Source organism: Antechinus flavipes, chromosome 6, assembly GCF_016432865.1.
Source record: "Antechinus flavipes isolate AdamAnt ecotype Samford, QLD, Australia chromosome 6, AdamAnt_v2, whole genome shotgun sequence".
In the NCBI taxonomy this organism is placed as follows: domain Eukaryota; kingdom Metazoa; phylum Chordata; class Mammalia; order Dasyuromorphia; family Dasyuridae; genus Antechinus; species Antechinus flavipes.
This window is the reverse complement of record NC_067403.1, coordinates 188418474-188490562: the sequence shown is the minus strand read 5'-3', so window position 1 is coordinate 188490562 and position 72089 is coordinate 188418474. Positions and strand designations below refer to the sequence as shown.

At 37.0% G+C, this 72089-nt stretch overlaps 3 protein-coding genes across 3 annotated transcripts; 2 read left to right on the top strand and 1 right to left on the bottom strand.

Moving 5' to 3' along the window:
• Window positions 1–38041: 38041 nt before the first annotated feature.
• On the top strand, window positions 38042–49345 carry GRPEL1 (GrpE like 1, mitochondrial). Its single transcript, XM_051965574.1, has 4 exons — window positions 38042–38170; window positions 42846–43026; window positions 43878–43959; window positions 47963–49345. Exons 1-4 carry the CDS (start codon window positions 38109–38111, stop codon window positions 48307–48309), a joined length of 672 nt encoding a protein of 223 aa, XP_051821534.1. The 5' UTR covers window positions 38042–38108; the 3' UTR covers window positions 48310–49345.
• A 2446-nt stretch (window positions 49346–51791) lies between these two features.
• Window positions 51792–68781, bottom strand: TADA2B (transcriptional adaptor 2B). Its single transcript, XM_051965569.1, has 2 exons — window positions 67885–68781; window positions 51792–56425 (listed from the first exon to the last, which is right to left on the bottom strand). The coding sequence occupies exons 1-2, from the start codon at window positions 68404–68406 to the stop codon at window positions 55433–55435; spliced, it is 1515 nt and encodes a 504-aa protein (XP_051821529.1). The 5' UTR covers window positions 68407–68781; the 3' UTR covers window positions 51792–55432.
• A 55-nt stretch (window positions 68782–68836) lies between these two features.
• Window positions 68837–71050, top strand: CCDC96 (coiled-coil domain containing 96). The gene has a single exon (XM_051965568.1). It carries the CDS (start codon window positions 68914–68916, stop codon window positions 70603–70605), a length of 1692 nt encoding a protein of 563 aa, XP_051821528.1. The 5' UTR covers window positions 68837–68913; the 3' UTR covers window positions 70606–71050.
• Window positions 71051–72089: the final 1039 nt, after the last annotated feature.

Sequence of the window (72089 nt, the reverse complement as noted above, 5' to 3'; positions counted from 1 at the left end):
CCACAATACAACTATGATGTAAAGTAATCATGTTAAGCAGGGTCAGCATCTAGTTTAGGGCATTATGTACAGGAGGAAATTAAAGTGTCTTGAAATGGTGACATTCAACTTTCAATGAACATTTCTACTGCCTAAAATAAGGTAAGATTATGTTGAGAGTGACAGACAGAAGGAGAGAAAGAGGGAAGGAAGGAGAGGGAATAAATATGGCCATACATTTCATAGGCACTACCAACTAAAAGGACCTATTATTTTAAAAGAATAATTCCAGTTATCAACTGGATCTCAATTCCAGCAATTCCAGTTATCAACAAGACTATTTATAATTGTAGACCAAGACTTCTGAAATAGTAAAACTCTTACATAGTTGCCCATAATATGCATTTTTTAAAAACTGAGTCTTCCTATCTCACTCAGGATGAAAATGTAGTGGCTAATCGGGCCCAATCCCACTACTGATTTTCACAGAAGTTTGATTTGCTCTATTTCTGATGTAGCTAGTATATTCCTAATATAACAAAAAAAATACAATGATTAACATATATTTTCTGAACTTTTTAGCTCAAAATTATATGTTATCTCAGAATACAATTTAAAAAGGGATAATATAGGTACAGCTAGAAGAGGACTTAAAGGTTCTCCAATCCAACCTCCTCCATTTCTAATAAGAAAAACAAAGGCCAGGGGAGGACAATAATTTGGCCAACATCACACAGATATTGAGTAGCAGCGCTAATAGGCAAACCCAAGTCATTGGGATCCAGATCTGGTGTTCTTGCCAAAGTACATCCTCCTATTTATTAGTAAGGCGATAGAAGCTAATGCTAGGATGTAATATGCTGTTTCCCATAGAGTTATTTGGGAAGAAATAAATAATGATATAAGTCAAAAAGACTTTTAGTTGTAAGAAATTGAAAAAAATACTGGAAGAGAGAGACAGAGAAAGAGAGAGAAAGAAAGAGAAAGAAAAAAAAAACAAAGAATAAGAAACAGAGAGTGACAGAGACTGAGAAAGAGAAGCAGAGACTGAGAGAGACAAAGACAGAGAAAAAGAGAGAGACAGAGAAAGAGAGACAGAGATAGAGAAAGAGGAAAAGAAACAGAGAGAAACAGATACAGAAAGGGGGAGAGGGGGAGAGAGAAAGATTGTTCCTAACAAGTTATTGAGGGAACTGAGAGCAATAAACACAGTTAAAATTAGAGTGTTATTGGTTTAAAGCTTTTTCTATTCTCTTGAGATAATTTGGAGTCATTTAAGGCAGAAAGCCATTTCAAGACCAAGAAAAGCTCCTGTGCATTTGAACAAAGAGGGTTTGTGACTGTATGAAACTAGACATCTCTCTAGAGACTAAGGTAAAGGATACTTGACTGTCAGCATTCTCTAGGATTCTATTTTGGGAATATAATAAGTATCTTAGCCACTCGTAAAAACCACGGTACTGTGGCTCCAAGAGAATGGGTTGAGAAAAGATGCTGAATTTGGAATTAGGAAACTGGACTTGAGGTCTTTCTCTCCATATGATTTTTGGTCAGTAATTTTTCTCTTCTTTGAACCTCACTTTCTCCATCTGTAAAGTGGAGATGATAACACTTACATAACCTGCCTTGCAGTTTGTAAGATCTGCTAGAAGATACTATAAAAGGTGTTGAGTCTTAAAACTAAGTAATCTTTTATCTCCCACTCTTAAGGTGGGAAGGACTTAAGGAAAACTACTACAACTTCAGACCGTCTTCTAGAAAATGAGAATTATAGTCCACAATGGATTTGTGGTGTGCTGTCCTCATCCTAGGGAACTTTATCAAGACCAAAGTGCCAGAATTCAGTAAATAAGTTTCAGACAATTGCTAAAAGCATAGTATTTAAGTAATTTGTTCAAAGTCACAGAGTTCATACATTTAAAAAGATAGATGCCAACTCAGTATGCCTGCCTCAAACCCCAGCAGTGTACCCACTGGGATAGTTTATCTCTTAAGGGAATTATACTTATTCAAATGTGAATTTTTTTTAAAAACTGAAATAAAATGAATAATCACCCAACGAGCAATATATGAATGATTTGTAGCATAGGGATAAAATGGAACGTAATTATGCCAGAAAAAAAAAAAAATACAAGGATGAGAAATTTAGAGAAAAGGTGGAAGTTATATGCAGTGACAGAGAGTGAAATAATCAAACTGAGGATTAGAGTTTTCAATGACCAGTAATAATCAAAAGAAGTCCAATATCTAAAGTATAGAGAAAAATACAGGAACTGGGGAACTGAAAAACACCCTTTCTACTCTCAGAAGAGAAGGGGAGGTGGTATCTAAACCTCTGGAATGTGAGATGTGCTGTGGAGAATGGTTCCATGCAGCTCTTGTGTAAGGGTTTTTGCCAAGTAAAAGGAAGTGTTCAAAGGGAAAACTCTACTATAAAGACTCACTCTAGTCTGAAGGCAGTCAGGTGAAGTAATGAACCAGGAACACCTAAATTCAAATCCTGCCTCAGATATTTACTAGCTTAGTAATCCTGAACAAGTTATTAAACTTCTCAACTATAAAGTGGAGATAATAATAGCACCTATTTCTCAGGGTTATTGTGAGAACCTAATGAGATAATAATTGTAAAGCCCTTAGTACAGTGTCTGCTTCATAGCAAATACTTAAAAAAAAAAAAAAAAAGCTTATTCCTTACCCTTTAAAAATGGGGGGGGAGGGGAAGAAAATAAAAATGGGTATTTTAAGAGGGAAGTTTTAAAAAACCATTAATCTCAAAAGTCAAAAAACCTGTTATAGTTCTATCTCTAACATTTACCTAGCTATGCTACTTTGTATAAGTTTTTCCAGACCATCCCCACCCCTTCCCTCTTGGAAGTTACTGTGAGATTCGAATGAGGTAAATTATGTAAAGTGTTTTATTAACTTTTAAGCATAATTTAAAGGTTGTCTATAATTATATTTGAAAAGTACTGCAGAAATACAATGCATTTTTTTATTTCCTTCACAGGTTAATTGTATGTTATTTCAAAGTACACTTCTTGTGCAGCAAAATAATTGTATGGATATGTATACATATATTGTATTTAACATATTTAACATGTATTGGTCAACCTGCCATCTGTGGGAGGGGAGGGGGAGAAGGAGGGGAAAAGTTGGAACAAAAGGTTTTGCAATTGTCAATGCTAAAAAATTACTCATGCATATATCTTGTAAATAAAAAGCTATAATAATAATAATAAAATAAATATAATGCATGAGTATGACTTACTCATCAAAAGACAGATTATGATAAGAAATTTTGGAATCCATTTGATTTTTTTTCCCCTAACTACCATGAGGATGAATAGGTATCAACCTATCTATACTATATTTCTACTCTTATACCTCATGGCAATATGGAAGTGTCCTTGGGGCCTTAGAGGATAAAGCAATGGATTTCTGAGCTTTGGCCAACCTGGAAAAACTTCAAGTACAGACCTGGAATTTGGCATTCTGCCTGAATTGTTTTGGCCACAGCAATGCCTGAAGATTGCTTATTAAGGTGTGGGTGCTGGAGGCAGTAATCTATGTCCATGGAAGAACCCACACCAATGAAATGACAGTCTCCTAAAGTATTATAATAATTAGGAACTAAATAATTAAATAACTAGTCAATGAATCAAAAAAGTAATCATGTAAAACTAGCTTTTTAAACTATGGTTTGAAATCCTTGTGGAGTCTACTAAATGAATGTGGAGGTCACAAAAATTATGACTTGTTATCAGTAAATGTTTTATTTGTATACCTATTTTATATACCTATATTCCCAGAGAAGTGTAAAAATTTCTTGAGAAAAAAGGAGTTGTGAATGGAAAAGATTTAAGAAGCCTTGCTTTAGAACACAAAATTCTTTTAAAAATCCATCCAAATCTAATCAGTTTCCAAATCTTATCAATTCTTCCTCCAAACTATCTCTCAGTGTCCATCTTTCTCTATTCACATGGCAACCATTCTAGTTAAGCCCCATTATAACCTGTTGCTGGGCCTATTGCAATAGTCCTCTAATTGAGTTAGTGTATTCAACCAGTCTTAGTGAATCCAGTTTCTCTCCAGTTCCTCTCCACACAGATACCAAACAGATATTTCTATAGCACTGTTTTAGCCTTGTCAATCTATCTCTAAGATAAAATATAATGTCTGCATTTGGCATTTAAAGCCTGTTGTGATCTGGCTCCAAACTACATTTCTCTCTTCTCATAGCCTATGCTCCAAACCTGTAATGACATTCCCTCTTCTGTCTCCATGTCTTTGTCCATGTTCTCTGTCCTCTATGCCTGAATTGCTTTCCCTCCTTGCTTTAATCTTCTAGAACCCAGCACTCCCTTTAAAGCTCCTGTTTCTTGCTACAAAAGATCTTTCCTGATTTCCCCAATCATCATTAATATCTCTCTGTCTCTGCTTCCGTCTGTCTCTCTGTCTCTCTCTTCTCTCTCTGTCTCTGTCTCCGTCTCTCTCTCTCTCTGTCTCTCTCTCTCTCTCTCTCTCTCTCTCTCTCTCTCTCTCTCTCTCTCTCTCTCTCTCTCTCTCTCTCTCTCTCTCTCTCTCTCTCTTTGTCTCTGTCTCTATCTGTCTCTCTCCCCCAACATACACACACACACACACTTATATGTCATTTTGAATTTACTTAGCTCCTTGGATACAAGAACTTTTTTGGTCTTGTCTTTGTATTTCCAGCACAAAAACTAAAAAAGAAGGGAAGTAGAACTAAGTGCCTTCTATATGCCAGGCACTGTGCTAAGTGTTTTATAATCACCATGTCACTTGATCTTTAGTAAAAAGCCTGTTTAGTTGAATTGAATTGAATGTCAGTGGAAGCAGGAACTTGAGGTTATTTTGTTCAATCCCTTTTTCTTAGAACATACTGAAGTCCAAAAGTGAAGGGACTTGAACAAAGTCACACAATTAATTAATATACAAGGCAGAACAAGGGCCTAAGTCTGCTGACTCCCAAACTTATACATTTTGTGATTTAGTTGCTAAGACATTCAAGTCTGTGAGGCTCCCAATTTTTTCTGCAATCTTAGAAGACAAATTGCATCAACTGTTCAGCTGCCTGGCTATTTGGGTTGTTGCAAAACCTAAATTGGACCAGCTATTTAATGCAATTGAATCTACTGCTTGGTGATCAATCTGCACAATTTATCCAATCAACCGTGAAGATATAGACTCTCTGGTCATTTGAATTATTAGTTCCAGACACATGTCCTTGCTATTTAAAATCCTACCACTTTCTAGATGTTTCCTTTAGTTAACATTCTTCCTTTTGCAATAATCCAGCAGGAGTCAGGAGAAGGCTTCATAGTATAATAGGAGTTAGGAGAAATCTGCACTGGGTTCTAACATTTCCTAGCTAGGTGAACATGATCAAGTTACTTCATCTCTTTTTACCTCAGTCCTCCAATCTGTAAAATAAGAATAGAATCACTTTCAATTCACAACAAACTTTACCAGCAGTAAAAGACTTTCCACATGTAAATTCCAGCTCTAACATTTATGGGCTATGTGACCTTGAGCAAGTTACTTCTCTTTGTGCCTCAGTTTCCCTCTGTAAAAATAAGGAATTGGACTAGATGATTTTTAACTTAACTTCCAGTTCTAATTCCTATGATCCTGTGATTCTAATGGAGCAATCGCACTACCCCCAAGTTACCAAGTGAGAATGAACAAGGACAATCAAATCTCAAAAAGATAATATGATTCTCAATCTTGAAATTTTCTTTATAAAGCATGTTTTATTATATTAACATATTCTAGTGATTACGTTTCAGGCAAGAATGATTTTTCCATGTAGACAGTTCTCTGGAACCTTATGAACTACATTAAGGAGAAATAGTCTTGCTGTAAACTTTATTCACAAAGGGCAGAGATGAAAGAAAGAGCTTCGCTTTGCTTTTAGAAGCTTGTCCAATTCTGCTCTTGCTATTGTTTTCTTTCTTTAGTTTGATGCATATATCCTGATAATTGGTTTTAAAGGTCAGTCCTAGAATCTTTATAAGATGTTGATTTTGCATTCTACTCTCTGCTAGCTTTTTCACTGATGATTTTTTTTTTTGGTTTAAAAATGGATACAGCAATATAGAAAATAGGAGGTTTTACAGATCATACCTACACTAACAAAATGAAATGGAAAACTAGGACCATTCAATATAGTTTACATTGTACATGAGTTTAGCTAGATTTCAGCAAAGCCTTGGGCAAAGTCCCTCATGTTATTCTTGGAGACGTCCTCTTATGGATAGGTGGGTCAGATGGCAGGAAAAAAAAGGCAGATTCAAAACTACTTAAATGACAAAATTCAAAGAGCAGCAGCTAATTAATGAATATAAGCTAGTACAGAGCTATGTAATGGATTGAACAAAAAAAATGCTCAACATTTTTATCAGTGACTTAAAGGAAAAGAAAGATGATATGCAAATCAAATTTGGAGAAAATATGAATCTGAATGAGACGCTTCTGGTACTTTGGATAAGAAAGCCAGATTTGTAAAGGTCTTGACAAATTAAAAATCATGCTTGTGGTTGCTCAGCCACTGTTAAGGATTTTTTTTTTAATACTAAAGAATATATGAAGCATGATAGGCCCAGAGACAACCAAATCATTTCCTAGTTTTCAAAAAAGCAAGATGGCAAGTCTTCAAAATACAGCCAAGTATATTAATGTATTACTAAAGGGATGACCTCTTGGCATTTAGAAAAGTAAGCCAATATGAGTTTTATCAAAAACAAGTTACATCAAGCAATATTCATTTACCTTTTTGACAAAATTATTAGAATTGTAGAATGGGAGAAAGCATTTAGACACAGTACATCTGGATTTCAGCAAGACATCTGACAAAATTTCTTAAGGTTGTTTTTTGAACAAGATGAAAAGATGCATGCTGAATAGTTCTAGCATTATTTGAATGAACACATTTAAAAAAAATAGTGGATGAAAGATTGATATCAACCTGAAAGAGAAGTTTCCTGTGGAAAGCCTGTAAACTCTCCATTGGCCTAATACTATTTAACATTTTTTATCACTGACTAGGATATGTTTATCCAATGTATAGATTATATGAAGAAGGGAGGATTGATGCTGGTATCCAAAAAAATCCTTAGTAGAGTAAAAACATAGGCTGAATCTAATAAGATGAAATTTAAAAGGGGTGAGCACAAAGTCCCACTTTGGAATAAAAATAAGAACTAATCTCATATGTGTAAAATTGGGAACATGTGACTAGATGACATTTGAGATGAAAAAAGATTTGGAGTCTTAATGCACTATCAGATTCAATACGCCATCTTAGATTACACTCATAGAAAGGATCTAGAAAGATGGACACAATAATTAGGCTATTACTACAATGATTAGACATTATCTTTAGTGATGGTTCTTAATTTGGGCCTCACAGAGCCCCAAGAACTATATGGCTAGATTTCAGGGGATCCTTGATCTTTTATAGGAGAAACATACACCTTTATTTTCACAAAAATTTTGGTTTCTTTAGTAATCCTATGTATTTTAATCAATAGACCAATAAGCATTTATTAAGCACCTACGATGCCAGGCCTTGTGCTGATGAGGGAAGTCCCGAAACTAACTAACTCTCTCTCTCTCTCTCTCTCTCTCTCTCTCTCTCTCTCTCTCTCTCAGACTTTGGGGGGAAAACTTGAGAACTCCCTCAGAGAAGTTCTCCCCTGAGAGTCCCTCTCCAGAGAATCAATATAAAGTGATTTCACTCAGTTATCTAGGTGGGACTAGTTGAGTCTAGGACCACTTCTATTTAGCTCAAGCTGGAGATGAGATTTCTATCCAAATCTAGTGAGTTGGAAATTAGCCCAGAGACACTCATTCAATTCCAAGATTCTCTTTTCTGATTCCAGCTCAAACTGCTCCCAGCCCCATCCCCAAGAACTGTCCCCAGCTTCTAGCCAAGGTTTCAATTATAAAAAGGGGCAGCTGGGCTCAATCCTTGGCAGTAGAGGATCTCAAAGCAGGAATCATGCCAGGCCAAGGGACCTCCTTTGGCACAGCTACCTGTAAGGGACTCTCTGGCTGCTGAAAGACATTCTCTTTCAGAGGGAGTAACTCTATTTCCCTAACAAGACCTTATTCACTTTCTTTGCTAGAGGAGTTCTCTGCTAGAATGCTAGAGGAGTTCTCTGCTAGAATCTCTCTCTCTCTCTCTCTCTCTCTCTCTCTCTCTCCTCTCTCTCTCTCTGTCTCTCTCTGTGTCTCTCTCTTCTCTCTATCTCTCTCTCTCCTCCCTCTCTCTCTCTCTCTCTCTCTCTCTCTCTCTCTCTCTCTCTCTCTCTCTCTCTCTCTCTCTTTCTCCCAGGACTCACTAAGAAGTCAGCCAGCAAAAGCTGACCTCTCTATTCTAATAATAAACTTCTTTTGTCAGTTTAACTTTTCAGGTTCATAAATTCATTTATGAAGAACCTGCACCACCAGAATGGGGTTCCCACAACTCCTTGCCCTTTGCCAAACCTTATCATTTGGCTCCCTGACCAGGAATCAAGGGTAGCTGAACCTCATCAGTGCTAAGCACTGAATTTCTTTTTTTAATTTCTGTACATTTATCTTGGGAAAGGGTTTATCAGACTGTCATAGGCATCTGTGACATAAAAATGGTTATGAATACTTGATCTAGAGTGCTGTACTGAGTCCTAGACAACATATTTTAGGAAGACAATTCACAAGCAGCAGGTGATTAGAGGGCAATGTTAAAAGTGATAAGAATGTTGGGAATCATAATAATAATTACTATAATTGTAATTAATTATTAATATTTAGTAATAATATTTCATTATGATGATTGCTTGCTGAAACTGAGGATATTTTGTTTAAAGGAAAGAAGTCTTAGAAGACATCATAGCTATTCTCCCTTCCATATAAGATTGTCTCATGGATTAGTAATCAGACTTGTTCCACCTGATTCAAAAGTCCCCTCTCTTTATTTAATGTGGAAAATCTACCTGGATTAATACACTGATGATAGCCGAGGTGAAGAAAAATTATTGTGGAACCCTGGGAGATAAAAAGCCCTCGAGTACTTTGCCACCAAATAAGCTGAAAAATTCAATGCCAAGCAAAAATTCTGGATAAGTTGAAAAAGGAAGATGTTATCAAGAAGAGCATCAAATTTCATCTTAGAGATTTGGTTATATTAAAATTCACAAACTCACCCAATCATTTGTTTTACAAATAAAGAAACTAAAATGAAGAAAATATATGTGGCTTAGCCAAATTCAAACAGAGAATAAGTAGGAGTCAACACTCAAACCTAGTACCTCTGATTCCAAATTCTATGCTCTTTCTACCTAAGTATGCTTTAAAAGAATGGTATGCTTTTCTAGTTACTAGGTTTTTAGTTGTGGTCTTAGTAAATAGATTTGTTGTGGTATTTTTTTTAATAAAAAAGAATCAGAGAAATATATTCATGTTTATTTTAAGTAGCTCTATAATAGTCATATAAAATCACCAGAAAAATAGTGGCATTTCAAAGATCAGGTTTGTTTGGTTAATTGGTACAAGGAATAGTGTGGTATCTTTGAAAAAAAGATCTACTGAAAATTGACACTCAGGAAGCTAGTACAATGAATTAGGCTTGTTGCTATATTACTGCCATACAACAAGCAGGCAAAAACAATCATACACACATGCATACATGCGAATATGGCAGCATAGACAGAGATTTAGCCACACGGGATTAGAATCACTTATATGAGGTATGCATGTACAGGGGCAAAATACCATTGATTAGGATACTTATTAGAATAGGGTCAGAGTAAGGAAGTTTTATACCTTAAAGATGGGCTTTATTCAAACAAGTAATTGATATCAGAAATATAAGGGAATATTCTTAATCATGCACAAATGTGGTCAGAAAATTCCCTTGGATTACTCAAGGATACCAGATTTGAATGAAGCAGTTAAATTAGGTGAGGGTCTGAATCTATAATCAGAGATCCTAAAAATAGGTATTGGTATATAACTGTGGCAATCTGCTAGGAGCGTCATATATTGAGGTGCTGTGACTATTGACATATTTGACCTAGGGACAGAATGAGTTAGGACAGTAGAAAAGTACAGATCATCTATCATAGCTTTATTCATTAGGATTACTAAATGACTCCAAATTGGAATCTAATCACTTATGCTACAAAATCAAACAATAAATCATAATGATCACTCTGCATGTGCAGCTAGGTGGTGCAGGAGGTAGAATGCTGGGCCTGGAGTCAGGAAGGCTTCTCTTCCTAAGTTCAAACATGTCTTCAGATACCAGCTGTGTAACACTGAACAAGTAATTTAATCCTATTTGCCTCAGTTTCCTCATTTGTCAAATAATCTGGAGAAAGAAATGGCAAACCACTCCAGTGTCTCTGCCAAGAAACCCCAAATGGAGTCACGAAGAGTTGGACACAACTCAAAAATGACTGAACAACAAAATCACACTGCACAATTTCACAAGTGTGATTCATATGAACCACAAACAATTCAATCCTTTAATTCTGGCCCAGCTCATTATCTATCTATAATATCTCATCAGGAGCTGGGGAGAAGGAGGGGGTTAAAGTTAGTATAGTTTTCCAACATGAAATCTTTTCACTCTTCAATCTCTTTTCTCCTCTCAGATACCAAGGTGGTATTCCTCATGTCACTCCCTTGCTCAAAAAAACCTCAAGTACTGTCTGTCTCTACTGCCTCTAGAATAAAATATAAAACTCTGGCATTTAAAGGTCTTCACATTCTAGCTCTGATCTAACTTTCTGAGTTAGTCATGCATTATCTCCTCTCATTAACTTGAGGGTTCATCCAACCTAGTGACTTGCTTTTCCTCATCCCAACATTCCCTCTCCTTTCTCTATGCCTTTGCAAGGCTGAACTTTGTACCTATAAGGCATTATTAACAAAATAATAGCTACTACTTATAGAGCACCTTCTCTGTGCCTGGCCCTGTGCTAAGCATTTTACCTATATTATTTCATTTGATTTCTCACTTCTTATCTTTCTTATCACTGCTTCTTTCAATCTCTTGTCCTCTTCCAAAGCTCAGCTCAAGAGGCATCTACTCAATGAGGTTATTCCTGCTCTCATTCCACCCCCTCCCGTTTCAGTATTCTCCTCAAAATTAATTTCTATATGATTATATATGTATGTGTTGTTTCCCCAATAAAATATAAGCTCCTTGAGCACAGGAACTGTCATCATTTTTGTCTTTGTATCTGAAGTGACTAGCACATATCTATGTTGGGCACTTAACAAATACTTAATGAAATCCTGATTTGTCACCTCATACCCAGCAAATTGAAAATGATAACAAACAAAAAAAAAGTAATTGTTGAAGAAATTGGAGAAGATAGGCACAGATATTATTGATAGAGTGATGAACATTCTGAAAGGCAATCTAGAATTCTGAAAAATTCTGAAAAAAATTCTGAAAACAAAGTGACTAAAAGATCATACTCTTTGACTCAGAGGATCCATTATTAAGGGTAAACTCTAAGGAAGTTACAAAGAAAAGCTCCATACACAACAAAATATTTAAAAGAGAGCTTTTCATGTTAGATAAAAACTATCAACTAAATGGATACCCATCAATATTGTGTCATGATTTAAAAAAAAAATTATGGAATGTTAATATAATGGAATATCAATATACTTTAAGAATAAACATGAAGTATATAGAGGAACATGAAAAGAATGGCATGAACATGGGCAAAGTCAAGAAAATAATACATTCATTACTATAACAATGTAAATTAAAAGAACAGCCTCAAAATAAATGAAACTGAATGATGTAAAACTGTTAAGAATAAATTTGGCATTAAAGAAGAGATATTAGAAGGTATCTTTGGGGCAGAAGTTTGAGTCCATGATTGTGAGATATTACACAGTCATCAGAATTTGTTTAATGTTTTTATTTGTTTTGCTGAATTATTTTTATTTTTGCTTATAAGAAATAACTCTCCAAAAGATAGGAAAACAGAATATGTAGGCAAAGTATATGCAGAATATATCCAAAAAAATCTATTATTTTAAAAAAATCTTTATTGATTAAAATTCGTCTGGGTTTTTTGTGGCTCCTCCCTCACAAGATGATCAGAGGTAGTCACATGAAACCCTTCTGTCTGTACTAACCACATTGACATCTTACCCAAGGGAAAGGGCATCAGGAAGTTCATCAACCATAACACCATCAAGGTCTTTTAACTCCTATTAGCTGCCCAAGCTGTATGCAAAACAATGTTATTGTATGAACAACATGATAAGTAGCAAGGTGGTAAAGAATCAGTTGTGGGAGGCATGATGATGAAACAACCCCACCCTGCTTCAGACCTGCTGTGGCTGCCCCCCAACTCCTTTCCCCTGCAAAGCCCATGTAAAGAGCTACCTGCCCATCAAAATTCCAAAATCCCTAAAAATCAGTCTACTTTTAAGAAACATATATATCTAGAGAGATGGGTTAAAACTGCTTTAAATGCCACACAAAAGAAATTATGAATTAAAAAAGTTCTTGAGCAAAGAGATGATATGGTCAAAATCTATACTTTAGAACACTGGACAACTAATAAACAAAAGAGAAAGGGAAAATATAAAAACGACTGTGAGTCTCTTAACCTGAAAGCTCAGAAAGGTAGCCTCAATAGAAATATGATGTCTGAAAGATGGATGGTTTGGGGAGAAATGATAGGCTCCATTTTGGAGTTTGTCAGAGCTTTGGAGAACACATGCATTTAAGTGGTGAAATCTTAGATGATACAGCAAAGGAGAGTGAGAAGGAATCTAAGTAAGAGGAGAAGCAGGGGAAAGCAGTGTCATGACAACCCAGGGAACAGAGTTTTTAGGTGAATGGATGACCAATAGTGTCAAATGTTGCAAAGAGTTCAAGGATAAGAACTGAAAAAGATCCCTGAGATTTAACAACTAAAAGCTTTGAAATTGTAGTTTCAATTGAGTGATGAGATAGAAAGTCAGATTGGAAGGGAGTCAGAAGTAAGTGGGAGAGAAATTGGAAGCAATTGGATTGTAAAAGAGAGTAGAGACATAAAATGGTAATTTGAGGAGATATAGGGCCAGAAAAAAGTTATTTAAGGATGAGGAAATCTAAACATATATGTAGGCAGCAAAAGAGCCAATATTATAGAAGAAAGTAAAATTAGAAAGGAATGGAAGGGAATGATAGATGAGCAAGCTTTGAAATGAGATGTAATTAAGAGCCTTTAGAGTAGAAAGGAAGGAAGGAAGGAAGGAAGGAAGGAAGGAAGGAAGGAAGGAAGGAAGGAAGGAAGGAAGGAAGGAAGGAAGGAAGGAAGGAAGGAAGGAAGGAAGAAGGAAGGAAGGAAGGAAGGAAGGAAGGAAGGAAGGAAGGAAGGAAGGAAGGAAGGAAGAAGGAAGGAAGGAAGGAGAAAGCACATGGTAAGAGAAATCCAGGGCTGAAATTTGGCAAGAGATGAGTAAGAGTAGGAAGGGAGGGAGGATAGGAGAGAGGGAGGGGGGGGAGGAAGGGAAGGAAGGAGGAAGGGAGAAAGAGAGGGAGGAAAGAAGGAAGGAAGAAAAGGAAAAATATCATGTTCTAGTCTGTACTGAAATAATATCAGTATTTCTCTGGAGATGGGTAATATGTTTCATCGTTAGTCCTTTAGTATTTAGGATCATTGTATCAATAAAAATAGCTAAATCATTCACAGTTTTTCATCAAACAATATTGCTGTCACTGTGTACAACATTGTCCTGCTTCTGTTCATTTCACTTTGCATAAATTCATGTAAGTTTTCCAGGTTTTCCTGAAATCATTCAGGGCAAAGAGTAAAAGACAATGAAGAATTTAACTGGTTAATTATAAAATCAAGATTATTAAGGGATAAAAATGATGCCTGAGCAAGAGTAGATGAGAGATGAAGCAGGGATGGAGGGACTAAACATCAAGGAAAGAATACAGAACAGGTTTAGGAAAATGAGGCATAAGGAAAAATAGAAAAATGGGAGGCTATGATCACCTATTATATTTCTGATTATATATTCATAATATATATTAGATGTATAGATTATGCATGTGCAATTATGGAAAACATTTTCTGTAGTGGTCATTTAGTATAAGGATTTGAATAAAATAATATATTATATCTCATATATATAATGAATATGTATTATGTATTCTTCTATATGAAATTTCTCCTGGAGTAATCTCAGATTTTTGAATCATAGAGGTAAGCCTCTTATGGATGATAGTGAAATCAAAGATTTGACCATACCTATATGTGCCTGAATTGTTAAAAAAAAAAAAATTATAAGTATTACTAAGAAGAGTTCACTACTCTTATTTCATTTTATTCCCTCCCAACCTCAACTAACCTATTAACTATTTCAATCAATTCTATGCCTGAATCTTCTCTTGAATCCCATGCCTTGTTGTCCTACTCTTACTCATGTCTTGCCAAATTTCAGCCCTGTATTTCTCTTACCATATGCTTCCTCTAGAACTACTCACCAGTTACTAAAATAGGCTGGAGGATGTTCCACAACCATGTTGATTGAGTACCTTACAAATTCATGTTATTCAACTTCAATTGGGCTCTCACTGCAGCAAGGCAGCTCTTTCATTCCTCCTCTAACTGATTCCCTTTCCCAATCCCCAAATCTTTCCTTCACTCCTCAAGCCCCAAAGGATCTCTCTTTCCCACTCTCTCTAAGCTCAGAACTTTGACATTGGGGGGAAGAGGGGAAGGGGATGAAATCCCTCTTCTCCCATTTTCATCATTTCAAAACTTATTGACATCGTCTCCTACTTTTTCCTTCTTTCCTTCTCTCTCTGGGAAAAAAAAAAAAGACCCTTCTCCTTGCTAAGACTAATCTCCAAATATGCATTTGATCCTATCCCTTCTTATCTTCTCCAGTTGACCGCATTCTCAATCATTTCCTCAATATCTCAAATCTTTGATCTTTCCTTATGAACAGGTTCCTTTCCTAGTACCTTCAAACATGTCCATATCCTCATCCTAGTGTAATGCCAGAGAAACTAAGCAAGATAGAGATTAGAGAGTATTTAATAATTTATTAAATGGAGAGATATACTGGGACTAATGGATCCATGTTTGGTCTCAGGGCTGAATGAGACTATCATCTCCAAGAATCCAGCAATCAGAGTTCTCAATGACATATACACACGTGGCTCAGACGCAGAGGGTAGACTGAGGCAGGGACGGAGTCAGGGTTCTGAAAGTGGGAATGGGACTCTGACAGGGAGGAGTGAGCCATTAGAGGTGGGATAACATAATCAGGGGGAGGCACCCTGGACATGGGCATCTTGATAAGACAGTATCTGACATTCTAATATCTTGGGATGGGGAGAAGCATTCTGATATTCTAAAACATAAGCTCTTTTATCCTTATCAAGTATTCTGATAAAGAGAGAGGGGAGGTTTTACAGAACTGAGAAGCAGGGAAACAAGGCAGGATTGAATCAGGATAATTAGGGAAATTGAGTCAGGACAATAAAAGAACTGTGGCATAACACTAGAAATTTAAAAAAAAAACTTTAAGATATTCTTATAACTCATCTTTTCTCAAACTATTGAAAGATTGTTTGCATTTATTCTCTACATTTCCTCTCTTCTCACTCACTGCTTAACACTTTATAATTTGGCTTTTGATATTATTGCTCAACTCAGTCATTCCCCAATTGATGACATCCATTCAGTTTCTAAAGTCTTTCTCCAAAGTTGTTGAAAAGTCTTTCTTGGAGCAGCTAGATGGCACAGCGGAGAGAGCACTAACCCTGAAATCATGAGGACCTTTGTTCAAATCTGGTCTCAGACACTTAACACTTCTTAGCTGTGTGACTCTGGGCAAGTTACTTAACCCCAATTGCCTCAAAAAAAAAAAGAAAGAAAGAAAGAAAGAAAGAAAGAAAGAAAGAAAGAAAGAAAGAAAGAAAGAAAGAAAGAAAGAAAAGTCTTTCTCCAGACTGCCAGATCTAATGGTATTTCCTTAGTCTTAATCCTTCTAAGTATATATGTTTCATTTGAAACTATTGATCACTTTCTCCTCCCAAATATTCTCTTCTCTCTGCTTTTTCTTTCTTCTAATTCATCTATTGCCTATCTGTCCACACCTTCTCACTCTGTTTTACTGGATCATTATCCACATCATTCCCCCTAATTTTGGGTGTAATCCTACTCAACCAATTCCAGTGGCTTCCTATTTCCTCTAGGATAAAACATGAACCCTTCTGCTTAGCTTTTAAAGTCTGATACAGCCTGCCCTAACCTAATCCTTTGAGCCTGACTATATATAATAATAATAATCCTTTCTGCACTCTGATCTATCCAAATTGACCTTGTTCCTCACTTGGGTTGTTCCATCTCTTTGAACCAGCCATCCCCATGCCTAGAATATACTGCCTCCTAACTTTTGCTTCCCAAGTCCCTCCTTTCCTTAAAGATACAATTTAGGCACTAACTTTTACAGGAAGGCTTTCCTGATTCTCCAAACTATAAATGCTTTCCCTCTCAAATTACCTTCTGTTTAACTACTTTGTGTGTATTTCTTTTTAATAACTTTATAATTATTTTGTGTGTGTGTGTGTGTGTGTGTGTGTACTTGTCTCTCCCATGAGAATGTAATTTCATCGAGAATAGGAATTACTTTATTCTTTGTGCTTTTATCTAGCATCTAGGACATAGGAGGTGCTTAATACTTGACTGGTTGATTAAAAGTTGAGTGAAATTAATGAACACTTGGGCAGCATGATTTAGTGATCAAGAGATGATAGCCGTCAGGAACTGAGGTTCTAATGCAGTCTCTCACATACACTAGCTAGCAGGATCTTGTAATTACCAACATTTTCTTTCATTCTTTTGTTATTGACCTCTTCTTGAGACTTCTTCTAAAATGATCCCCAGTGTAGTAGAGACTATGTTCCTCCAATACAGTTTTTTCTCAGCATTTAATTGTTTTGATCCAGCTGCTCTTCTTGACTATTTGTATATCTATCTGGAATAGGCATTGCAGATGGTCAGTGAACTGAGTCCTGAATTGAATGGAGGGAAGCAAATGGGACAGATTACATTTCGAAAAGCATGTAGTTTTGTTTTGCTTTGTTATGTTTTTAATAATGCAAGCTGTTCCCAGCACACACAAATACACATATGCACAATTCACAGCTGTTCTCCTATATCTTTGTGGCCTATATCTATGTGGCAATAAATCTTGCAACACTATAATTGCTTAAGGTTCAAAGTTATCCTGTGCATACCTTTTGACCCAGCAGTGTTTCTACTGGGCTTATACCCCAAAGAGATACTAAAGAAGGGAAAGGGACCTGTATGTGCCAAAATGTTTGTGGCAACCCTGTTTGTAGTGGCTAGAAACTGGAAAATGAATGGATGCCCATCAATTGGAGAATGGTTGGGTAAATTGTGGTATATGAACGTTATAGAATATTATTGTTCTGTAAGGAATGACCAGCAGGATGAATACAGAGAGGACTGGTGAGACTTACATGAACTGATGCTAAGTGAAATGAGCAGAACCAGGAGATCATTATACACTTCGACAACGATATTGTATGAGGACATATTTTGATGGAAGTGGATTTCTTTGACAAAGAGACCTGAGTTTCAATTGATAAATGACGGACAAAAGCAGCTACACCCAAAGAAAGAACACTGGGAAATGAATATAAACTGCTTGCATTTTTGTTTTTCTTCCCAGGTTACTTGTATCTTCTGATTCCAATTCTCCCTGTACAACGAGAAAACTGTTTGGTTCTGCACACATATATTATATCTAGGATACACTGTAACCTATTCAACATGTAAAGGACTGCTTGCCATCTGGGGGAGGGAGTGAAGGGAAAGAGGGGAAAAAGTGGAACAGAAGTGACTGCAAGGGATAATGCAAAAAATTACCCTGGCATGGGTTCTATCAATAAAAAGTTATTTAAAAAAATTCAAAGTTATTTACGATCAAAAAGATGATGAAGAGAAACATGACTGGCATACGTATACTCCAAAATGTTGCCAATTGTGGCTTATGTGCAAGAAACAATGTAAAAAATAACACTGATGAAATATATACTTGAGGGGGAAAAGATCTGTTGTTCATGTGGTAGAAGCAAAAAGTTAACAACTAGGTAACTGAAGTCCTACAGTGGTACCTACAAAATATAAAAAGATTGAGAGGAAACCCAAGAGGTGCCCAGGATAAGAAGTCATAGATTACAACTTGTGCTGACTGAAGGAACTGAAATCATAAAAGCTCAGAATTTTGAAGGACATCAAAGATCATCTAGTCTAGGACTTTAATGAACAATATCCTCAATAAGTGGTCATGTTGACTAAAAACAACATAGGCTATGGTAGTCATTATGAAATCATACAGTCCAAATAATACATTGCTGGTGGAATTTTGAACTTATCCAACCATTCTGGAGAGCAATTTAAAACTATGTTCAAAAAGTTATTAAACTGTGCATAATCTTTGATTCACCAGTGTTACTACTGGGCTTATATCCCAAAGAGATCTTAAAGGAGGGAAAGGGACCCATATGTGCAAAAATGTTTGTGGCAGCCCTTTTCATGAATGGCAAGAAACTGGATACTGAGTGAATGCCCATCAGTTGGAGAATGGCTGAATAAGGTACGGTAAATGAATGTTATGGAACATTATCGTTCTATAAGAAACAGCCAGCAGGATGGTTTCAGAGAGATCTGGAGAGACTTACATGAGCTGATGCTGAATAAAATGAGCAGAACCAGGAGATCATTATATATGGCAATAACAAAATTATATTATGATCAATTCTGGTGGCTCTTTTCAACCATGAGAGGATTCAGACCAGTTCCAATGATCTTGTGACAAAAAGAGCCATCTACACCCAGAGAGAGAACTGTGGGAACTGAGTGTGGTTCACAACATAGCATTTTCACTCTTTTTGTTGTTGTTTGCATTTTATTTTCTTTCTTATTTTTTTCCTGTTTGATTTGATTTTTTCTTGTGAAGCAAGATAATTGTATAAATATATCTACATATATTGGATTTAAAATATATTTTTGTAATGCGCTGAGGCTTGAGTTGATGCACTGAGGTCCCAAGCACATGAGGCTAAATAGTAATTGGACCATACTCTATTAATATATAAGCTTGGAGAAAGAATGGCTCCCGCCCACTCTTTGTGCAAGTCCTGTGTTGTACAGGAAATGACGATTTTGGTGGGTGGAGGCAGGGGAGTGGAAAAGGAAGGGGAAGGAGAGACTTCTTGCATTGCCATTGCAACAGCCCCTTCAGCTCAGATCCCCCTTTGTTAGCTGGCTTCCTGTCGCAGCTGTCCATATTGCTATCGCAATCTTTCTTGCCCATATTGCTATCGCAATCCTTATTCACCTCTTCACTTCAATAAAGATTGAAGATTTTTCCCTTAACCTGAATTCCTGACTCCAGCTGATTTTAAATATGGGGTCATTACATATTTCTACCATGTTTGACATATAATAGATTACTTGCCATCTAGGGTGGGGGAAGGAGGGGGAATTGGAACACAAAGTTTTGCTAGGATTAATGTTGAAAAATTATCCTTGCATATGTTTTGAAAATAAAAAGCTTTAATTTTTTTTAAAAAAAGGAAAGAAATTATACTATTCAATCCCTTTATCTTGCCAGTGAGAAAACAGAGACCATACAAGTGAAGTAATGGAGCCTAAATCACAAAGCTAATAAATAGCAGAATCAAACTTGAACCCAGGTGTCTTGTGATGCAATCCAGTGTTCACTACATTACATGACCTTCAGTTTTGGCAAACTTACTACCTCCAAAGACAACAATTCCTTCTCTACTGAATAATACTGATTTCTAGGGATTTTATAGCAAATTTCCCTTTTTTTTGGAGAAATATTTACAACTAATAAAGTATTAATTTGCAGGTATATTTTTATCATAAGAAAAACTTCAATGTTAGATATGATAAAGCATGATCTCAGAGAATGTATTTCTAAAAGTAACAACTGAGATATTCCTAGAAATGGAGCATTTAAAGCAAAGAATTTTTTTGTGCTGAAATGAGAGAAGAAGAAATGAGGGAGTAGGAAAGCAGGGGCATACTGATAAGCAAAGTCAGCATAAATGGACATCTAATTGGGTACCTAGTCTTGGTCAATGGAGCTGCCCAAATTGGTAATTGTGATTTATTGGAATGCATTTGAACTCTCCAGATTTTGTTCTTTTTTCTCCAAATCAAATTAGTAAAGAATGCATTTGTGGTTGGATTTAGCTTTTTATCTTTTAAGAAAAAACTTTTTTTTCCAAATATCCTTTACTATTTTTCTAACTGTTTTCTACATTTAAAAGAAAAACAATCCCAACCATAAAACACATGAAGCCCAAGCCCTTCCTTTCCCCCCCCCACCCCCGGTAAAAATGTTGGTTCCCAGAATAACAGGACCAATTGCCTTCCCACATATTTGAAAGGATGATATGACTCCTGAATGATTGATTAAGAGATCCCTGAGTTGCACTTGCAAAGTGAAGAAGAAACATATTTAGAAACTGAGAGATTCTGAGAGGAGGGAAGGGGAGTTCAAGAAAAACTAGGGAGAAAGGCAAGGAATGGATTTTTAAATGACAGACAAGAGATCTTCCTGAAGAAGACATGAGGAAGAGTTTAAGGGAAGGGAAGGATTCCACCATGTCCCTTGATTTCCAAGTCCCCAATCCCAAAGACTAAAAAACAGATTTTCTTGGTGAGATGTTTCTCTTCCTGTTGGAAATCCATGGTTATCATTTGTATAAGCAGCATTTGGTGGGAATGAATCATACAAAACAAGAATATGTTATTTGTTGTACCCCCCTTTAAAATAACCAAGAAAGTAGCTTTTTTTATTTTTGGAAGGCATAATAGAAAGAGCATCGTGCTCATAGGCTACTAATATTTTAGGTAAATTATTCTAGCCCTGTGTTCCTCTTGGAAATAGAGCAAAAGGACAAATACCTCACAGTGGTCTTCTTCCTGCTCCCACAAAGGCAGAGATTGTAATCACCCTTGCAGAAGAATTGGGTCAGATCTTTGATAGAAGATCTATCTCCCTTCTCCTCCACTGCTTCAAAGTTGAATACATCCACATCTATAATACAAAGGTCTTGGGAAATAAATTGAGCCTGGTTACTTAGACTTAATTTTTCTTGAATACCACATTTAGCTTAAAAAGTCAAAAAAATGATACTCGACTGAATTCAACTACAAAGCTAGGTGCAGAAAAACAATAAGAACAACTTAAAATGATGTCATTGAGCCTAAACCAAGTTCTGCAAATTTTTCTCTCTTCAAGAAGTCAGAAAAAAACTCTTGCATCTAGCTTTGCTCTCAGCCCTGCTTTTTATAGTACTGTGATCTTGTGTAGGTCCAGGATCCAATCTCTACCACAGTTTTCCCTTCTATTTAAAAAATACCAAAATGAACAATCTCTAAGGTCCCTTTCAATTTTAAACACTATGATCCTAAAAATAGTCTCAGAATGCTGGGACAGAGTGGATTAGAAGACCAAGGATGGAATGCTGGTTCTATTAATTAATAGCTGGACAACTGCCAGTAATTACTTAACTTTTCCAAGTCTCGGTTTTCTCATCAGTAAAATGGGAATTCAAATATTTATATGTTGTTGTGAGGAAACTGTTTTATATATGCTTTCTATGGATTGTTATTAAATTCCTTCATGAAATAATGATTTCATGAATGTAGGTCTTTCTTTCACCAACCCAGACTGTAGCCTCCTAGCCAGGAAAGTCAAGTACCTATAACAGACCCAAAAGTGATCCTCCTAAAAACTGCTACCTCCTCCTTCCATTTTTCCCTTTCTCTCTCTCTCCCTCTCCTCACCCCTTCTCTCTTCCTACCAGTTTTCCACAGTCAATCAAACAAAAGATACTTAGGACTCACCTACTGTGAATCTGATTCTGCACTAGACCTTGAACTAGGACAGAGTTCTAACTATGATCCCTTTGTATGATTCTACTTTTCCAACTAGATGTTCTCCATTTACAATAAAATGACCTTCTGTCTTTCCTTCTCTTCTCTCTAATACCTCTAGAGCATTTTCCCACTACCCCCATCTTTGCTCTTCCTGTTACCTCTCTCTGAAGTAGTCTTCCTCTACTTTTTTGCCTATTGAAACTTTCCCTATTACCCAAGTTTTTAATCACCTTTCTCCTTTAGAGTTCATAAAATATTTCATTTTATACTTTTCTAACAAATTGACTTTGTAATATTATGGATTACAGTTCACTGGATCAAAAGATCTTAGCATTTAAATGCAGCTATTTCCCGGAAGGGAATTGGTAGTTAGCCATAATCCTAAACTTAACCTCAGCATCCTGATGATTGATTAAGGAGCTCATGAGCAGAAAAAGAAAGAAACCATGAGAAAAGGAACAAAAGGAAACATGTATGCAAGGCCATGGAAGCGAATGATAAGGTCTAGCTTATACCAGGTCAAAGAATAATTCAAGTACGAACTCTGTCCTACACAAAATCTGAATCATTGAACAAAAGAAGAGAGATGCCAATATAATTCTTTGTTTCCTCTTTCCAGTCTGAGACAAATATATTTGAATTATAGACTAACTTCAGTCTCTCTGTTTCCTTTTGTTCCAAATAAACACTTTTGTTTTTAAGTTTTTAACATATGATAAAAAATGCCAGCTAATCCCTAGCTATTTTATTTAGCACAATTCTAAATTTGAAGTCAGGAACACCAGAATTCAAATTTTGCCTCAGATTCTAACTGTGTGACTCTAGTCAAGTCACTTAACTTCTCAGCCTCATATGTAAAGTGAGGGAATTGGACTTGGTAACCTCTAAAGTCCTGGCCTTAAATCTATAATCCTGTGGCATCCTTCTTAGTAGAGGAATGAGGATGTGGAGTGAGATGTATTTTTGGACATGACAAATATATACATTGATTGTACTTTTCTATACTTATTTGTTACAAGGATTATGTTTTTCTTTTTTATAGAGAATAGAATAGAACAGAGCAATAGTGATTCTGAAAAAAAAAGAAAAGAAAAAAAAAGGTTAATGAATTTTTTTTTTAATTCACAGAAGGAAGTTTAGAAAGTTATAAGTAGAACAACTTTGAAAGTAACTATACACACATCTCTCTCTCTCTCTCTCTCTCTCTCTCTCTCTCTCTATATATATATATATATATATATATATATATATATACACACACATATAGAGAGAGAGAGATGTGTGTATATATGTACATACGTATATATATATATATATATAATATGTGTGTATGTATGCATATATGTGTGTGAATATGTAGCATATGTATATAGAGTTGTTAAGTTATTTTTTTAATCATGTCCAACTCTCTGTAACATCATTTGAGATTTTCTTGGCAGACATACTTGGGTGCTTTGCCATTTCCTTCTCTAGCTCATTCTACAGATGAATAACAGAGGCAAATAGGGTTAAGTCACTTGACCAGGGTCACATAGCTAGTAAATGTTTGAGGTCAGATTTGAACTCTTAAAGATGAGCTTTCCTAAATTCAAGCCCAATGCCCTATCCACTATGCCATCTAGCTTATATGCGTGTATTTGTCTATATCAATCATAGCAAGTTATTACTAAAAGAGACCTTCAGTTTCACTTATTAAAAAACAAAAACAAAATAAATATAATAGAGTATTGGTCAATCTTGATAAGCATGCTTGGTATGCTCAACTTGATGCAATCCTTAACACAGATTTCAGGGCATGCACAAATATTCTGTAGTTGTGTTTAATATATACACTATACAGATGACAACTATGCAGATGATATACACTATACAGATTGCCCTAGAGCAGAGGTTCTTGAGATTTGTTATGTCAAGAATATCTTTGAGAATCTGGTAAAATCTATGAATTCCTTCTCAGAATGATGTGATTTTAATAATAATAATAATAATAGAGGAAAAATGCTAAATTTCAGAAAGAGGTGAGTAAAAATAAAGATGTCACTTTTCCCCCATACAAGTTCATAAACTCCCCAGAGTTCTATCCATGGATCTCTTAGGATCCACTTCCCTCAGATTAAGTATGTCTGCCCTCAAAGCATCATAGTACAATAGAATAAATACTGTCTCTGGAGTTAGATGACTTCAGTTCGAATGCTCCCTTTATATGCTGCATAAGAGAGTTAGTTCTCCAGGACATTTCTATCTATAAATACAATGCTAATCTTTTTTCTCCCCCATTTGTCCAAGGTCACATTCAAACTCACATTCTCTGACTATAAATCCAGTGTTCTTTCTATAACACGTTTTCTTTTATAGATCAATGAGTTTTTCCTCTCTAATAAGACTCTCTACCAAGAAAAGGGAATTATTCATTTAGTCAAATACTTATGAGAACCTACTCTGTGCAAGGTTCTCTGCTGGAGGAAAAATGTATAAGTCCTGCCCTTGGGAGAAAGAGAAGTACAAAATGCTCCAAGAGTTTGAGGGCGGAAAAAAAAAAAAAAAGAAAACAATAACATCTAGTTTTAGAGGTAGAGCTGTCAAGGAATAGGATAGCATTTGAATTGAGCTTTGAAGAATGCCTTGGATTTCAACAGTTGAAGACAATGAAAAGTCACATGACTTTTGTGGTAAATGGGAGAAGGGTTTTTGGGTTTGTTTTGTTTTGTTTTCTATTCTCTCAGACAGATGGAAGTATAGGGGACATTCAGGGGACAGTGAGTGGTCTAGTTCAGCCAGAGCATAAGGTATGGCTAGGGGAATAGTGAGAGAGAAGTTTGGAAAGCGATCTGAAGACAGAGAATGAAAATCCTTAAATGGAAGATTTGGCTTTAATTTGACAGGCAATGGGAGGAAGGGGAGGGCAGTGAAATTTAAAATACACTTGATTTGTTATGAACAATTTAATCATCCTCAAATTTAAATTATATTTTGATGTCAATATTCACATTTAAAAGTTCTCTTAAGTGTTCACATATAGAAATATAAGTAATTTCTTCACTGTCCTCTGGAGTAAGACTGTACAAACAGAAGTAAGTACTTATAGCCCATGGCTGTTCTTTTCCTCCCAAAAAGTAGCTCTGGTAGTATAACCAAAACATAAAGCAGACTCCTACAAAGAGGAAAATGCATTGTACCACTTAGATGGGCCAGATTCCCAGCCTTATGCCAACAAATTATATTTTTTATTTAAGCTGTTCTTAGGGAAATCCTATTATTTCACTGTATCCTTGTGCATTTCTCTTATTGAACATTTTCTGATTAAAATTCTTTACTTGGAAACTTTATCTTTTTTTTAATCCAAACCTGTGATTTAAACAGCATAGGGAGCTTCCTGGTGAGCAAATTCACTCTACCATGCAGATCAGCAACAGTTAGTTCAGCAATTAATAGTCTCATGTGACTCACAATACTCCTGAATGAAGCTCAATCAAATTAAAATGTAACCAAGAAATATTTAACAAAATAAATAAAAATCAATCAACTATAGGCAATGCTATTATGTTGCTTTTTAAATCAATGTGGTCCTGAGGGAGCATTAGAGAGAAGTGTGGAAGCCCTCTTTCTGTATGAGTTTGATACCAACATCACAAAATTAGTACATGTGAATAAGACTTGAATCCAGGTCTTCCTGACTCTGACTATTTTTCCAAACACTGTACCATGATGCCTCCTTTAACAATTTATGCAATATTTTTTTTCTCCACAAGGACATCTGTGGCCTGCTTCTGATGCAATTTTTTGTTACAAGGAATGTTCCATTCATTGTGGAAGAAAAGGCGACAGATTAATTCTGTTCTGTTCATAGAAATCTCACTTCACTGAGTATGGAATGAAGACACTGAACCTTTATACAATAATTCAGGATAGCCAGATTAGTTGAACAACCCACAGGGCCCTCACCTGAAAGACATTTCACAAATTACAAAGAACCCTGTTTGGAGGCACTAAATGCCATACAGCTATTTATGCACTGACTTGATCCTACATTTGTAAACGGGGATGGAACAGAATGCTCACTTTGCAGTGTTTAAATGAAGACTCTTGAAGAATGTAGACAAACAAGCTGCTGAAATTCCAGCTGAGCTTCAGAGTAGTGTACAGTACTAGATTTCAACTCAATATTGTTAAGAAATGCTGAGAATTCAGCCTCTGAGAGGTATTTGAAAAGAAGAACAAAAAGAAAAGGAAGAAGAAGAAGAAGAGAAAGAAGAAGAAGAAGAAGAGAAAGAAGAAGAAGAAGAAGAAAGAGAAAAAGAGAAAAAAGAAGAAGAAAGAAGAAAGAAAAAGAAGAGAAAAAGAAGAAAGAAGAAGAAGAAAGAAAGAGAAAAAAGAAGAAAGAGGAAGAAGAAAGAAAGAAAGAGAAAAAGAAGAAGAAAAGAAAGAAAGAGAAAAAGAAGAAAGAAGGAAGAGAAGAAAGAAAGAGAAAAAGAAGAAAGAAGAAGAAAAAGAAGAAGAGAGAAAGAAGGAAGAAAGAAAGAAAAAGAAAAAGAAGGAAGAAGAAAGAAAGAAAGAAAGAAAAAGAAGAAGGATGGAAGAAGAAGAAAGAGAGAAAGAAGGAAGAAGAAAGAAAGAAAGAGAAAAAGAAGAAAGAAGAAAGAAAGAAAGAGAGAAAGAAGGAAGAAGAAAGAAAGAAAGAGAAAAAGAAGAAAAAGAAAGAAAAAAGAAAGAAAGAAAGAGAAAAAGAAGAAAGAAGGAAGAAGAAAGAAAGAGAAAAAGAAGAAAGAAGGAAGAAGAAAGAAAGAAAGAGAAAAAGAAGAAAGAAGGAAAAAGAAAGAGAAAGAGAAAAAGAAGAAAGAAGGAAGAAGAAAGAAAGAGAAAAAGAAGAAAGAAGGAAGAAGAAAGAAAGAGAAAAAGAAGGAAGAAGAAAAAGAAGAAAGAAGGAAGAAGAAGAAAGAAAGAGAAAAAGAAGAAAAAGAAAGAGAAAAAGAAGAAAGAAGGAGAAGAAAGAAAGAAAGAGAAAAAGAAGAAAGAAGAAGAAAAGAAAGAAAGAGAGAAAGAAGGAAGAAAGAAAGAAAAAGAAAAAGAAGGAAGAAGAAAGAAAGAACGAAAGAGAAAAAGAAGAAAGAAGGAAGAAGAAAGAGAGAAAGAAGGAAGAAGAAGAAAGAAAGAGAAAAAGAAGAAAGAGAAGAAGAAAGAGAAAAAGAAGAAGAAGAAGAAAGAAAAAAGAGAAAAAGAAGAAGGAAGAAGAAGAAGAAAGAGAGAAAGAAGGAAGAAGAAAGAAAAAGAAGAAGGAAGAAGAAAGAAAGAAAGAAAGAGAAAAAGAAGAAGGACGGAAGAAGAAAGAGAGAAAGAAGGAAGAAGAAAGAAAGAAAGAGAAAAAAGAAGAAGGAAGAAGAAGAAGAAGAGAAAAAGAAGGAAGAAGAAGAAAGAAAAAAGAGAAAAAGAAGAAGAAGAAGAAGAAGAAAGAAGAAGAGAAAAAGAAGAAAGAAAGAGAAAAAGAAGAAAGAAAGAGAGAAAGAAGGAAGAAGAAAGAGAGAAAAGAAGAAGAAGAAGAAAGAAAGAGAGAAAAGAAGAAGAAGAAGAAAGAAAAAAGAGAAAAAGAAGAAAGAAGGAAAAAAAAAAGAAAGAAAGAAAAGAAAAAGAAGAAAGAAGGAAGAAGAAAGAAAGAGAAAAAGAAGAAAGAAGAAGAAGAAGAAAGAAAGAGAAAAAGAGAAGAAGGAAGAGAAAGAAAGAAAGAGAAAAAGAAGAAAGAAGGAAGAAGAAAGAGAAAAAGAAGAAGGAAGAAGAAAGAGAAAAAGAAGGAAGAAGAAAAAGAAGAAAGAAGGAAGAAGAAGAAAGAAAGAGAAAAAGAAGGAAGAAGAAAAAGAAGGAAAAAGGAAGAAGAAGAAAGAAAGAGAAAATAAGAAGGAAGAAGAAAAAGAAGAAAGAAGGAAAAAGGAAGAAGAAACAGAAAAAGAAGAAAGAAGGAAAAAGGAAGAAGAAGAAGAAAGAAGGAAAAAGGAGGAAGAAGAAGAAAGAAAGAGAAAAAGTAAGAGGAGGAGGAGGAGGAAGAGAGGAAGGAAAGAAGGAAAGAAGGGATGAAGGAAAAACTGACCTGCCTAAACAAGGTCAATTCTTCATATAGGTTCTGGATGAAGTAGTTGTTTGTATGTAGGGGGTAACTAGGGGGCACAGTGGATGAAGCACTGGATTTGGAGTTAAAAAGAAGAGTTCAACTTCAGCCTCAGATATTTCCTAGTCTCATAACTCTAGGCAAATCACTTGATCTCTGTGTGCTTCAGCTTCTTCATCAATTTAAAAAAAAAAATGGAGATATAACAGCATATACCTGTTGTGATGATGTGATGATGTGATGATGTTGATGTCGTGATGATGATGAAATATTTGTAAAGTACTTTGGGTACTTTAAAGTGATATAAAATGCTATCTATTATTATTAAACTTGGGAAAGCTACTTCTCTTTAGAACTCAGTTTCTGCAACTATAAAATGCAAAAGAGGGAAATGTGAGTTTGAAGGTATTGTGCTAGTTGGTCACTATAGTTTCTTCAAGACAAACATTCTAACTTTTAGTCTTCCTTTTGACAACAATAATAAAAATAATGGTATTTAATATAGCTCTTATTATGTACCAGGCACTGTCCTAACTAAGCACTTTATAATTATTATCCCAGTTGGTGCACACAGCTACCCGGTGAAGTAGATGCTATTAATTTCCTCCCACTCACGAAGAAGAACTGAGGCAAGCAAAGATTAAATAAATTGCCAAGGTTTATATACCTAATAATGATCTTAGGTCAGATTTGAACTCAGGTCTCCTGACTCCAGGCACAGCACTCTATCCATTGTACCACCTCGTTGCCCTTTTAGCACTGAGACATTCTAAGAAATTAAGGATTCTTCTAAATCTCATGATGTATGAATTTCTAATTAACCTAATATTCTATACGAAGTGTAAATGGTTCAAGACAAGCAAAAAATATTGGAACATATCATGATATTCCCACTAGATGGCAGCACAATAGCAAAACATGGTTAATGAGAGAATATTTTCAGTATTGTTGATAAGACACTGCCACATTGTTTCCGTTTATTACAATAAGAAGCCTCTAAATACAAACCAGGTACTGAATCTCATTACTACCCTCTTGGACACCTATCAGGGTTTAAAAGCACTATGTGGACTCTTAAATGCTTTTTTTTTTTTTAATTGAACTACTGCAATGGCCTCCTGATGTGTCTTCTTGCTTCCACTCTTCACACCAATCCATCCATCATATATCTGTCAGACTACTTAATCTTCTTTCTATAGAGAAGCCCTTCCTTGTGGCAGGAAGAAGGAGAGGAAGAGGAAGAGGAGCAGGGAGAGGGGGAGAGAGAGAAGGAAAGGGAAGAGAGAAGATTGGGGTTATTTGTCTGTGAGTTTCCCTTTGTCCTTCTTCATATGTGGTTCACTCCTTTATAGCTAACACTCGTTCAGGATACAATAAATCAGCTTTTATCAGGAGACAAAGCCCATTATAAAACCAGAGACAGCAAATAGCAAGATTTAAAGAGAGCAGGAAAGGTTCCATGGAATGTTCATCCACTAGATGGGTGTGGGAAGGAGAGAGAAGAAAGTGGAAAATGTATAAATAAATTCACTAGGTCCCAGGGAGACAGCAAATTCTGTCAAGGCCAGTGTGACTTCTTAAGTGGGTCAGTGAACTAGACAAGGTTCCAGCTGCTCATGATGTATGGCCAATGTATAACTGTATATAACAATTGAGTATAACTGACTCTTCACTTGAAATTGGTTAGCCTGCACATTCATAACCTGGGGCTCCAAAGGTTCCAGTCTTACATCTTCCAGCATGTGTCTGCTCTTTCTTTTAGCTAGAAAAACTATATTTCCTATCATATCCCTCATAGGATCTATATAGTTATGACAGTCCACTGCTCAAACATCTACAGTGGGATCCAAATACTCCCTAAATAATACCTTAACTCCTTTCCATGACATTAAAATCACAATCTGAGGCTTCCCTACTTTTCCCCAACCTCTCTTCATATTTTTTCCTCCATACATATTTAAACCAAATTTAATAACTTTCTGCCTCCTGAATATGTTTTTGTGATCCTTGGCTTCCAGGTTTGTTGCTGCTTCTAGATTATCCTTTCTCTCCTCTTTGGCCATTGAATTCTTATCCTGCAAAACTATACATACAGGCCACCTTCTCCATGAGGCATTCAGCAATCCCTGCTATTGGTAACAATCTTCTCAGAAAGACTTCACATCGTACTTTCCTTGCAACCAGAGCTATAACTCTGGCAAGGCAAGAAGTGCCTCATGGCACTGAAAGGGCAGCTTATCCTCCTGTACCTCCCCCACTGAGACCAAGGCAGTCTGAAGGCTCTCCAGAAAGCTGCCCACTAGCAAGAAGACAATAAAGAATTTGGACTTTAACACCTGGCTATTCTCATGGTGATTACTGAACTGAAAAGAAGGATGTTCCCAAGACCCTCAGAAAACCAACAAGAACACTACAGCAAAGAATTGGAAATTGAGTGGATATCCATCAATTGGGGAATGGCTGAATAAGTTATGGTATATGAATATAATGGAATTTTATTGTTTTATAAAAAACGATCAGCAAGCTGACGTCAGAGATTATGAGATAATCAACTGTGATAGATTTGACTCTTCAACAGTGAAGTGATTCAGGCCAATTCCAATAGACTTGTGATGGACAGAGATATCTACATCCAGAGAGAATCTATAGGGACTGAATGTGGATCACAACATAGTATGTTCACCTTTGTTGTTGCTGTTGTTTGCTTGCTGGGGTTTTTTTTTCTCATTTTTTCCCCTTTTGATCTGATTTTTCTTGTGCAGCATGATAAATGTGGAAATATATTTCGAAGCGTTGCACATATTTAGCCTATATTGAATTATTTGCTGTCTGGGGAAGGAGAAAGAAGGAAAGGAGTGAAAGGAATTTGGAACAAAAGGTTTTGCAGAAGTGAATGTTGAACGTGATCTTTGCATTGTTTTGAAAAATAAAAATCTATTGACATTAAAGAAAAGTTCATCATCAAAAGTTAGTTATTGTGGAATGACTGCTTCCAACCACAATCATTCATGAAGCCTTTGATGAAAACATAGGAAAGGAAGTGTTGATAAGGATCCATACTACTATCACCTGAAAGCTCAGGTGACATATGTTTTTGGACATAACTATACAGGAATTTGTTTTGCTCAATTATGTGTATTTATTATGAACGAGATGAGGTGAGATCTTTCAAGACAGTTGTGAAAACTGAGTAAGGCTTCATCTACTTCAAAATTTAAGTAGGCCTGAAGAAGCATTGATTTAAGGGCATACTTAAGTCCCCTTCCCACTATAGTCCAATGACATCATTTTCTCCTTATTTCAATCAAATATGGGCAACTCTGTACTTATTGGCCAAGTTCAATTTCTTCGGTAGTTCTGAGTTTAGAATGTAAGACCCTCAGTCAATGAGGATGAAGGTCAGTGGTGGGAGGGGGTATTTGTATTAGGGATTAAAGTGTTAACCCTACCCCCAGGAGGTGTTTCCTCCTTTGATTCTCTGCTCAATGGGTGGGACTCCCGGAAGAACATATAATAAACTTTCCTTTTCTTCTAAAGATCTCTCCAGCTTTTTTTATTAAATGATGACCCCTCACCATTTCTGAACCACACAATTACAAGAATTTTTCTTTTCCTTTTAAAATTATATGTTTAGTTTATATAATAAAAAAGCATTTCCATAACTGTAATTTTTTAAAAGATTGCAAATCTTTTATGAACAACTTGCTATTATTTTAAAATATATAATAAAGTTATTATGTAATGTTTTCATTTTTTGTCCCCTCCTTTTCCTCCCTTACTCCCACCAGAAATAACTACCATTAGACACCATATGTGTATTTATGTAAAATCATTCTATACATACTTCTATTTATCAATTATTTCTCTGGATGGGATAGTATTTTCCTTCATAGTTAATTTATGATAGTCAAAGTAACTTATTCACTCAAATATGTTGTTAAAACAATATTACTATTACTGTTTACAATGTTTGTTCTCTTAGTTCTGCTCATCTTGCTCTACATTTCATGCAAGTCTATGCATGTTTTTCTAAGATCATTGAGCACATCATTTCTCATAGAACAATAGTATTTTTCCAAGATCATGGTCTTATGTTCATCCTCTGTTATCTGCACATGCTTAATACGTTCTTACACAATTCTCTAAAAAATCAAAATTGGTCAGAATTCTCTGACTTCACATTGGTTTCACAATCATATACTACAACTTGTTCAGTCATTTCTCGAATTGATAACCATTCTTGAAATTTCCACTTCTTTGCCATCACAAAGAAAGCTGCTACACATATTTTAGAACAAATATATTTATTTTCCTTTTCCCCTATCATCAGTGAAGTTCTAAAAACACAAAAGGAAATAATTCTAATAAGGAAGACAAATGAGAGTTGTCTGAAGATACCAATGTGAATACAGAGGGACCCTACTGACCAATTTCAATTTTTTAGAGAAATGTGTAGAAGATATTAAGCAAGTGAAGATAATAGAGGATGAACATAGCAATACGATCTTGGGGTGGGGGAAAATAAGTGTCAGTAGTACTAAAGTTCAGAATTAGGGTTATGAAGAAAGCTAAAGACCAAAAAATCCATGATGCTAGTTAAAGCTATATTGGGAAAATGAAGAGGATAAAAAGAAGGGATTGGACCTCTGCCTAAGGAGATGAGATATTGATAACTGGTAAGATAAAATTTTGAATTGCTCAATTTGTATTTGGCTTGTTTTCTCTGCAAATCAGAAGGATTTTGAAATTGAAAAAGACAAAATCTAAGTGACTAATAGGAGGCTGATACCCAAGATAACTAACTCTTCTCAACCATATGCTATTTAACAAGTCTATCCATGATTTGAATAATTTCATTAGATAGCTACCCTCTGTGTGCAGAAAGCACCAAGTAAAGTGCTAAGTCCAGATCTGCCACAGATTTGTCATATGACTTCATCAAGTTTCTTTCCCTGTCTGTCCAATATGAAGGCTGAACTCCCATTGGGGAGAAGAGAGAAAAATGAAGAAATAGATTTCTTGCCATCTTGGGGAGATGAGAGGAAAAAGAGAGGGGAAAATGTGGGACTCAAAATCTTACAAAAATGAATGTTGAAAGCTATCCTTACATGTAATTGGAAAAATAAAATACTACTAAAAACTGAAGATGAAAAAAAGTGTAAGGACAAAGGGTGGGGATAGTGGAAATCTCCCTTTATAGGATCTATTTCTTTTTCACTGAGTGAACATGAAGCAGAGGTATTTTATCTTGACCAAGTTAACCACTATGCAGTTTGGCCAGGCATAGCATAATGGTGCAAAATACATTGACCTAGCCTCTTAAACATCTTAGGTCTAGTTCAAACTGTTACTAATAAGCTGCATAGTCTTTGGTCAGTCACTTTTCCTTTCTGCTATTTTTCCATCTGTAAATTGAGATGAATTGAATTCAATAATCTTTATTTCATCAAAGTTCTTTGATGCCACAAGGTGGACAAGGAGGTACTTTAGTTTCTTAAAAGTTTATTTCTGTGAAACACAAAATTCTGGACATCCACATGAGGCATAAATACTTACAATTTTGCACAGCATAGTGCTTAATCACTGGGAATATGAACTTGGTGACAGAAAGTGTATCTGTCTTTAAAAGTTAAGTACATAGAAACTTATCAGATCATTAAAGGATGAACCTTTTTTTTTGCCACAAAAACTCATGAAGATTTTATTAAATGTAGAAATATTAAGATAAGCAGGAGTACCCAGAAAAAAACCGTGAATCCTTTAAAGTCCTGAAACATTTGGAAATAGTGCTAATTAATAAAAGCTGTAGAGGAGACCATGATTTGGATAGGGATTGTGAAGTTCTTGTTTTCAAAATTGCTCTAAAATTGGTTTGGGACTTCTTAAATTCCCTAATTGTTCACTCATTGTGAATACTGAGGTAATGTTTTGAAGTTGGCAAATGATTCAGGCCAAGCCAAAATTCAACTGTTTGCACAATGTTAAAATATACCAAAAGACATTCTCTTTTAATACTGGCTGATTTATTGGCCTACCTGATCATATGGAGCTCTGCTTTATCTCTAAGATAAAATACAAACTCTCTAAAGTGACTCCAACATCCCATTCAAGTCTTGTTTGACATTAGTTCTTTTTAAATATGGCATATCAAGATCAACTAGTAAACAATATGCTATCCATCATCTGTGTCTATACCTTCACATAGGTTACCTTCCATATCTAGATTTTAATACCTTTTCACATTTTCATTCTTTCTACTCTTACCTCTGGTGCTTCCTGCTTTATGGAATTTTCACAGTTCAAAGCATTTTCTGAATGCACTTTTTCTGGATCTTCCCTTTATTTCCATCATGTCCTACTTCATATGATTATATTTATCTGTGTATATGTTGTTTTTCCCTCACTTCCAAGGGAGAACATAAACTTCTTTAAATCGGGAATTATTTCCATTTTTATCTTGACTTTCATTTTTTTAAGAAAAGCAATGACATTCTGGGTAATGTCTTGACTTGCCAGTTAATCGGATTTAAATAAAGCAGGGTAATCCAAAATTGTCAACCTCACTCTCTTCCAGACATATAACAAAAGTCACGACTATCATTGAGGACCAGAATAGAGTAGATGACTTTGGCCAAGCTCTAAGGGATCCACAGTGACTGTTACAATTAGCACAACAAATTGTTCTCATCTATTTGTCAGAAGGAAGTCTTCATAAGCTTGAGGAAGATATCACTCTCAGTAAAAAAGCTGATAGCTACTTTCAACCTGGTTTAGCCTGTCTGCCAAAATGGTTTGGGTCCATGAAGCTATAGCAGGATGTAGCATAGAGTTTTCTACAGACTTAGGTAGCAAAGGGTTCTCCTTCTCTGAGTCATAAGAATTTACTCTGGGAGCAGCCTTTGCAAGTCGTTGGTTCTAGTCTCCCTCTCCTCTTTCTGGAGATCTTCAAGGACTAGCCAGGGCAATTTCCATAATTCAACCCAGCTACCTTAGAAGAATAATGAATGCCTCCCCAGATTCCAAAAAAAAATTTAGTAATAGATATTTATATTAATGGGAGTCAAATCACTTAAATGATGGTGGGGGAATCGGTTAAATAGCTGTGGACACAAGCAAACTTAAAACAGAAAAATACATCTATTTGAATAATCCAAAAATGAGTCATTTGAAGAAATTCTTTTATGGAGGGTGGAGCTGAAAGACCCAGGTATAATAACGTTAATAATGGCTAACATTTATGTAATGCTTACTATATGCTACGCTGGAAGCACTTACTGTTTTGGAGACTGCAGAGTGACAAAACTGTCAGCTAAATTTCTGACATAATCACTCAAGCTGCTCAAGAGAAACCCAGGATGTTAGAAAATTGATAACAATGAGGACTCAATATCTTTCTGGAATAGACAACAATGGAAGGACCAGGGTCTGACATGAATGGAAAGATAGCTACCAGCTCTTCAGAGAAGGTGGACACAGTGTGAAATAGATTTCTTTCTTTCTTTCTTAAAGCTTTTTATTTACAAAACATATGCATGGGTAATTTTTCAACATTGACCCCTGCAAAACCTTCTGTTTCAAAATTTCCCCTCCTTCCCCCCATCCCCTCCCCTAGATGGCAGGTAGTCCCATACATTTAAATATTTTACAATATATGTTAAATCCAATATATATGTGGATACACACACACACACACACACACACACACACACAGAGAGTTATGCAGTTATCTTGCTGCATAAGAAAAATCACACCAAGAAGAAAAAAAACTGAGAAAGAAAACAAAATACAAGCAAACAACAGAAAGAGTGAAAAATGTTGTGGTCCACACTCAGTTCCCACAATCCTCTCTCTGGGTGTAAATGGTTCTCTTCATCACAGAACAATTGGAACTGGTTTGAATCATCTCATTATTGAAGAGAGCCATGTCCACATATAGTCTTGTATATTTTGCTCATTTCACTTAGCATCAGTTCATGTAAGTCTCTTCAGGCTTCTGTGAAATCATCCTGCTAGTCGTTCTTACAGAACAATATTCCATAACATTCATATACTATAATTTATTCAGCCATTCTCCAATTGATGGGCCTCCATTCAGTTTTGAGGAATAGATTTCAACTATCTGCCTTTGTGGGACTGAATCCAAAATAGAATTGTAAATCTATAGGTGTCTGGCCCAATAATGGAACAACAGGAGATAAGATGGCCTCCAGGCTCTTTAAACTCAGATGTGAATCCTTTCATGTGTAAGGGAATGAGGGAAGGAAGGAAGGGATAAAGGAAAAGAGGGAGGGAGGGAGGGAGGGAGGAAGGAGGGAGACAGAAAGAAAGAAAGAAAGAAAGAAAGAAAGAAAGAAAGAAAGAAAGAAAGAAAGAAAGAAAGAAAGAAAGAAAGAAAGAAAGAAAGAAAGAAAGAAAGAAAGAAAGAAAGAAAGAAAGAAGAAAGAAAGAAGAAGGAAGGAAGGAAGGAGACAGAAAGAAAGAAAGAAAGAAAGAAAGAAAGAAAGAAAGAAAGAAAGAAAGAAAGAAAGAAAGAGGAAGAAGAAGGAAGGAAGGAAGGAAGGAAAAGGAAGGAAGGAAGGAAGGAAAGAAGGAAGGAAGGAAGGAAAGAAGGAAGGAAGAGAAAGAGGGAGGAAGGAAGGAAGAGAAAGAGAGAGGAAGGAAGGAAGGAAGGAGGGAGGGAGGGAGGGAGGGAGGGAGAGAAGAAAGGAAGGAAGGAAGGAAGGAAGGAAGGAAGGAAGGAAGGAAGGAAGGAAGGAAGGAAGGAAGGAAGGAAGGAAGGAAGGAAGGAAGGAAGAGAAAGAGGGAGGAAGGAAGGAAGAGAAAGAGAGAGGAAGGAAGGAGGGAGGAAGAGAGGAAAAAAGAGAAGAGGGGGAGGGAGACAGGAAGAGAGGGAGGGAAGGTGTATTTAATCCAACCGTTTCGAAAGTTTTAGTGCTAAACACTAAACATAGAAACAGAGTCCCTAGCCTCAAAGCGCTTACATTCTAGCCAGAGAAGACATAAAAAGCAGCTCAAGTTCTGAAATTCTACCTGGGTAAATCCAATCCTTCTAAAAGGAAGAGATGATCTCCAGAATGCATGTGAACTCAGACTTGCGTCCTTTGCAAGCCAACTTTTTCTAATGAACTCAACTGTATTGATTCAGTGGGGGATGTAATCCGTGCTGTTTCCCAATCCCATAATGCCCTACTCTGGCTTCGGCATTCCGTTGGTCAATAGCCTCCACTAAAACCCTTGCTCTCAATCTTTATTTGCCGAAATCCTTCTCCACCCACGCCTCTCCAGCAGCCCGTCCCCAGTCTCCCGGCCGGACTGTCCTTTCCTCCAGTGATCCTGGAGAATACGGTGTAGACCTCTTCTCGGCATTGCTTATGTGTATACAGGTATTGGGCTGCTGAAAAATGAAGGACCATCGACCGGATTCTTGGCTCGAACAGTCACTAGCTCTGTGCTCTTGGGCAAGTTTTAAACCTCCTTAATACTAGCCCTTCCTCTTTCATAAGCAAGTCCGAACTGCGGGTCGCACAGGATCGTGAGAGGTGGGTGTTTCCAAAGGCATTTTCAATACAAAGAAGGTGAGACTGAAAGTCCCCGAAGGTGGCTTCCGGCAAGGACATTCAGTTATATGTTCTGCAGCAAACCTTGACGTGGGGTTAGCTTGGCGTTATCTTTCTCTCCCAAAACTTTCCCTCTATTGGTTCTCGCTTCGCTTCCGCCCCGACCCGGAAGCTCTCCTCCCCGCCTCCCATCACCTTTACCCCCTTTCTCCGCCTAACTATGAGGAGGTGGGGAATGACGGAGAAGATTCTCGCTTTCCTTCGTTAGGCCACGCCCCTATCCAGGTAGCTCCGCCCATAGGGTATGAGGATTGGTGAAATAACTTCTGTCAATTAAGGGAACCACAAACGCCAATTGGTTAGGACTGTGGCAGTGAGCCCGAGTTGTTGCGCGTCTGTCTCGCGGTAGGACGAGACTCGTCAGATGAGAACGTGCGTGCCGTTGCGTATACGCAGCATCGGGGGCAAATCGGGGTTGAGAGGGTGGCCATGGCGGCACAGTGTTCGGGTTTGGTGCGACGGACTCTCCCAGCGATCGCCCTCTCGCTCCGGTAAGAGGCTGGCAGGCTTCTCCACTGAAGGGGAGGACGGGGTCCTCGCCTTCTGTCACCGTCCTATCGCGTGCCGTCGCTGGAGACAAACAGCCCTTTGGGGGGAGAGGGAAGGGACAGGGGGCCACCACGGGCCTATGGGGACCGTGAGAGGCTTTGGGAACCCCGGGGCCGGAGTGCCTGGGGTTTCTGGGTAGAGAGAGGTTCCGGGTTGGCCCAGGTTTCGTCTCTTCTCCCAGCGCCAGCACCGTTACCAGTCCCGGGGTTTGGGTTTCCTAGGACCTCTTTTTCTGCTTCCCAGGCTCCTCTTCATCCCCCACACCCATTCCTTTATTTTTCCAGCCTAGATCCACACCCCCCGGGTCTCACCCCCTCACCTACACGTCTGATCCCCTTCTCCACCCACGGTGTGGGTCTCATGCTCCCTCCCCTGAACTTGGAGTTCAGACTGTGAAAAAGCATAGGCTCCTCGGACGCGGGTAGAGTCCCCAGGTTGCTTCTCAGCACTGTTTGGACTTTGAGGCGGCAGCATCGAGGATGCAGTGGAAATAGCACCCGCCTTTGAAAAGAGGGAAGCCTCGTGGTTGACACTAGCAGCGTGATCTTGGGCAAGAAACCTTTGGAACTTAGTTCTCCTCCTCTGCAAAATGTGTCAGATTGTGAAGAGAGTACTTTGCAAAGATTATGTGAGCTTTATCTGTGCATACTATATTCCTACCTCTCTTCCCCCGTTTGACCATAAGTTTTTTGAAGCTCTTTTGCCTTAATATAGTAGGTATTTAATAATAAATATTGGGTCGACTATAACTGGTTCAGAGGAGCTCACATGGTTAATTCAACGAATTTGTTGAATATAGTGTTTAAGGCACTGCTAGGTGGTGGAGATATAAAAATGAAATCGTCTCAGGCTTAAAGTTCTTTAAATTCTGATGTGAGTGGGATGTTATGAAAAAGGAATTTCACCAATAACTGCTAAGTAATAGGGAAAATACAAAGATAATAAAACTTGACCCTTGTCTTTGTGAAGCTTCCTGTCCAGTAGAGTAATAAAGTGTAATGAGAACCCGGGATCAAAGGAGTCTTCACCCTCATCTCTCTGTTGAAAAGAGTTAAGATTTATTGGAAAGTTCTAGGTCACCTCTGAATTTCATTCTGCGTGAAGATTTTTTTTAAAAACACAGTCTTTGCTCCCAAGTAATTCAAGCCTGGTGGCTTCAACATTCTAAAGCATTTTACTTTTCATAGAGTTAGTTTCTTGATAAGATAAAGAAATCACTAAAATGGTTCTGTCCCTTACAGTGACTAAATCCAGTTAGAGTAAGTACATTTGTAAGCTGAACATAATTTAACTCTTTTAAAATACATTTGAGGAATAAATAGTATTTTCAGAGCATCTGAGGCTAATAGAGATTCTCTGGTACATTATAGTGTTGTTTTTTTTTTTTTTTTTTTTTTTCATTGTGGTCACTAAAATGGGAGGAGGGAAGGACTTTTAAGGTCATTGTGAAAATACTGATCTGTGCTCACCTTCACATTGGTAAATCAAGGACAAGGATACTGTACTAAAATAAGCATTTACGTCTAGTAACAGTTAAAAATGCATTAGAAACCCACAGTCCAAGGGTCATAAGGGCAAGCACCCTGACCTTCTCTGTCTCTCCTTGCTAAAAGTTGTTTACCTCCCAGAGTTAGAGGATATCTAGCCAAATCAACAATTACTGAAGACCAACTATTCAAACTATTCAATTCAATAGTTATTTATTAAATACTTATCTTGTTCAGTGCTACTGTAGGGGATGAAAAGAATTAAAAGGCACTCTTGGCATTTATCACTATGTGGTTCAGTTTGTTATTCAGACTAAAACTTTACAAAGCCACCCTCCACATCCATGAATAGTGTTGAATATGTAATGACTGATTTCATTTGAAAAATACAGTAATAAAAGCATTAATGCTTGAGTGAAAAGATCTTTTTCAGCAAGTGACTCATGGGTTGAGCCAAGAAGCCATTAGGGAAAATCACTGGGAAATTTTTGTGGACAAACTTTTACTGTAATTTTCCTTTTCTATTTCAACCTCAAGAGCTCTGAATTTTAAGTCTTTATACCACAGTTTCTTACCTTGTTTCTGCCAGTGATTCCCTTAAACTATCTTTAAAAATGGAGTAACATCTGGCTCTTCAAATGGAAGAGAATAAATTGCTTGCCCCAGAAGGTTAAATTTCAACAAATAAGTAGAAGTTAAGGGGTGTAGATTTCTTTTAACTAATATATAGACTTTGTGGGTTTTGATTGTTTTTTAATTTTGAGCTGCCCCAAAATGTAATGGACTGCTCTTGTGAAGTTATGACTAGGACTCATTAAAAGAAAGGTGTCTGGCCTCTGTTTTCATATCTTCAAATATCTCAAACTCAGCATGTCTAAAACTAATTCATTATCTTTCCACTTAAACTCTTCCATCTTCACTTCCCTATTTCTATTGAAGGCACCACCTTTACCCAGGCTTGAATCCTAGATATTATTTCCAACTCTTGATTGCTGCTCTCTCATACTTCCTTTCCCCTATGTCCAATCTCTTGACAATGTCTGTCGCTGTCATATTTCTAACATTTCTCAAATATGTTTGCCAGATAAAGACATTACCCTGGGTTAGGCCATTATTTCCTTATGCTTGGACTATACCCTATAGATCTTTAACCATTCTCTATTTAGGTACCAACGTGATTTATCCAAAGCACACACATTGACACACACATGCTAATTTTTCCCTCTGCTATCTCTCTTCTCCTCCCCCAAATTCCAGTGGATCCTTCTCAAATATCAAACACAAAATCCTCTAACATTCAAAGATCTCTACTTAAACCTATACTTTACCTATGTTGATGGAAGTTGAAAATTATCTTTGCTTGTATTTGGGGAAAAAAATACTATCCAAAAAAAGGGGGGAGAAATGGAATGCCTTACGTGAAGAAAAGTAAGGAAGCCAGTGTCACCGAATTAAAAAATAATTGGAGGTTGTTAATAAGCTGTTACAAGACTGGCAAGATTTTGGAGGGCTTTGGTTTTTTTTTTTTTTTTTTAATTTGTTAATAACTTTTTTATTGATAGAACCCATGCCAGGGTAATTTTTTTTACAGCATTATCCCTTGCATTCACTTCTTTTCCGATTTTTCCCCTCCCCTAGATGGCAAGCAGTCCTTTACATGTTGAATAGGTTACAGTATATCCTAGATACAATATATGTGTGCAGAACTGAACAGTTTTCTTGTTGCACAGGGAGAATTGAATTCAGAAGGTAGAAATAACCCGGGAAGAAAAACAAAAATGCAAGCAGTTTATATTCATTTCCCAGTGTTCTTTCTTTGGGTGTAGCTGCTTCTGTCCATCTTTGATCTGAATTAACCCTCTTTATCAAAGAGATCCACTTTTTGGAGGGCTTTGTGAATCCAACAGGGTTTCAGATTTGATCCTAAGGGCTAAAGGGAACCCTTGGACCTTATTGAATAAGCGATGACTTGGTCAGATTTGCACTTTAGAAAGCTCATTTGATGGCAGAGTAGAAAATGAATTGGACTAGGGAGAATCATGGTTAGAATCGTTCAGGGATGGTGGGTGCTGAGTACCTACATCAGAATGTTTGAAGTGTCCATGGAAAGGAGATACAAAAGATACAAAGCATATCAGACTAGGAATTTACCAAGTGAAGAGGAGGGAGGAGTAAAGGTACAGTGAATCTCTCATCATCTTTTATGAACACCCATGCTGATTTTATTCCTTTGGGGAAAATCTGGGTGAAGCAATCCTGTTAACTAAGTCTTCTTTCCAACTTAACATATTCTTAAAATGTTACTTTGAGTAGCCAGTGACTTTCCTAGGTTCAGAGAGCCATCATGTGTTAGAGGAGGGACTTCTGTTTTCCAGGCATCCTTCTACTGATAACATGATGGCCCTTTGTATTGTTAAATGCAATTTAAGCTCTGGACCAGTAGGCAATAGATTTAGATTCTAAGCCTACCTCTGTAGCTACTAAGTAGCTTTTTTAGTGTGAGACAATTGGGCTATCTGATCTTGAATACCTCTCCTACCCCTTGAATTATATTGTCATGGTTAAAGAAAACATTTGAAAAGATCATGGATTAGGTTGGCCATTAGTACAATTAGCATATTAATATTTTGTGTCAATAGTTGTACTAGCCAGTTTTATCGTCATTTATTTGTAAACTATGTATTTTCAAGCAGTTAGGTGCCACAGTAGATAGTAGCAGGCCTGGAATCAGAATGACTCATCATCCTGAGTTCAGATATGACCTCAGATACTTAAAATACCTGGGTGACCCTACCCAAGTCACTTAACCCTATTTGCCTCAATTACCTTGTCTAAAAAATGAGTTGGAAAAGGCAAACCATTCCTATATCTTTGCCAAGAAACCCCAAATGGGGTCACAAAGAGTAGGATACAACTTAAAGGCACTGTACTTTTTAGACTAAATTTACAAGTTTAATTGTAGCATTTTCTATAACCAAGAGTTTATTACATTTAACTTTGAGTTGACCGTTTTATTCTCTCTCATATTTCTGCCAAATAATTAACATGAGAGAAAATTTTAAACATTTTCTTTCGTTTTATTTTTTTTTAAGTGGCAAATTATAATTAACATTGCTGAATTTTTTTTCAGGACCTCTTCTAGACTGCTCTGTACAGCAACAAAACAGAAAAATAATGGCCAGAACTTAGAAGACGACTCTAGTCAAAATGAACAGAAGACAGACAGTGTCTCTACAGAGAAGACACGAACTGAAGAGAAGGTACTAACTGAAGAAAAGGTCAAATTAGAAGAACAGCTGAAAGAAACATCGGTAAGATATGAGTGAGGTAATGTAAACTGTTGGATTCTCAATCTCAATCCTACTATCTTCCCCGTGCCCCCCCCCCAAAAAAAAAAGAAAAGAAAAACATTAATAGAATATTTTTTTAAATGCACAGATAAGAAACAGGTTTAAAGACAAACACAAGGAAGACAGCTAAGAACTAATTTGTTTAATTGAAAATATACTTCTAAAGTATATATGTAATAATGTTTAGTTTCTTTTGTTATTATGGAAATTTTTATATTTGGTGTTTGTCAAATTCCAAGTAACAAAAGATTTTTTTTAATCTTCTGGAGGTCTAGGATCTATACATTTTGTTTGTTGCTCTATAGTATTGAAGATCAAGTCTGAACCTTTCCATTTCTCCATTTATAAAATGAAGGAATTGAACTAGGTGGCATTTAAGTTCTTTTTCAGAGCCAAAGTTATGTAGATCCAAGTATGTTGAATAAAGATACATTATCAGAGAGGAAGAGGATAGATTCAGATGAGCATTCCTAGGTCCTTGGCATCACACACAAAAAGGATTTGAAAATTAAATTTAATGTTCACTTGCATCATGAGTTGTCCTACAAGTACTTTGAGTAGAAAATTTGAAATGTTGTAATCTTCCTGGATTGTTTGTTGGTTAAAGAGTGTGAGTACTTCATTTAGTGGGCTTTTGCTTTTCATTCCTGCTTATTTTTCACCCTTTCCCCAATTGTGGTTTTTTTTTAATAAAGAAGAATTGGTGGTAGCAATATTAAAGTGCTTCATCATTTAGGATCTTGTTCTATCCTAATTTACTACTAAAAGATCAGATAATAAAGGTAGTAATCTGTCTTTAATCTTTGTTTTAGGAGAAGTACAAGAGAGCCTTAGCAGATACAGAGAACCTGAGGCGGCGGAGCCAGAAATTGGTAGAAGAGGCAAAATTATATGGTAAGTGATCCTCTAAATCACAAAAATTATCACTTTTATTCACAGAAGTGCACTGGCCATAAAACATTTTCCATAGATTTCCAAAGGTAGAAACACTACCTTTTTTTTTTTTTAATGGAAGAAAATAAATGGACGCCCAAGGGAAGAATGTGCAGCTTTGAACAGAATGGGGAAGAGGAAAGACAACATATAAGGCCACATCCCTGGGATGTGTCTAGATTGAGTTGGGAGGAGGGAGAGGTTCAGATAATCCTCCTCAGGATAGCAGTGTACATAGAAGTTCATGTTATAGTCAAATGAAGTACACAACAAAATTAATATGACACTTGAAGCATAATTTTTAAATACTTATTATGTGTAAATGTTAAATTAGATTTACAAACTGAAAACCTGGATTCAATCCTAATTCTGCATTCTTGCCATGTCACTTAACCCCTTTGGAAAAGTATACATAAATATCCAAGAGAACACATTACTGGTTAGTGTTACTGTGGTGAACTAGTGTACTTCCCATTGTTGTCATTAAACAAATATAATGCAGAGCTGATAAGTACAACTGCTAGGAACCAGGAGGAATGCAATATATTTTAAAGTTTTATGCATTGGAGAAAAGGGATTGCAAGTTTTTACAAACATAGTAAGATTAAGCAAATAGAAAATCTTGTTTCCTTTTTCATTTTTTTGTAGTCTTAGAATTTTCTTTATTGTATTATTTAAACTTTAAGAAAAATATAAAATTAGTGTTTACTGCCTAGAACATCCCAAGAAAATAATTCTGCCCATAGTGCTACTCATATTATTGTATTACTCTGGAATTATTTATAATTAGAAGTGATAGGTTTTATGGAAATTGTTTTTAAGCTTAATATATCCAAAATTTCAAATGTGTTATGTAGTGCTTTTGTTATTGAATAATTAGAATCAAATATTAAGTGCTAGGGCAGATAGCAGTGCCATTACTTTTTTTCTCTATTCCTCCTTTGATGCCTTTTCTGACTTATCATGGATCCTGAAAGTTTTGTTAAGGGAACACAAGCTCTGGTATGTTGCTGCCAGACCAGAAAGGCTTCTAGTGTTTTTTGTTTTTTTTTTTTTTTTTAGTAGCACTTTAACCTGCTGTTCTGAGGTAGTGTTGCAGAGGGCAGAAGCTTTGGCCTTGGTGAGGCCTGTGTGAAGATCCTGTAGCCTCTTTTCTACCCTCACTCTCAGACCTTGGACAAGTGTTTAACTTCAAGGATCTTTTATCAGTTAAATGGGGGTGGGGGTGGGGAGGAATGTTTCTAAGTCCTTAAAATTTCTGTGAAGAGAATAACAATATTTAAACTTTAATGCATGGTAGAAATGTGATGAATTTGATAAAGTTCCTGTCCTCCAGGAATTTGTATAAATACACAAAGAATCTTTTTGATTATCAGCAGGGGTCTGTCTTGGTAAGAGAATTTTTATTAACAACACAAATTATACTTTATATTGTAGTGAAGAAGCTCAGTCTGATATAATTGTAGCTTCATTTCCTAACAGAATCTTTTATTTAACATTTTTTAATGTAAGTTTTAATAAAGTTTTGCTTGAAAGGGAAATTATTGGTAAATGAATTAGAGGGTTATATGTTATTTAAAACCTCACAATTTCCCTTATTTAGTCAGTGAGTTGATTATTCTCACTCTAGGAAATAATCCCTGAATAATGTTTCCTTTAAACGAGACTGTGTCTACTAGGAAGCATTTGTATTCTTAAGTTTGAGGTACTAGGTGCAGTACTGTATGTTAGAGATGCCAAGACAAAAGAGTCCCTATCCTGGAGAAACCTATGTTCTTCTGAAAAAAAAAAAGTTATACTACCCCAGGAGGATAATACAATGTAAATACAAAGTAATTCAAAGCTAGTCTAGTGGAGGACTCATAACTGAAGGAAGGCCGACTTGGGATTATAGAGTGATGCTGTGGTTGGAGGCCTAGAAAGTATAGTGGTGGCAAAGTGAGTGCCAAAAAGGAAACAAATTCAAGAGGCGTAGATTCAAATAAGCTCTTTATGATAGAGAGGGAAGAATCAAAGATGATTCTCGGCTTGCTGATCTGGATGACTAGATTAACAGTCGTGAGTGCCCTACACGAAAAGGGATTTTGGGGAGAGGTAGGTTTTAGGAATAACAGCACTTAGCTCAGAGATGCAAATGAAGATATTTGTAAAACACTTAGCACAGTGCCTGGTGTATATAAGGCACTTAATGCTTATTTCCTTATTTTCCTCTTTCCTGATAATATATTTTATTTTTGAAATCACTTGTAAGAAATCTTGAAAGATATCTGTGATTTGATGGTTACATGATAAATTCCATTTTTAATTTTGTATCTGTTTATGTTCTCAATTTAAGCTCCTTAAGGAGAGGAGGTACCATATATAAAACTTAAAAAAAAAAAAAAAAAAAACTTATTCAGGCATCAGCAAGTATTTAATTTTCTAGCTTTCAAAAAAAACTTTTAAGTTCCATTTATATTGCCTGCATGTGGTCTCTCGTTTCTAAGACTCAGTACACTTCAGAATAAAATTTTATTCCTTTAATGGAATTGAAATGCACCGATTTTTTTCCTTCATCTGGTATGATCCCTGTTTTCCAAACTCTTCTTGAAAGTTTTTTTTTTTAAAAATACTTGTTGGTGCCTTTTGTTTTCATACACATCACACCTAGAAATGTGGGAAAAGGGGCATGTTTCCAGTTTCTTAAGAATTAGTTGTCCATGGACAGTTTCCTGTCTCATAGGACTTGAAACTGCAAGTCTCATATATAGCTTGTTTTTTTTTTTAACATAAAATAATTTGATCTGTAATTTTCAAAACTATTGATTTTCCTTCTGTTTTCTGCACTAAAAAAAGATGTCTCAGTGACCTGTCTTTTGTTGCCACTTTTCCTCTCAATGAAAAGAAAAATAATTTTTAATAGTCAAAACAGATTCCCATGTTAAACTATGCTCACAAATGCATGTATTCTTGTTGCATCCTTTACCTTTGCATGAATTGAGCAGCATTCTTTTTGGTTCTCAAGTCTTTCAAAGTTATTTCTCTTTATAATGTTATTGTTATAAATTGATCTCCTGGTTCTACTCACTTAGCTTGACATAATTTCATACAAGGCTTCCTAGATTTCTCTAAAACTATCCACTTTGTCATGTAATGATATGGTGTTCCATTACATTCATGTGCCATCATTTATTTGTTTAACCATTATTTAATAAATGGACTCTTTTTTAGTTTCTAATTCTTTGCTACCATTTTTTAAAGTACCATATATAAAAAGAGCTTTTCTTCTTTCTTTGATCTCCTTGAGATATAAAAGGTCTCAGTTTCATGATTTGGGGATATGATTTCAAATTACTTTCAAAATGGCTAAGCCAGATCATAATGGCATATAAAATTGTTTGTCCACAGTTTCTGTCATTATTTTTTTGTTGTCTTCTTTCCAATTTGAGTGTTAGAGGAAGAACTTCAGAATTTGTTTTTGCTAGAGCTCTCTATTCTGAGGCCATATTTAAATTTTTTCATCCTGTTTTTTTCCACTTATACAAATCTTACCTCATGGAGAGAATATCAGTGCTAGGAGGCACTTTCACAATCATCTAGTTTTTGTGGTCTCCCCCTACCCCCATCCCCCCCTTTTTTTCCTTTTACAGGTATGGAACTTGGGCCTAGAGAACTTAGCATCTCATATTTCTGTAGTACAGTATCTCAGATAGAAGGAACAAAGGGGAATATTGCCCATTGTATAAGAGAAAAAAGACACAGACCCTGTGGTATGTATGACTTGTTAAGTCATGCAGCTATTCAATTCTAGAGCAGGGACTTGACTTTCAAGTTCTGTTTCCTTTCCACTATACCAAGTTGCTTTGGTAATGTTTAGCTGACAAATTTATCCTTATGTGCACATGTAGATGAAATTTGTGATTACTGTGTAAAATTATAAAATTTCGAATTGACATTAAAATACAATTGCTTTTTTTTTCTTTAGGTATTCAAGGTTTCTGTAAAGATTTATTAGAAGTTGCTGACATTTTGGAAAAGGCAACAGCAAGTGTCCCAAAAGATGAAATAAAGGAAGAAAACCCTCATTTGAAAAACCTGTATGAGGGTCTTGTTATGACTGAAGTCCAGATTCAAAAAGTGTTCACAAAGCATGGTTTGCTCAAACTAAATCCTGTTGGTGCCAAATTTGATCCCTATGAACATGAAGCCTTGTTCCATACTCCAGTAGAGGGGAAGGAGCCTGGCACCATTGCACTAGTAACCAAAGTTGGGTATAAGCTACATGGGCGAACCTTGAGACCTGCTTTGGTGGGTGTTGTTAAAGAACCGTAGCAATCTAACTTCCCCACATCTAGATGCCGTACAGCTATTAAATGGATATTTTCTCCTTCAAACACTTTTCACATTTTCTCACCCTTCAAGGAAGGCTTAAAGTAACCAGTGGCTCAACAGAAAGCTCACTCAGTCTTGAAATTACATTATTTAATGAACTGAATAATTTGGAAGGTCTGCAAATTGATTTTAATATTGCATATTTAAAAACAGAGCCTCTGAAGCACTCTTGTACTTGTATAGTATCTTGAATAATGATTTATTTGTTAAAAACCCTGGCTACTTAAAAGATATGTTCAGTGAATAAAATGTCTCCAGGAATTCTAATGGAACTGTCCAGACAGATTTATGGGGTTGGTTGGTTGTTTTTTACTGTGTTTCTCATCCTGGAGTTTTATTTTTTCCTTTTGTACTATGAAAAGGTTATGAGAAAAGCTCTTTGAGATGTATAAATGACTAGATAAAACCAACAGATTTTCTCTTTGCAACAAATTTTCTTATACTCTTTACGAGAAGTATACTTAGGTACCTTGTTTATATGTTGGTGTCTTGCTGCCAAGTTTTGGTGGCTTCTAGCTTTTCCTTGGAATACCTTGGTAGTATGCAGTGTTGTTGATTCAGAACCATTATGTGAACTTCAAAAAGAAGCTATTTAAATAGTATCTAAGTACTACATATGATTCAACTGCCACTAATAATTTGCCCAATATTTGGATTTTATTTCAGACCTTTAAGTAATAAACCATTTTTAGTAGTCTTTTTCATTGTTAGAGATATTATTTTGCCAGTTAAGTAATTTGATTTAACCTTCAAAACTTTGGGGGAAAAGTTGGTTGCATCCCTTTGGAGTGTTAATGTTTAAAAGGAGAATTATGTTGAAATCAGTGTCTGAAGTAATTTCAACTAATGTATTTAATTTTACATTCCTTAGTAAGCTCTGCTTTCCCAGAGTTTAGGAACCAAGGGCTGGGTATGCTTTTTAAAACACTGTTTGAATTTATTATTTGAAAGGATTAAAGCCCTAATTTGTGCTAAATTTCCTATTTTCTGACATTTATTTTCTATTTGTTGGGTTATGTTCTAGTAATAATAATGACCCTCATATTAGCCACCTTTGACATTTCAAAACGAAAAGCCCTAAAATCATGTTTAACTTTTAGCTTTTTTACATACATATTTTAATTTGCTATACCACTTACTTGAACTATGCAATCATGCATCTATTATTTATGTGGTCCTCAGGCAATGAAAATGAAAAATGGCAATTCTTGCCTTTAGACTTAACAATGAATAGTACATGACAGTTTTACCTTGCATTGTTTTGAATATGTAAACAGAAGATATCTAAAGTGTTTAAAGAAAATTTCATTAAAACACTTTGAGCTGAAAAGTTTCAGAAAAGACTACATGAGGACTTGAACGAAGTTCCAAAGAATAGACATAACCATAGAGATGTGGGCTTGTGTTTTAAGCATTGGAGGGGGTTAAGGGAGGGGAGGAGAGGAGGGAATTGGGACAGCTTGAATGAACATGCAGAGGTGAGATAAAATGAAAATGGGGAATGGTTAACAGTTTGCCTGGAAAGTAGAGTACATGAAGAGGAGCAATATCAAATCCAACTAGAACAGCAGATAAATGGACTTAAAATACCAGGCTCTAGGTTATATGGGAGTGACAAAGATGGGTGTATTAAAATTGTTTTAGAAGCTGTATAAAGGGATGGACTGTTGACTTGCCAGTAGAAAATAGAAACCAATTGGAAGGCTATTACAATAATCCAAATCTGGATAATGAGTAGTATTGGGGAGGAGGGGGGGGACTGGAAAGGATGTAATTATCAGGTACTAAAGCTAAGCTAGAGGAACAAACATTTAGAATTAACTAATGGATTATTAGATGATGGGAGAAATTAAAAATGGCAGATTTATAGTCTGAAGGAAAGGATGGTAATAGAGTAAATCAAAGTGGGAAAAGGGGGCAAGTTTGGTGAGCAAGTTTAGCTGTAAATAGTTGCAACAGGAAGGGCAGCAGCAAGTAGTCACTTAATGCTTATTTCTTTTCTTCCTTGATAACCTGAACATTTTAGGAATCAGCTCAAGAAAGGTGAGATCTGGATGTGTAAGTTTGGGAGTACTCTTCAGAGAAGACAGGAGATGCAGCTACTAAATGTATTTGAACTCTGACTTCAGGCCCAAGGTTACCTATTGTGCCACCTCCTTGCCTTTAGAACTCTGACAGAAAGATCTGATTGGAGGATCTTCAAGCCAAGGCTCAGATGTTTTTTAGGGAAGCTGAGGAATTGGACAACAGCTAGAAGAAAGTGGACAAATGTTTTGTTTCAGACAATTTTTCTACTTTTCTATCAATCAGCAGGATCAACTTGGATTTCTGCCTTTTCCCCTCTCACTTATCCTAGATTTCCCAATTAGTTTGAAGAAATATAAGCAGTTTCCAAAAGGTGGCTGACCTCTTGGGTCAAGGACAGGTGGACAAAATGAGAAATACAAGGAGTTGATAGCTATGTGAAAGGGGTAAGAAGTGAATATGCTTCAGCATTCAGAAAGTTATGACTCCAGTCTGCTCAGAAAAGTGCCAGCCCTAAAATCAGGAAGCCTCATCTGGAGTCCAAAACTGGCTTCAGACACTTAGCAACTGTGTGATCTAGGCAAGTCAACCCTGTTTGCTTCAATTTCTCATCTGTAAAATAAGCTGGAGAAAGAAATGGTAAAATATGCCCAAAAAACCTCAAATGGATCATAAGTTGGCTACAACTGAAACAAATCAGAAAAAAAAAAAAAAGGCTTAAAGTTAAGCACTCTGGCTAATGGGTACTTGAGATAGTATATTTAAACTTAAGGTAGTGCCCAGAGAAAAAATGGTCTTATTTATAAGACTACTATATAGTGTAAGTAGCCAACGGTATATTATCAATTGAATTCCTTACATCCAAAAGAGGCCTCAGAAGCCTAATGACCTGTACTGGAGTAATGCTAATTGTCTACAAGTTATAAGGTTCCTAGTGTTGGGTAGAATCCCCATGGAGAATTTATGGGAGGATTTGGAGCAACTTGCAGAGGCAGACTTGGAGGCTGTGAGAAGAATCTGTCCAAAAGGAGCTCTCTGAAGTTTTCAAATGAAGGTTCCTGACTGGAGTGCAGTGCCATGAAGAGTCCATTCCAAACAGGATCATTATCCTTATAATAGAGGATCATGGACTTTAGAGCTAAATGAGACCTCAACGGTTATCAGTAGTCATCTAACACTTATTTTAAAGACTTAAGAAGCCAAAACTCTGAAAAGTGAATTGACATATCTAAGGGCTTTCCCAACAGTAATATCATACCTATTTACTAACAACTTACCTCTAACCCCCCCTTCCCCAAATCCTGAATATTATGGTAATTCTGGTTACATATTTACATGCCTTTTATACATACTTTTATCAGAAAGTATGGACATTTTAATCATACACATACTACAAATATGAAAACAAATCACTTTAATTATATACATATTTACACTGGAAAATTAAACAATGACCTTTTCAACTGTTTTCTATTCACAACAACAGTTATTTGGATTTTGCATAATTGCATTATGGATGAGTTGTACAGTACGGACACTGCCAAAACATCAAACACTTCAGAAAAGTAACAAAACATGAGTTGTAGTCTTATCACAAATATGTTGTGTGAAACCTTCATAGGCCATCTCGGAATACTGCAAGACTGGCTCAGTGAGAAGCAGTTCTTTCACTGGCTGAAGTTCTGGACTGTATCTACAGAGATAAATAGTCCAACTTAGGGGTTTTCTAGTAACGGAAACACTTCACTGAAGGACTGAAAAAGTTTCAGTTTGGCACTAACATGTCAAATTTAAGTAAGTGTCCAAAAAGCTTTTGGTGGCTGTTACCTCTTGACTGGAGCAATGCATGCATTACTTGAGTATACCTTCTATGGCCATGACCCATAACATGCAACTCTGAAAAAATGCATGAAAGTAAGATTTAAAAGGCTGAAGTTGGGGGGTAGTAGAAAGGGATACAAACATTCTCTTTTTCATTTCACAAATAAAACCTAGGGTTTTTTAAAATAAGGGCTTGGACTACAATTTCATCTACATTCAAGTTCTCAAACAGGTCTATGACTAATAGCTGAGTGTAGAAGCATCTTTATGGTGATGTAGTAATCTTGGCTTTAATTTCCAGGGAAAATGTTTTAAATAAAGAATATGATTTTTTTAAAGAGCTTAAAAACTTAGGAAAAAGACTGTCCAAAGGGGGGGGGGGGGGGGAGACAAGGAATTTAAATTGTACTGGCAACTAAGTGGGGCAACTTCAAGATCATTCTTTAGCTATAAAACTTGATCCATATCACTAATGTGTATATAAATAACTTTCAGTTTTGAAGAATGAAATTTAGTGGGATTCTAATAAATAATTTTTAATCATGAGATGATATAAATGTTTAAGTGGATCTGAAGTAACAGCCAAGGTTAAGGATAAATATAATGCTACAAGCTAGGGAGGGTTAAGGGCTAAGAGACAACCAATCCAAAGAGCTTCCCTTTTAGCCAAGTGTTAATACTTTCACATACTGTTAATTATACATTCATTATGGTGTTTTAAAACAATAGTCAAACTTATATAAATTCTTCATGCTTTCACAAAATATATACAGATGAAAAAACCTGAAGCATAAAGTTTTTCATTTGACAGCTGCCTGCCTGGGTTACCCACAGAATACCTATTGCTTTTCAAACTTCCTAGAAGTCTGATAATTATCCTAAATATAAAAATCAGACTGATTTAGAAACCACATATGTAAGCCAGTGTCTGATGCAGTTAGAACTCAAGATGAATGAATTAAAGGCACCAGAATGGCTAAGACAATAGTAAAAACTTAGCACCATCTCCCCTCTCTCTTTCAATGTTCAATCGTGGACAGCAACCAGCTTCAGTCCTTAGCATATGGCCTGCAGGACAAATGATGCATGTGGTCCTCAGAGTCATTTCTTTTACACACTAATAAAAAAAAAAAAAAAAAACTATTGCTTGGAGAAAGCATCTATATTGCCAAAGGAGAAATCATCACCTTAAATATTTAAAGCTTATCTGCCAACAATATGCCATGTACCTCACAACTAATATCATAAATATTTTGAAAATGTTTTACTTAATGTTGAAATTGTACTCTTTTCAGGAAGGGAATAAGGGAAGGTGGAAGCAATATATATGAAAAGGAGAAGATAAAGCACCTTAGATAATTCACCTTACCTTAGAAATGCCGAGGATTGTTTTTTCTTTCAAACAAATCTACTCTTGAAACCCCAAGCCAATAATATACCAGTACATAAACAATCTCACTTCTATTCCTTCTACAAAAATCAGTATGTGTGTGGGGGAGAGGGGATGGAGAGGAGGGGAGGAAGGTGGGAAGCTGGCGGTGAGGAAGGGAGAGGATGCATTCAAGTATGAAGTAGTCAAAACCTACTCCCATGATTTAAAACATGGGTCCTGAATATTCAAGGAAAAAAAAAAAGACTCGACAGCCCACAATTGAATTTCCAAAGCAAAGAAGTCCACGAGAAAGCCAAACTTATCAAATGGGCTATAGGAGAGGGAAGACATTTAATTTGTATTTTGACTACAAAGTAAGGAATGAGCGACTAAATGGTGTGGGCATACCATGACGCTTTTAATGAATCTATTACACTATATCCTGTTTGAAGAGTTTTGTAAAAGCAATGCCACTTTAACTTCCTCTCTGTTAAATCTTCTGTGAATCTGCTTAGTAATAAAGATATTGGATCAGAATTTTCTGACTTTTTAATATGTAAAAGCTGTGAAGTTTATAGCCCTTAGAATTTTGACAAAGTGGTATTACAGTGTAAATCCTTTTGGCCAGGTTCAATTATATTGTACTATAGTACAATATGTATAGTGTACATGAGGAACAAAAGAAACAAAATAATTGGAATGTGATAAGAGTAGGCTTAACTCATATATGTACTGTCGAATAGATGCAAGGAGACAATAAGTATTTAGAGCAAAATTGTAATCAGATAGTCTTGTTGAAGGTAAATTTAGAGGTTTAGCAGGAAAAAAAAAAAGCAGCTAAGGGGTATAATCCACAAACACCTTTTGCAACCTTAAGTTTCAGGTTAACCATTCTAAGATATCCTCAAATGTACCAATAGGGTGACAGCAATAGAATAGACTGAGGGCATCAATTTTTACTGAAATAATTCGTTGCTTTTCTGCATCAGTCGTGATCTGTATACCTTAGTTAGAATAAGGAAGATACCTTCCTAAAACTCAGTTTAGGGACACAGGATAAACCACAAATCCCTCACTGTTTGCCGCCACTAGTCAATGACTGCATTCCTTCGTCAATGACCACATTTCTTCTATCTACTTTGTCTCAGTCTTCAAAGCACCAGCATTCTTGACCATCCTAGCTGCTCTATTGCCTCACCATACCTAGGTCGCTCACATTTTAGGCAGTCTATTTCCTATCCCATCAGTTCAGGATGCTGGCAGTGAATATGTACCAAACTGCTCCTTTTTAAAGTGCTTTGTGTCAGTGCTGAGAAGGAACAAGGACTTCAGATGGCTGGCAGCACTGTCTGCACATGAGAAATCAAAATGGAAGATGCACCCTGAGAGCTCATCCTAAAAACAGTCCCTGCCCATCAGAACTAAAATATCAGGGCCAACCAAAAAAAAAAAAATTATTCCAAGTCCCTCTTTCTTCCCCATGGGCAAAGATCTCAAGAAGACCCAGGAAATCATCCAATATCATAATATCCCAAATATGAGAATCCTGACTAAATACTTAAGGGCAATATGATCATTTCCAAGTATTTACCTTTAAGACTACCTAAAAAGTGAAAATCTTAGTTTCCCTCATGATCCACTAGAAGATTGCTACTACTGCTTCTTTCAGAGAACCAAGAGAGTTTGCACTTTAAAAAGAAAATCCTCAAGTCATATTAAATAGGGCAACATTGGGGGGGGGGGAACCCAAAAAACTTAACTTCCTCTCCCTCTTCCTTCAAAAACCCTAGTCATTTTGGCTCACAAGAGTTTGGATATCATTTCAGCTTTCCAAGTATTCTCATTTCAGGAAGCATCCCTAGATATCCAACCACTTTCTGTGAGGAAATTTAAAATCCTTTTCTTGAGAACTTTGTCCAGATAACTAGGGAGGCGACTTTTAGATGGAATCCCCTGTCGTTTCTGGAGGTGGTCTTTTATGATAATTGTTTTCACAGTCAGATAACGAGCTGGGCTCAGATTTAAAGAACTACAAAGCACCTTCTCCCTGTCAGACAAGAGCTCAAAGCCAGGGAGGTTTTCAATTGCAGCAAACTCCCCATCTTTCCCATCTTCCTTTCCTCTTTTAGAGTTGGCTATGTTCTTATTTTCTTTCCTTTTCTCCCGTTTGTGCCTGGCAGCTTCATATTCTGCTGACTCTTCCATTTTGGTGATTCCATTTCGACGGTATCGTTGTAGTTCTCGAATTTTTGTTCGGAGCATCTTTTCTTTGTGAATGTTTTCAAAGAAGTCATCAAATTCTTTACAGGACATAAACTGGTACAAAGGCCTCAGTTTCACCCGTATCTCCTTCTCATCTTTTGTAATTTTACGTTTCATTGACTTTTCTTTATCTTTTTTATCTTTCCCTAAAAAGGCAGGCACTAAGTTATAGTCTCTGGCAATATTCTTTCGTCTTTGCCTCTCCTTAAGTTTTCTTACATACATGTCCACATGGGCTCTCTTGAGCTCTATTTCTACATCGTCATCATCATAGTTTACTGAAAGTCCACTAATCAAAGTCTCAGCATCTTGGTCATATTCAATCTCATAGTCATCCCGAAGTGGCATATACCCTAATTGTTGCTGTTCAGCAACAGTTATATCTAAAGGAGGCAAGGGTGTTGTCAAACTAGGAGACAAGGGTCCTCCACTGGGGCATGTATGATCTGTCACCCTATTTGGGATGGTGTCAGGGATGCAGGCTTTTCCAAGGTTTCCATGGATGTACATGCTTACATAGTGCTCCATCACTTCTTGAGGTGTCCGAGAAGCCCCAACATGAGCAGCCATATCTTCCTATAAAAACAAGATCAAAAATTAAATTTCAAAAATTAAATTCAACATTAACCTTTTAGAACTGGATTTTGCTCAAATCCTATTTGGCATTTTTATAAACATTTATAAGGAATAACCTAACATCATCACTGTTTTTCCCAAAAGATATTCACTGTAGCTTCTTACCAGTTGCAAATGTATAGTTTCAAGATCTAGAAACCAAGGCCTTAGTCACAAAATGAAAAGAATGTTGGAGCTAGAAGGGACCTAGAAATCATCCAGTCCAATCTCCTTATTTTATAAAGGTTAAAACCAAGTCCCAGAGAAAGATTCCCCTGGCCACAGAACCAATTAATGGCAAAGTCAGCACTCGAATCTTGGTCTCCTGATTCCCAGCCGTGCTGTCTCCATATCCATCACACTTCGCATGCACAAATAAGTTCTTAATAAATTCTTACTGACATGGTCAAATATGTTGTCTAATTATTCTAAACTGATTTTTTTTTCTTTCTATTTTTAAAATCTTTGTTACAAAGGTTAATTTGCCAGGCAGGGAAGCAGAAAGGAATATTCATGAAAACAAATATGATATAAAAACAAAAAATATTAGAAATAATTTTTTTTCAAAAAGTGTATAACTCAATTCATACTTCTGTCATACTTTTTTCTTCAAATACTAATGATGCTTTTGAAATACCTTGGTTAAAACAATACTTTCATTTTGATAAATTTACATTAAAACATGATTTAATCTTGCTGTTTTAGAATCTTTAAGCAAAAGAAAAAATGCATGAGAAAGCTATTTAACAGAAAGTGGCTAAAAATAGTTCCAGATTTTTAGGGGTGAATCATTTACACTTCTCTAAAAAATCTCTCTTAAGTCATACCTTATATGTTCATAAGGTTCTCACCAATAAGACTCAGGAATTTAACCTTTTTTTCTACTTATTATTCTATTTTCCCTTAATTACATGTAAAAACAAATTTTAACATGTCTCTCCCTTCCTCCCTCCTCAAACCCATCATTGAAAAGGCAAGCAAATCAATATAGACTGCATGCACAGTCACAGGACAATATTTGCCATACCTATCCTACTTCCAAATTAATCATGTTGTGGGGGAAAAAAAACACAAACCAAAAAAATCTCATGAAAAACAAAGTTTAAAAAAAATTATGCTTCAATCTGTAGTCAGACACCATCAATTCTTTCTCTGGGGATGGATATAGCATTTTTCATCATAAGTACTTCAGACTTGACTTGGATCATTGTATTCCTAAGAGTAGCTAAGTCATTTACAACTGATTATCCTTCAATATTGCTATTATTTTGTACATAGTGCATATGACTTTGCGTCGGCTTCTTTTATGTCTTTCCAGTTTTTTTCTGAGACAATCCTGTTTATCATTTCTTATAGCACAATAATATTCCATCATAATCACATACCACAGTTTAGCCATTCCCCAATTGATAAGCATTTCCTCAGTTTCCAACTCTGCCATCAGAAAAGAGCTGCTATAAATATCTTTGTACATATAGGTCCTTTTCCTTTTTTGCTTTTTATCTTTTTTGGGTTACAGACCTAGTAGTACTACAGCTGGGTCAAAGAGTATAGATGGTTTTATAAAAGTCCTTTGGGTATAATTCTGAATTGCTCTACAGAATGATTGAATCAGTTTACAATTCCAACAAGGCATTAATTTCTCATTTTCTCCTCATCCCCTTCAACATAAATTTAACTTTCAATGGAAAAAAGAAGAGGACACAAACTCTATATCCAATAAGGGCCTAGGATTTAGTCATTCTAAACATAAAAATAAATCAGAGGAAGTAAAACACAAAACACAGAAAAAATTAATCACAATGATCAACTATGACAGACTTGGATCTTTTGAACAAAACATTGATCCAAGACAATTACAACAGATTTGGGATGGAAAATGCCATCTGCATCCACAGAAAGAACTATAAAGATTGAACGCAGATCGAAGCATCCTATTTTTACCTCCCCTCCCCTTTTTCTTTCTCATAGATTTTCCCTTTTGTTCTGATATTTCTTTCACAAGATGACTAATAGGGAAACATATCTGAAATGCTTATATATATATAACCTATATCAGATTCTTTGATTTCTTAGGGAAGGAGGAGGTAAGAGAGGGAGGGAGAAAAAAAAATTGGAAAACTCAAAATCTTACAAAAATGAATGTTGAAAATTATTGTTACACGTACTTGGAAAAATAAAATAATACTGAATCCAATAAAAAACTAATCACAAAACTAGACAATAATTATGATAGAACTTTACAGAGGATCAGACCTCACATGATATCCATTTAGGTGATGGGGTCTACTCCTGCTTTGCCACCATGACCATTACTATCTGAGGAAGACAAAATCCAAATCCCATTTCCTTTGGCTCTCTGTACCCAAAGATGTCAATGTAATATGATACATGTAGAGAGTCAGGGGACCTGGACTAACTGTGTCACTTAAAAGCTATATGACCTCTTAGAGAGTAAGTCACTCCCCTTCTCTGTGTTTTTCCTTACCAATAAATGAAAAAATTAAATTACAAGATCTTTAAGGTTCATTTCAGGTCTGACATTCTGTGTGCAATGTTCAGAGGTCCCTATTAATTGACACTGTTACATGGTCTTTTTGAGCTTTTACGTTCTGTGTGACCTCAGGCAGTTCACTTAGCCTCTCAAATATCTGCTTTATCAACTGTAAACTGAGATCACACTGGATGGCGTCTAAGGTCTTCATCCTATGTTCTATGATCCGTTCCAGCTATGATATTCTATGTTCTAAGTTCTTTCCAATTCTAATTTTCTATGGCCTAAAATTTTTTTCCAGTTCTAACAGTATATCATTATACACGTAGATAAGGCAACAGCCAAAGTACCTTTGTAAATGTCAAGTATCTCCAGGTAAGTAAAAACTGACTACTAGCAATGTACTCCTTTTACCCATCTCCCCCACACTATTATTCTTAATTACTCATACAATTTAGAAGGCAAGAGCTGGAAATGAACTTAGAAATCATTTAGTCCAATGTCCCCAATAACAAATAAGGAAAAAGAAAAATTTTTAAAGTTCAGTGATTGCCCAATCTCCTTCAAGCCGCATTCATAAAGTTTCCAGTATGAACAAAGTACTGTGGTAGTTCATCATATTGTATAGTCCCACTGAAGATAGAGATAACAAAAAAAATAATCATATCAAGCAACATTCTACTCAAAACAATCTCTTACAGGAACAGAACATGCACATAAGACAAATGTGAAAGAAAAAAAGCAGCATCTAAGGGGATCAGGAAAGGCTTCCTGTGGAAGCACAAAAGCTTAACCTTGATGAAAGCTGGGGATTCTAAGAGATGGAAATGTAGAAATGTATGTAGTACAGGCATAAAAGATAACCAATGCAAGAAAAAGTACAAAGGCAATGGACAGAATGTTAAGCTCAGAGAACAGACAACACACTGGTTTCTAAATACACAAAGTATCTAAAGAGAAATAAGCCTGAAAAGTGCGCTGGAAAGAGAATGAGAAAAGAGCTTCAAATGCTGAGGTCACAGAAAATTTAGAGCAAAGCTAAGACTGGCACCCAGTTATCCTGATTCACAAAACTGAAACAAAACAATGATGTACATATAGAATGAATTATATAGCATGCAAAGGCAGGGACTTGGGAATAACTAACTATTTATTATGCACAAAGTGAAAAGAAGTGGAAGTATATATACAAACCACTTTAAAAAGTTTTTGGGGGGAGAGAGTGGGAAGAAATGTGCATAACTACACTATTTACTGTTATTTATATAAAAAATATGTAAGTATGTATGTATTATTGTGTGACTTCTAAACATAATCCAGGCAAAGTCAGGAGCCATACATAAAACTGAATGGCTGGAAAGATGAATGGGGCAGGAGATAAGACAGATGGAGAGAGAGACGTATATATTTTATATATATATGCATGTACTGTATATAGATAAATAGAAAGATATATATAGATATACTCTATCAATTCTATTGCTAAATTTTGTTAAAACTGAACTGGAGAATTATAAGGGATTATTCAAAATCCTCATCTGCAACTACAACATCAAAGACAGTTAAAAAAAGAAAAATGGTAACATTTCATCTACCTCAGTACCTCAAATATCTAGAACTTAGACAAGAACCAGGACTAAAGCAAAACACTGCACTTCAACAATCACAAATGATGACGCACAAAGTCAATGCATGGAAGCTCAAATAGGAGAGCACATCATCATTACATTACCTACAATAGATGATTGCCATAAAAAGATGACTCGAGACAGTTAGAAAAGGCTCAGGCTGTAAACAGAAAGAGAAGCGTGTAATATTTGGGAAAGATTCCATTCAAGATGTCTAAGATTCAGCACTAAAAGGTGATAGAGGCAATCCTGAGTTCATGGTCTTATCTAAGTTGTAAAGTCTATAAATGTCTGCTGGTGGTCATCCAAAAACAAAATTACAAATCTAAATCATTTCCTTATTAAAGACTTTTTCTTAAATTTCTATTATTAGTCTTTCTATCTTTTTCATTATCACAAACATTTTCAAACCAAAAGATGATTTTTTTTTTTTTTACTATATTCCTTAAGTTATCCTTAAGACATTTTAGATCATTTTATTAGGTTGGCTATCATGAGCATTTTCCTTGAATAAAATATTCTGAATATGCTTTTTTGGAGCACAAGAATGAAAGAAATTTTTGTCTATTGAACTATAAATGGGATTCCTGTAACGGTGTGGGGAGGAAAGTTTGGTTGAGACAGCAGCAGGCCTAAAGTCTCTTCCCACTCTGGGTTCTATGTCATCAGTGTCAGGTACTGTCTGCCATCTATGGCACTATCATCAATGAAGACATGAAAAGGTTGTGATATGATTAATGATGGAATTCCCATATTCATGAATGTTTTAAAGTACTGAAGTGCTTTAAGGGATAAAAAAAGCTACAACAATTAGAAGTTGCAACCATTCATTTTTTCTACTAATGATGGATAAAGTGGTTACATACAAGTACATCTCTTTAAAGGACAATAATTTATGTAAAAAACAATGATTTTTTTCTTAGTCATCAGAGAGTCCCACCTTCTTGAAGAATGTTCTGAAATTGGAAACATTATGCTAAAAGAAACATGAATTGAGCAAAATAATTATGCTTTAATTGACTTCACCCCAAAAGATCTCAAGAATTATACTTCCCCATATTAAGGATGAAGGTAGTTAATAATCAACAACCATGCAGCAACTGAGGCATCATTAGACATTAATTATGGTTTTAGATGGAAGAGGTATAAGTGAGGTCCTTAATTTCTCCTTCTCTATTTTGACTCTCTGCTGGAACTTCATTGTCAAATAATTTTCAATTGATATATGACTGGAAAAAAATAAATCTCAGTAGCAAAGAATCTAAAGATTTAGGATCCTGTCCTGCTGCCTCAATTAACTCAAATAATTTCATGAGGAATTATTTAGCTAGAACTAAAAAACCATGATCTGTGTTTTAGTTGATTAACCATATAAAGCTACCTTTAAATTTGTTTGTTTTCTTGGCAAACAATAATTAAACTAACACTGGTGCTATTTACAAATTATTTATCTTTTATACTATACTTGTCACCTATGTTTAACAGTCATTTTCTGCAGTGATATATATGATTAAAGGTTTAAAAAATGAGAAGCATTACAGAACATCTTTCTATTACATCAAGAGCAGGGTCAAATATGAAAGTGACTACTATCTCCCCTAAAACATGTATTGTCTAAGAAACAGTTAAGAATTCTACTAGCTTTGCATAATTCCTAACAATCTTGATTTTTGAATAATAAAGACAATTTTAAATGACACCAAGAAGAGAATTTCCTAAATGAAGCTAAGAGTAGTCTCCATTCCCAATTTAATCCTTGGCACTGTTTAACTTCAATTCTTGTCAAAATATAAGCACCAATAAAACCAATAAATTCCTAGTGAATTCTATGTATCCATTCTATGATCTACATATCCTTATTCCAGGATAAGCATAAGAGAATTTACTGCTTGTGAAAATATATTAAAAACTTCCTGTTTAGTTTTATTACAAATATTAAGAAATTATATTTTCCCCTAAAGTCTTTTCCATTATCCTTTTAAAAAGTCAATTGTATCTTTAAGACAGATATATTGTAATCTGTTTCATATCACTGTCTCCCCATCCACCCAAAGTGACTGAAATTCGGACCATCTCTGAAGCAGGCACAGAACCCCAATGGGTTCTGTCAATGGAAGTCAATGGAAAGAAAGAGGATTCTTTGTTTAATTCCAGGAATTTGGTAGTAATCCAGCAGGGAATAGGAGTAACAATTTTGGAATGTAAATCTAAACTATATTTTTACATAGTGATTTTTTTCCTGCTTTTAAGATTCCATAAATGTTACAAGAAATTCTAATTCTCTTTGTGTCTGTCTCAGCTAGAAATAGCTTGGATATTAGATCAAATGGTTTCTAATAGTTGTTCAGTCATTTTTAGTTGCATCCAGCTCTTCATGACTCTATTATTTTTTTTTTTTTTTGAGGGGAGGGTTCTTAGTAAAGCTATTGACATAGTTTGCTTTTTCCCTCCTCCAGTTCATTTTACCAATGACGAAACTGAGGGAAATAAGATTAACTGACTTGCCCAGAGTCACATAGAAAATAAGTTTCTAATGTGAGATTTTAACTCATGTGTTCCTGACTCCACTTACTCAACTCACTCCACCACCTAGCTGCCCCAGTTCTGTAGACTTGAGTTTAAAAAATATTAAATAAAGTATTAGTAATGATATTTTTTCAACATTTTTCATAAGGCAGATTATTTCCTGTTCCTGTGTACATGTGTATATGTGTATATCTGTGTTATCAAGAAAAGCCAAGACTTCTACATTTTTCCCTACAAACTACCATGGATACTATATAACTTAACTGTATAGGTCAATCATGTTCAAAACAATCTTTTACAGAATGATTATTTCTTTTCTACACTATAAGAAATTAAACTGATCTTTGAAAAACCCAAAGCTTTTATTAAAGCTACTAACAACTTTGACTTATAGTTTAGTATAATTCTGCTTTCTTAAATCTATAATAATGATATTCTGACTTAGACATCTTTATTCCATTTCTTTCCTCTATGATAGTATGTACTATGCAAAGCCAAGACAAATGAGACAATTTTCTAGGATTTATGATCCAGTTTGTTTAAGATAACATGTAAAGTCAAACTAAGAGAGGGAATGTTAAATTTAAGCAGTAAAAATACCTCTTCTTCTGCAAAGGGATTTAGTAATTGGACAGAAACTGAAGAACTCAAGAGAATATGGGCTCAGATAGCATTTGAAAAGAGACATGGAAATAAACCAGGGGAAAAAAAAAGAGTAAAGACCAAATTGAGTGAAGAAAAGAAACAAGGCATCATCAAGATAAAATAACTAGGAATTAAAAGGGAAGCAAAATGAGAACATTTGAGAGTTAAGAACAAAAATCTAAAACAAAGGATACATTTTCACTTGAGACAGGAAAAAATCAATCTAGTTAATGTTTGGGAGCATTCTGATGAGTTTTGAAAAGAAATGGGAGTGAGAATAAAAATCCCTAACTAAAGAATACATAATAAAGTCTTATAAGCACTGATGAGAGAGAGAATTAAAAATAATGATTTTTGTTCCCAAGTATCTCTGGTCCCAAAGAAAGAAGACTTGGCTTCTAACTGTTGCACAGTTGCCTCCTCTCTTCACCTCAAACATCCATACTCCTATATCCCAGGGAACTGGGAGCCTTACTAAATTAAGTTTAGTGTGAGCTTTACTAAATTTAAGTTGTCCAACTTTTTTTAAGGTCTCTTTTGGAAGTAGCATGACATGATGGAAAGGGGACTGATTTTAGAGGACAGGGGTTTGAACAACAGATGGGTCCCTCACTATTCTTAGGATCTTACTGGGCAAATCATTCCCTCTTACTCAACTTTCATATGAAAAAAAAGGGGGGGGGGGGTGAGGGGGAAGTCAGACTAGCTGGCCTCAAAAGTTTTTTTGTTTCTTTTATTTTTCCCCAAAGTCTAACATTCTATGATCTATGCTAGATCTACCTTCTATTCCAATTCCCCCTCTGATCTATATACTGTACAAGCTGTCAAAATCATCTTCCTAATATAGCATTCTGCATCTCTCCTTTTAAAAACCTCTAATGGCTTTGTATTTTCTACTAAATCAAGTCTGAACCCCTAGAACAAAGTCCTTTATTACTCCAATCTGTTACTATTCCCATTTCACCTGAATGTCTTGCTGTTACTTTCCTTAAATCTTCCCCTTCCAATGCCTAAAACAAATTTTGAGACATCTCAAGTGAACTTCCTCACTTCCTTCAAGGCATAGTTCAAGGATACTATCACCTCCAATAACCTCCCTACTCCTAAGAGCTATTCCTCTTTAAATTTCTCTCAAAACGCTTCATTTAGACTTATTTTCCCTTTATCACAATACTTTATCTCATACCCACATATTCTATTCTCTAACTGGGATCAAAAACTAGAAAGGTTTTATCTGTATACCTTCCTAAACACTTATTTCCACATAGTAAGATTTTAACAAAAAACAAAAACAAGTGCTTACTGAATTGCACTTCATGATTCTATAAAGTACAGCCTTTATTTTGTCCACTCCTGCCAGTCTTGTGCTACCTCATTTAGGAAAAGTAGTAAGCAGCATATGACAAAAATTAAGTGTTGGGGTTTTTATTGTTGATTTGAATCAAATGCAAGGCTGGAATGGAGTTTGGCATGCTTATACACCACAAGTATCAGAAAGGTTTTAACTTACATGCTAAATATCAAAGGAACTTCTGAATAGATGCAAACTGAGAGGAGCCAAATGTAAATGGCAAATAGCAAAATGATTCCTGGAGACAGAAGCCCAAGAGAGACTAACAAAAACATGCACACTACAGGCATGCACTCTATTGTGTTGCCTGGACTAGCAAAATTTCAGAAAAATATTAATACTAGTAATATAAAATCAAAGCCCATTTTCAACCTGGCATAAACTCATGGAAATAACAATCAACCGATTGTGCCTTAAATACAAATAGTATGTCATTGATAATCAGGATGTTTTGATCCTATCAGCTTTTATAACATTATTCTTATAAAACTGTGACATGATTGCAGTAGTAAATGATGGCATATGGGATATACCTGTGTCTGAACTTAAGCCCCTATGTGCTCCCACCCATGACCAAAACCTGGCCAACATTATGACTAATAGAATTTGCACAGGGAGCTACACTTCAGATGTGAATCATTCATACTTACAGAAGCAGAAATAACAAACTGGCACAACCCTTCATCTTGCTGAGGGAATTCTGCTGAGAATCATAAGTAGGTCTTTTGGAGGAGGCCTTACCAATTAAGGGCCTACTTGTATGTAAACTGAAAAGAATGACACTTGTTATTAAACCAAGATTTTCTCATATATCCCTAATTATCATTTTCAGATAAATATTAAAGGATGATTTTCACATATTCTCTCTTCTGACAAATTATTTTAAATGAACTTTTTGATATTGAGAGCTGAAGAACCATCCTTGAGTCAATAATTTCCTAAGTCAAGAAATACACAACTAATAAGCTCTTAAAGAATTTTTTCATTTTTGGACTGCTAGTACTCAGCACAAGGCTAGGCAGTTAATAAATATCTATTGAATTGAGCTGAAGCATTTCTCAATTGCAATTTATAATCTGAAAATGTATTTTTGTTTCTTTCACAGGCTACTCTCCAAGGAAAGTGATATTCTGAAGATAAAAGGTATCAGTAGTATTCTGAAATGCAAAGGACTAAAATGAAAAGTATTTTACAAGAAAGATTCTCTTAGTTCAAATTTTCTGTTGATTAAATCAAGATGCCTATGAAGTAATTGGCTCTCCATCACTAGAGGTGTTCAACAACACAAAAGGCTGCATAATGAGCTTATAAGGAAGAATGTGGAGAAGACAACTGCTTCAGGGGTGAAATTAGACTAGATGACCTCCAAAGCCCTTTTTCTTTTTCTAAAATCCTCAGATTCCTATGAATGTGGTTTGCTTCATTTATTAAACAAGGAGTAAATTTACTGTGGTAAATACTAATTAATACTAAGCTAAATTATTTGGCTGAACATCAATTGCTTCTATGGGAGTACAGAAGATGGGATTTATCAAAGCCAATGAATATTCTGCCTAGCCAGCTAAATAAGCTCCCATTGTGCTTTCTGACAGTGTTTAGTCCCCCTGACTCTCAGGAAGAAAATAAGAACACCGCAGGACTGAAAAGGTGCTAGGTTTTGGAGTTAGAAAGTACTTGGGTTGAGCTTAGGCTCTGCCATTTACTCCCTGTGCAGCATTAAGCATCTCATTTCTCTTCTAGAGGCCACACCTGGAAGAAGAGATGAGTTCACCTAGAGAAAGTGATTTCTAAGGTCCCTTTTAATTACAAGGAAAAAAATCCTAGGGGAAGACACAAATATATGAAAGGTAATGGCATGAAAGAAAGAAAAGAGAAAAACTAGAAGAAATAGGATCAAAGTCAGAGAGATGACTTTCATTAAATAGAATGGTAACACTCCCTCACAATCAAATTGTTGGTTAAAATGAGCTGCCACAAGAGGGAGGGAGTCTTCTCAGTAATAGGGCTCTTCCCACAGAGGCTTCAGGGTCCAGGATATTCTATCCCAGATTTATGTTCAGGAACAAGTGAACCAGATGACCTTTGGGGTCCTGCCAACTCAAATGATAGAAGTGGGGGAGATCAAGAAGATGAAAAGGAGGTAGAAGTGGGGGGTAAAAAGTCTTAGGACGTGAAGGAATAAAAAGGTCCTGAGGAGAGGGAGAAGATCCTGGGGAGGAGGAAGGAGTGGGGAGGTCCTGGGGAATAATAAGAAGGTACTGAGGAGGTTTGAGATGAAAAGATCCTAGGGAAGAGGAAGGAATAAAAAGGTACTAGAGAGGAGGATGACCAGGTGCTAAGGAAGGGGACAGGGATGAGAAAATCCTGGGTAGGGGGCCGGATAAAAGGGGATGGCAAGGTACAGGGATGAAGAAGATGGGGGAGGGGAGAAAAGGGAGGATGAAAAAGTTCTGGAAGGGAATGAAAAGGTGCTGGGGAGAAGGGATGAAGGGAAGGGTTTGTAAAAGTTCAGCAAGGATGGGAGGTGACAAGGTGCAGGGGAGAGGGTTAATAAGTAGGGAAGAGGTGACACGGTGCAGAGGAGGGGAATGACAATCGAGGGGAGGGGTAGCAAGGGGCAGGGACGGGGGATGACAAGCGGGGGGGGGGAGGGGTGGCAAGGTGCTGGGGAGGGGCAATGACAAGGAGGGATGTGATGGCAGGGGCGATGACTCGGGGCTGGCGAGAAGCTGAGCGGAGGAAGGCTGGGTCCCTGCCCCCGGGCCACAGCGCTCACCCAGTTGCCGAAGCCGAATTGCTCGATGGCATCAAGCAGAAGCTGCTCCTCTCGGCTGGTCCAGCCGCCCTCGGCCTCGGGCCCCCACAGCGTGAAGCGGCCGCCATCCACCAGCTGGTAGCCGTGCCAGCGTCGGTGGTGGCCGATCTCGGCGCCAGCCGAGAAGCACTCGGGGCACAGCTCGATGTCCTGGCACTCGGTGCAGCGGAAGCGCAGCGGGCTCACCTCGGCCAGACAGTACACACAGTACTTCTTGCCCAGCTCCGCCATCTTCCCCCGCTCGCCCGCGACGGTCCCGCCGACGCAGCCGACGGAGACGCCGCCACTTCCCCCGGCGGACGAGGGCGGATACGATGAACAACCACCGCCGCCGCCGCCGCCGCCCGCCGCGGCTGCCGGAGCCGCCACCGCTGCTGCTACGGCCAAGGCCCAGGAGCCGCCGGAGCCAGCCAGCCGAATGTCTCGTCTCAATACGCAGGCGCCATCCGACGCCGTCAGGCCGCCGTCTTCCCTCCTCCGCATCGCGCAGGCGCTCAGCACCAATCAGTGCCCGGCGCAAGCGTGAAACCCTTTAACAACTCCTGGCTTTCCCCTCCCCCCCGACCCTTGTAGAGGAAAGACAGTTCTGGGATCTGCGACTGCGCATTCCCTTTTCCCTCCTTCCCCCCACAGTTTTCCCGATTTTTTTTCTTCCCTGCGCCTGCGTCCTTCTGGTCGTTCCCAATCCCAGAGGGAAGGAGGAGGGACGGGTGAGGTGTATGCCGACGTCGCTTCTTTTGTCACGCCCCGCCCCGCCCCACTGTCCCCGCCCTCGCCCAATCGGCCCTCTCCAACTCTCCCCGCGGCTTCGTGATCTCCCATTGGCGGACGAAGAAAGAGAACAGCCAATCGCCCCAGTCGCTACTAGTGCCTCTGGTTGCCCCGGGAAACCAAACAGAAAAAAAGGAACCGTTTTCGCCCGCACTCCTTTCTCCTGTCCAGAGTTCGGCGTGTTAGGAGAGCTGCTGACGTGCGGACGTAGGGGAAGGGATGGAAGTGCTCGAGGAGGAACCCGAAGGGGCCCAGGCTCCTTTGGAAACTCCGCAGCCAACGAGCGAGGAGGTGCCCGATGTCTCCAAGGCCGGGAGCCAGGACGGCGGGCAGCCGGAGGAAATGGCTTCGAAGGAGGAACCGTCGGAGGGCGATGAGGCTGCGGAGGTTGAGCCAAGAGTCATGGAGGACGCCGAAGAGGCCGAAGAGCGTGAGGTCGAGGCCGAGGAGCGCGAAGGCGAGGCCGAAGAGCGCGAAGGCCAAGCCGAGGAGCATGAGGGGGAGGCCGAGGAGCATGAGGGCGAGGCTGAGGAGGCTGAGGGTGAGGCCGAGGAGCATGAGGCTGAGGCCGAGAAGCATGAGGGCGAGGGCGAAGAGTTTGAGGAAGAGGCCGAGACGGAGGCTGAGGCCGAGGAGGACGAAGGGGAGGAGAAGGAGGGGGAGATTCCGTCGACCTTCTCTGACGCCGAGGAGAGCAGCGCGGTCGGGATCCCAGAGTCCATCGAAAGCCGCGTCGAGGACTGGATCTCGGGAGACAGGACGCGGCGGTCCCTGAGACGGGATAGGGAGAGCGACGTGTCGCTGGGCTCTCCCGAGCGGGAAGACTTCTACAAACAGGAGGAGGAGGAGGAGGAGGAGGCGGAGGAGGCCCCCGACGAGATGGAGCTGAAGATGCAGGAGCAGCAGTTGCGCAGCGAGCTCCTGGACCAGTACCACGGGCTGCTCTCGGAGCGCAACCGCATCCACCAGTACAACATGCACCTGCAGCATAAGATTTCGCAGGCCCTGCGCAAGAAGAAGAGCTCGGAGCCCGGAGTGGAGATGGCCGATAAGACGTCCTCGGAGCTGGACACTCCCGAGAAGGAGCAGACGTATCAGCGCTACCTGAGCTCGCTGGAGGAGCTAAAGAAGCAGCAAAACGAGGACGTGGAGTGGTACCAGCGTGAGCTCGAGCAGCTCCGGCAGCACTGCCAGGACAAGTTGGCCCAAGTAGAGAAGGAGTGGAAGTCTTTCCAGATGGTCAAGAAGCAGGTGATCCTGCAGGCCATGGGCAGCTGCCGTTTTGCGGGCGGGAAGCAGGCGGCGCTGCGCGAGGTGGAGCAGATCCAGGCGGTGGAGGACCGAAAGGAGAAGGAGATGAGCGCTGTCCGCCTGGAGAACGTGCAGCTCAAGCAGTGCCTGGCCCAGCTGGAGGCCAGGATGAAGGCGCAGGAGGAGCTGACGGAGGGACTGCACCTCATAGACTTCGAGCAGCTCAAGATAGAGAACCAGACCTTCAACGAGAAAGTGGAGGAACGCAACGAGGAGCTCTTAAAACTGCACTACAAAGTCACCAGCAACGTCCAGATCATCACGCACGTGAAGGAGAAATTGCAGTTTGTGGAATTTGAGAATCTGGGCCTCAAGTCAGACCTTATGGAGATCGATGCTCAGGTGGCCCAGAAGAGGGACATCTTGACCAAGACTAAGAAGGCCAGGGACAGCCTTAGAGTCGATAATGTCAAGTTACATCAGAAGTGTGGACTATTGGGCAAAGAGATGCTTCTTCGGGACCTGGAGCAAAAGGTGGACCAAACCGAGTTGCTCAGCCAGCGGCTGGAAACACTTAAGCGCCAGCACGCTGGGCTGACACTCTCTTGCAAAGGGCTCAAACAGAAAATAAAGGAAGCCAAAGCATTCCTCCCATCGTGAACGTCAGAAACAGTTGATGTGGATCTTCAGCAAAACCTTTCCAGTTTTCATAAGGAACTTAACCTTTAGTGGACTTATTTTTCAATAGGTGCCATTCCTTAAAAAGACCTGTGTGCTTGGGGGGAGGGGGGAATTATATTGAAAAATGGAGCTTACAAATATTAAGATTAGTGCTGGACACTAAGCTGAGACAACTTATTTTAAATGAGTTGAACATCTTAATGAATTTAAAACAGGGTCAAAGAAGCCACATAATATGGTTAAAGTTTATCTCTTGGATATAGTGTAGAAATAAAGGGTAAAAAAAAAACCTTTCAGTTTTGAACCATTTCACCATTTGAAATCATCAGCCACCTGCAGAATTTTCATTTCACTTTGAGGAAATACACAAAGAGAACCAGAAGCCTCTTCTGTGAAAGGGAAAGGGGGGAGGTGGAGGAGGGAAGGGGGTAAGGGGAAGGGTGATATAAAAAGAATAAAGAAAATTTAACTTTATTCCCATGCATAAATTGAATTATTAAATGTTTAAAAACATTTTGTTTCCTCAGTTATCTCAATTATATAAAATGCTCCACAAATCATTCACAAATATTTATTTTAGGACCACCATTTAGCTAGTCTATAAAATATATTTTAGACACATGAGAATAAAATAGAAATAAGTAGCAGAAAAAATTAGTTTATTTTTCTTAATTGTACTTCTTGGCCAGGACTATTCTCTGAATAATACTGGCATTAATTTCAGCCTTAAATTAGGTCTCCTTTTCTGATTGTCTCAGATCCTCTTAAAAGTCCAGAAATATTTAAAGGGCAACGACTTTTGTTTAAAAGTTAAGGTTCTCAAATCTTTTGACAGCAGAGCCCAAAACTTGCACTCTACTAAAATGTATATTAATTTTTTTAAAAAAATTATCATATGCATGTTTGCTTAGCAATCTAGAATAATTGAAATTTTAATTTAGTCTTAATTACACCAGGACCTGGGCCTTTGGTCTTAGATCTCACTCAGAGGGGAAAAGGAGATCTCATGGGATGGGCTTACTACTTATGACCATGTCACACAGATTATATCAAAATAGTTCAGAAAATCCTACTTCAGTTAGCCTTTTTTGGTCTTGCAGTTTTCAAATACTTTTAAAGGATTCTCTTGTTGGTATTTTCTTATGTTTCATTTGGACTTAATAAAGATCAATTAAAACATCCAACAACATTTCCATTTTGTAATTAAGCCATTTATGCACTGTACTCATTAATCGATGCAAAGCCCAACCTTACATTTCATTGGTAGTTTATCGTTTTTTTGCTTCTAAAGCAGAGGGTTGCTTTTCTTCTTTCCCAGTTCATCTAGACCTGAAAAGTGAAAGTCTTTAGTGAAAGCTATTCATTTAGAAACATTCTTCTCGGTGCCTCAAGATGTCAAGGTGTATCCTGGCTATTGCACTACTATACAATACTGAAAGTGAAATTTAGAATTAGTACCAGGA

Excerpts from the sequence above, each read along its gene's own strand:
- GRPEL1 (XM_051965574.1), top strand. The coding sequence starts at position 38,109 with ATGGCGGCACAGTGTTCGGGTTTGGTGCGACGGACTCTCCCAGCGATC. Across the intron at positions 38,171-42,845 it reads GCGATCGCCCTCTCGCTCCG|GACCTCTTCTAGACTGCTCT; the intron begins GTAAGAGGCTGG and ends ATTTTTTTTCAG. Across the intron at positions 43,027-43,877 it reads AACAGCTGAAAGAAACATCG|GAGAAGTACAAGAGAGCCTT; the intron begins GTAAGATATGAG and ends TCTTTGTTTTAG.
- TADA2B (XM_051965569.1), bottom strand. The coding sequence starts at position 68,406 with ATGCGGAGGAGGGAAGACGGCGGCCTGACGGCGTCGGATGGCGCCTGC. Across the intron at positions 56,426-67,884 it reads AATTCGGCTTCGGCAACTGG|GAAGATATGGCTGCTCATGT; the intron begins GTGAGCGCTGTG and ends TTGTTTTTATAG.
- CCDC96 (XM_051965568.1), top strand. The coding sequence starts at position 68,914 with ATGGAAGTGCTCGAGGAGGAACCCGAAGGGGCCCAGGCTCCTTTGGAA.